General features: G+C 39.5%; 1 protein-coding gene across 6 annotated transcripts; it reads right to left on the bottom strand.

The window, feature by feature from the left end:
• Positions 1 to 29647: 29647 nt before the first annotated feature.
• SPTLC1 (serine palmitoyltransferase long chain base subunit 1) lies at positions 29648 to 67350 on the bottom strand. 6 transcript variants are annotated; one of them, XM_081317849.1, is made up of 15 exons: positions 67274 to 67350; positions 64325 to 64432; positions 59869 to 59963; positions 55462 to 55555; positions 53895 to 53967; positions 48253 to 48385; positions 46767 to 46896; positions 46014 to 46103; positions 44225 to 44332; positions 42870 to 42965; positions 40931 to 41027; positions 38261 to 38315; positions 34207 to 34324; positions 33467 to 33540; positions 29648 to 31052 (listed from the first exon to the last, which is right to left on the bottom strand). In XM_081317849.1, exons 1-15 carry the CDS (start codon positions 67334 to 67336, stop codon positions 30959 to 30961), a joined length of 1428 nt encoding a protein of 475 aa, XP_081173975.1. In that variant the 5' UTR covers positions 67337 to 67350; the 3' UTR covers positions 29648 to 30958. The 6 variants fall into 6 exon arrangements, 3 of the variants coding, with proteins under 3 accessions (XP_081173975.1, XP_081173976.1, XP_081173977.1); XM_081317850.1 differs by having other exon boundaries at positions 64405 to 64432; positions 67274 to 67314; XR_014025142.1 differs by lacking the exons at positions 29648 to 31052; positions 33467 to 33540 and adding an exon at positions 40207 to 40482 and having other exon boundaries at positions 34258 to 34324.
• Positions 67351 to 72089: the final 4739 nt, after the last annotated feature.

The following is a 72089-nucleotide window of genomic DNA, read 5'->3' as shown; positions in this document are numbered from 1 at the left end:
TTACACCCCAAGGTTCTCAAGGAACTGGCAGACGTGATCTCAGAACCACTGAACTATATTTTTCAAAGATCCTGGAGCACTGGGGAACTACCAGAGGACTGGAAGAGAGCTGATGTAGTTCCCATCTTCAAAAAAGGGAAAAAAATAGATCCAGGAAACTACAGACCTATCAGCCTGACCTCAATACCTGGGAAGATTCTGGAAAAGATAATCAAACAACAAATCAGCAAACACCTTGACGCGAACAGTTATCACTAAAAGCCAACATGGGTTTGTCAAAAACAGATCATGCCAGACAAACCTTATTGCATTCTTTGACCAAGTGACAAAACTAGTGGACCAGAGGAATGCTGTAGATGTAATTTACTTGGACTTCAGTAAGGCATTTGATAAAGTAGATCACAACCTACTACTTGATAAGATAGAAAAATGTGGGTTAGATAGCATCACCACCAGATGGATTTGTAGCTGGCTGACAGGCTCTACTCAGCATGTGGTCCTCAATGGAACTGCATCTACATAGAAGGAAGTGTGTAGTGGGGTGCCCCAGGGCTCTGTTCTGGGCCCAGTGCTCTTCAACATCTTCATCAACGATTTGGATGAGGGGATAGATGGGGAACTCATCAAATTTGCAGATGACACCAAGCTGGCAGGAATAGCCAATACTCCAGAAGATAGGCTTAAGATACAGGAGGATCTGGACAGACTCGAACACTGGGCACTATCTAACAAAATGAAATTCAATTGTGAAAAAAGTAAGGTCCTACATTTAGGCAGGAAAAATCAAATGCACAGGTATAGTATAGGTGGTACCTTGCTCGATAGTAACAACTGTGAGAGAGATCTTGGAGTCCTAGTGGACAATAAATATGAGCCAGCAGTGTGCTGCAGCTGCCAAAAAAGCCAACACAGTGCTAGGCTGCATTAACAGAGGGATAGAATCAACATCACGTGAAGTACTAATACCACTTTACAATGCCTTGGTAAGGCCACACCTGGAATACTGCATTTAGTTTTGGTCACCACGATGTAAAAAAGATGTTGAGACTCTAGAAAGAGTACAGAGAAGAGCAACAAAGATGATTGGGGGACTGGAGGCTAAAACATATAGGGAACGGTTGCTGGAATTGGGTATGTGTAGTTTAATGAAGAGAAGGGTGAGGGGTGACATGATACCAGTGTTCCAATATCTCAGGGGCTGTCACAAAGAAGAGGGAGCCAAGCTATTCTCCAAAGCACCTGAAAGCAGGACAAGAAGCAATGGATGGAAACTAGTCAAGGAGAGAAGCAACCTAGAACTAAGGACAAACTTCTTGACAGTTAGAACAACTAACCAGTGGAACAACCTGCCTCCAGAAGTGGTGAATGCTCCAACACTGGAAGTTTTTGAGAAGAGACTGGACAGCCATTTGCCTGAAATGGTTTCCTGCCTTAGCAGGGGGTTGGACTAGATGACCTCCAAGGTCCCTTCCAAATTATTATTATTATTATTATTATTATTATTATTATTATTATTATTATTATTATTATTATTATTATTATTATTAATTATTATTATTTGAAAGGCAGGTTAGTAAAAAAAATGCTTGGGGAGGCGAGGGCATTTTGGCCTGGCAAACTTACCCTGCACGGCTTCAGCAGGTGTCAAGCAGGCAGAGAGAAGCAACTCCACACACACACACACCACCTGCTTCACCTCCTTATCTCATGGTGGTAGTGGCAACCACCAGCCAGGTGGAAGGCGATCTGGCAGGAGCAGCTGGTAGAGGCCAAAAGCGCCCAGCTGTTATGAGAGGTGCAGCACCCACCAGGGGTCAAAGAACACCAGGTTCAGCCCTTAGCCTGGTGCCTCTAGCACCAAGTAAGCATGCAGGCTGGCGGCACTCACCAGCCCAAAGGCAGAAGTGTTCGTGGTATGTTTTTACCGGCGACTGCTGGAGAAGGGCCCTGGCAGGCCAGTGGGGTGTGTGTGTGTGTGCTCTGGCAGTTACACGGAAGATCTGGGCCAACTTGCCCTGTGCCAGGCAGGAGCAGCCCAGCAGGGCAGCCCAAAGCAGCATGGCCAAGAGAGCAAAGAGCCTCACAAGGCCAGCAGCACTGGCAGCCACTTGACAGCCACAAGGCACCTGGCCCGGCCAAGAAATGTCCCAGCAGTAGGGCCAGCAGGCAGGGTGGGCGGAGGCCAGGGCTCACTGAGGTTTTGGTTCATTGCAGCCACAGGCAAGCAGACAGTGGGACAGAGAGGACGGGGCCAGCAGTAGCCAATTCCACCAGTGGCTGCTGGTGAGCTGAGGCAGGCCGGCAGTGGGAGGGGCGCTCTGGAGGCTGCATGGAAAATCTGGTCCGACTCACCCTGCGCTAGGACTTACTTTCAGGGGAGGGCTTATATTAGGCCCACCCCCTGAAAATCAGCTGAGGCTTACTTTTTGAGTAGGGTTTACTTTCGGGGAAACACGGTAGATGTACCAGTTGTTGGTAATATGATCAATATCTGATGTCCTGTCAACAATCTTATATAAATTTTACCTAAAAATAATATGATAGTAGGACAGATCCAGAACATGTGAATTAATTTTTCAAATTTTGGGCAAAAAAAGGCAATTGCAACAAACTGATATTCTCCAAAGCACCAGGGAATAGGGCAAGAATTAACAGATGAAAGATTATGAAAGAGGGGTCCAACTTAGAATGAAAGAGAAACTTCCAGTTGATGAGAACAGTCAGTGAAACGGCTTGCCTCCAGAACCCGTGGGTGATCCTCATAACTCCCTGGAGTTTTTCAAGAAGAGATTGGACAGCCATTTGTCCAGAATGGTACAGGGCCTCCTCCTTGAGCAGGGGTTTAGACTAGAATATCTCCAAAGTCCCTTCCAAATCTCTTATTCTCTAGTCTGCTTATGATACCCAGTTCTCACAAAATAAAGTTTGCTGTTGTAATAAGGTTTTAAGCTTCATTATAAGGTTAAAAAAAATCAAGGCAACTTTCTACTGCTTCAGACACAAAAAAGGAGCATTTAAGGACCTTATATTAAAGTTTGTGTAAAGGTTAATTCTTATAATACCAGATTAAAATATTTTACTTACAGATGTATTACTTATGAATTTTCTCAGTTTGAGACTACAGAGACATTTTCACTTTTAACATTAGAAACTAGGCTAATCAGTTCTTTTTCCTGTTCTACTTGTACTAGTTCAGGAGATCAGAAGTTTCCCTCAAACACTGTTTTTTTTAAATACATAATTCTGTTCATTTTCTTACTTGCAAACTTCTTTTTGTTCATTTTTCCCCCTGGTTCTGGAACAAAAAGAGTAAAGATGTACCAGGTACAATCTGGATTTCCAATTTGTCTGGAAACACCATGAAGAGCACTGATTACACATTTGGCAACTTAGGTTCACAGGCCAAAACTGAAGGAGCTCCCTTAGAAGTGGAATTGACCCCACCCCACCACAACCCGCCATGCTTTGATCAGCAATCCTCATGTCAAAAAACTGCTTTTGAAATCTCATCTGTTTCAAGCGAGACTTGCTCTATGGGGTGAGGAGCTGCATTTTGAAAAATCATGTCCAAAAATCCCATTGGGCACATGGAACCAATTGAGTGGTTCACTGGATACCAGCTTTAAGACACATCTAATGGCATATATGCTGAATATTTTAGAAAGACCCTTAATATGCTGTACTTTCCTGAAGTAATTTCCGAGATCATTAAAAAATATATATTTTGAAGGCATTCTCTCTCCTTGTTTCCTTCTCTTTCAAGTGTGCACAGAAAACATCTGTCTCTGGGTTTCTCCTGCCTCTGTAAACATACCACATGTTCCTGGAACAGATGTTGGACAGTCCTTTGCATCAGACAGATGCTGAAGAGCTTTCATGTCATAAGAAGTGATATGTGGGAAAGGGTGCACTCTATAATATTTGTGGCATTTCCCCTTCCTGAAAACAAAAGCAAAACTCAACACTTACTTTTTATTATTTTTGAAAAAAGAAAAGAAACAGCCAAATCTGTTCAAAGGAACAGATTTCATTCCCATAATTCTCCAGTGAAAAGCATTAATGAGATCCTTTGTAGCATTTTGCAGTCTGAACTCTCTGACCCTCATAAACTAAAATTACTTTTAAAAACCCAGGATATTTCATCCTAATTTTCCAGTGACTGTTGTTTCCGCATTTAAATATGGAAGAATTTTCAAATGTATTGGAAGCAGGTTTTGACAGAGCTGAAAGATGAAAACATAAAGTAATAGTAACTTCAAAGGAATGTAGAAAATTAGTTGTGACTCAAAACCAAATTCTCTTCCTTTGGTTAGATATCTTAGGAGAAGTCTTGAATATTTAGCTGCTCCCACCATTGTACTCTGAAGTGCAATAAAAGGATTTTGAATGCTTCAAATGGAGGCATTGCAATTTTTAAAACATGTCAGCCTGAAGGTACATAATGCAACCATTTTGCTTATGCTACACAGGTCAAATTGTTATGTAAGAAAGAAGGTGAGCAAGAAATAGCTTAGCAAGTTTACTACAGTATCAAGAAGCAATTACAAAATGTAGATAAAATGCATTATTTGATGGAGTGGGATGGATATAGTACTGAATGAGCATATAATGCACACATAAAAGCAATTCACAGAGGCAAACAGCCTATGCCAGGCATGTCAAACTGCCAGCCCATGGGCCGGATGCATCATGCCGAAACCGTGCCCACCCATTGCCTGCAATGGGGAAAAAGTTGTGATACGTTGCATGACGTCACGTGATGTTGTGAGTTTGACATGCCTGGCCTATATAGTCCTCATTGTATACCTGCTTACTCTTGTGTAATCTAGGCACAGGAGAGATTGGCTATATAAATTGCTTTTTTAAAAAATGTCCCCTACCCCTTGCATAGCCAAGAGAGTGGAGAGGAAGAGATTTCTGTAGCATGCTTGGGGATGCCAGTGCCACTGCATTTCATTTCATGTGTACTCCCCAATGTGTCCCTAATTATTCTCTTGTGATCTCATCATCTCCAATGAATGTAATACAACAGGCATGTCAAACTTTCGACGTCATGTGACATCGCATGACGTATTGCGACCTTTCCCTCCCCCCCATTGCTGGTAATGGGGTGGGCGTGGTTTTGGCGTGACGCATCCGGCCTGCAGGCTGGCAGTTTGACATGCCTGTAATACAAGCATTAATTCCACTGTTGTTAATTATCCCAGTGTCAGTATGAGTATTCCAAATGACAGGGGTTAGGAGGAAAACAAAAGCCCAAGGTATAAAATGGATTAGTCTTCTCAGGTTTGAGCTGGCTACCCAGCACTGCTAGGGTGAGCATTCTAAAGAGTGGGGGGAGTGGGGAAAAGGAAAGCACCCTCGTGATCATGTGGTTTCTCACTTAGTTGTCAGTCCCAATTGTGGAAGTGCAAGGACTACCTGCAAAGGAAACTTGGCCAAGACTGGAAAGTTGCCTTAATAAAATAAAGTTCCGCAAGATTTCTTCTAGGAAGGAATAAGCTTCCTTAAGGCATTCTAAACTGCAGGTACAACACAAAAGAGGGAAAATAAAGATGACCCCAATAATTTTTCCCATTCTTTCCATTTCCATTCTTGCCAACTTCTTCACATTCGGAGTGAATCTTTGAAGCCGCGATCCTTGGTTAACACGGAAACTCTTTTTTCTTCTATGGGATGTATTTTTCACCCATGCGTCAGAGTTGCAAATGAGTTAGGCAGCTTATAAATTTGATTTGTAAATACAGTAAATAAACACCGCTATGGAATACTTCTGTATGGGCAAATAAAAACTTGTTAGCAAAGTGGCCATACAAAGAGGTTTTATCTTGTATTTTTAACTTGGCTCTTGTTATGTGTCAAGCCCCCTGGCAGCGGCACGCCCAGTAGCCGGTCGAGCATCAGATGCTACATGCAGCCCCGCAGGTCCCGCAGCCATTCTCCCAACGAGCAGCTGCTCCGGGGCCTTCAGGCACGCCTGCATCAACGGGACCAGTGAAAGGCCCCGCAGGTATTTTGGAGGGCAGCCGCCAGGCCATTCGCGTTTCTGCAGCTGCCTGTTCCTCGGCAGAGACGCCAGACGAGCCTGGGCTGAGACCAGGCAATAGACTACGGTGGGGCATGTGGGGGGGGAGTTTAAGGAGATGGGTGGGGCCGGAGGGGCTGTGGCGGTGACGCGCTGGGTGGTGGAGGGGAACACGACAGGAGGGTTGGGGGTGTGTGGCAGAAGGGTTGGGGGCACACACTTACCTGATGCTCGGCAAGGAGACAGTACGGGAGCTCAGGTGCCGGGCCGTGCGGGGAGACAGGAAAAGGGTGGAATTTATCCAGAATCAGCCGGATGCTGGTTTGCATGGGAAAGGATGCGGCTGGAAACACACACTGTATTAAAGGCGCGTTGGGGCGGTTAGCTCCCAACGCTGACTTTGTAAGAACTTGGATCTTCACAAATAAAGGAATCCTGGTTGTCGACCGTACCACGCTTCTTCGAGTGATTGTTCCATCAGGGGACGGTTTTGACATTATGCTTCTGTATACCATGCATTCTGTGGATGCATCAAGTTTGTCCTGTAGTGATAGCATAGAGAAAGCTTGCTATCTTGCCATTAAATATGAAATGAGGGACATGCAATTAAAAAGAAATCAGGAATATACATATATTTTATAACTGAATATTCCTTGCAAGTTTAAACAAACCAATTCATTTACTACAGCCATCGGGTCATCTGTTGCAATCTTAACAGGATTCACAGCCTCACCATTAAATAAAAATAATTTAAAATTGTTTAAATTGACAACATATTGTGCACTAGGATAGACTCAGGCAAGATTACTAAGACCTATGTCAACTGATTTTTAAAAACACAAGAATAATGGCTATGATCTGCAGCCTCCTTATTTCCTCCTGAAACCTCTCCTGGTTTTTTAATATAAAAGCTTATGTTAACCATAATGAAAATATAAGGTGAATTTAAAATAATTGGCTACCGCTTTTAAAGGACCAAAAATGGGCAGAATAACCTACCATAAAGAGGGTTGAGCTTCCATCTGTTGGGCTACAGTTTGAAATAGTTTGTCCAGGCCAAGCCTGGTTAAAGATAGAGATGCCTAAGAAAGCAGGGCCTCTGAAGCAGCCCATCAGCACTGAGCTTCAGAAATCCAGATAATGAACTGAAATATTGAAAGCAGCAAACTCTTACGATATTGCTGTTATCATTACCATCCATTCTTTACTCTATGAAGAACTGAAGATTATAGCTAGTTCACTTTTGTCTAGTTTTTACATCTTGACAAAGGATGAAGGGTTTTTTTATGGCAAGATAGCTATCAGGCTTTCATTTTTCCAACTGAAAATAACAACTTTAGAGATTTCTTTGGGGAAAAAAATTGAGACCCAGACTGTTATTTCCTTAAAGTGCAAACAGAAAAGACTTTCTCACATAGCAAGCAGCTGCTGCAAATACACTGTGATAATTGTAAATTGTCTAGATTGATAAGATATAAACATTGTCTGCACATCACAGTTAATTAACTAAAAGCAAAACAGACCTGCAGGAGATTCCTATAGCATTGCTTAAAAAGTACATGCAAATATATTTTACACTTTAGAGCAGGGGTGTCAAACTAGCAGCCCACAGGCCAGATGGGTCATGTGCAGGCCACGCCCACTCTGGCCCCACAAAGGCAAAAAAGTCACAATATGTCACAATATGTCACGTGACACGATCATGTTTGACACCCGTGCTTTAGAAGCTGGTAGGAAGGTGGATAGACAGGTAAGCAGCTAATGAGATAGATAGATGATAGACAGACAGGCAGTTAGGCAGGCAGGCAGATAGGCAGATAGCCTATTTCTCATATGGATGGTTTGATGGAATCACCTCATGATGTCACCACATAGTCCTCTCATAAATCTTTACATGCTCTTGGTCATCTAGATAGATAACTGTATGTTGTGATTTGGTGCATTAAATTGTAAGTAGGTGATGATGGTGGGGTTAACAAGTGTCTATAGAGTAGGTTCAAGATATCAAGATGACAGCCAAAATGGTGTGATCTAAGCATTATCTTCTACTACTGAACGTCTTTAAAACAAAAAGAAAAAGAAAAGAAACACCAGAATTTTATAAGTTTCCTGTTTCTTGGTCATGAAGAGCAACTTGCTTTCTTATGCTATGGGAAGAATAAAGCCCATAGATACTTTCAGAGCCATACCATAAGAAACACACTTCTCTTAGAATGGGAAAAAAAATAAAGGAAAAAACTTATATTAAGATACCTGAATGGCTTTCAACAATGGAAGCTTTTGCTTACCCAAACTTAATTAATTATGATAAACTTGTAACATATAAGGACTTATTGGATAATGAAGGAAGACTGAAATCTAGACAAGACCTATATCAACAAGGTATTGATTTAGCATGGTGGCCATATTTACAAATTCAAACAAGATATGAAAAAAGACTTGAAAACAACAGGACTCTACAATGAACAGACAGAACCTGATCGTATATTGTTAAAAACAGATGAGAAGCTGATTAAAAAACTTTACAGGTTTCTGCTTAATCTAAAGATGGAGGAAGAACAAGTTAAAGAAACAATGATAATTTGGGCAAAAAATGTTGGTCACACTATAGAAATTGAAGAATGGGAAAAGTTATGGGATAGAAATATTAGATTAACTAAAGCTGTATCATATAATAAAGAAAATTTTGTATAAAATGTTTTATAGATGGCACATGACACCAGTGAGACTAGCGAAAATGTTTAAAAATACTTCAAATGTTTGTTGGAAATGAAGCCAAAGACCAGGAACCTATTATCATCTCTGGTGGACATGTTCTAAAGCTAAAAGGCTTTGGCTTAAGATACATTTATGGTTGGAGAAGATGGTTAAAAACAAATAGAATTTAAACCAGAATTGTTTTTTGTTAGGAATGATAGATCCCAATTATGATAAAGAGACTGGGTATTTAATATTACATGTATTAACAGCAGCGAGAATTATGTATGCCCAATACTGGAAAAATGAGAGTTTACCAACTGAAGAAATGCTTATCAAGATAATACTAGACTGTGCAGAAATGGATAGATTAACTTTAGAGATTAAAGAAAAAGAGCATTTTGTCTACTATAGAACCTGGAATAAATTTTATCAATGGCTAGACAAATGAATTAGAGAGAAAGGCATGTGATACTTATTTTTTGACCTTATTTTACTAAGAAAAATATTATAGATTGAAAATTTAACATCGTTTCCTATAATTTGCTATATCTATTATTGTTATCAATCATTATTCTCACTACTTCTATTGATGTACAGTATATCAACCCAGACAATATGCTATTTGCTAAATATTGATTCCCCCAATTAGGGGGAAACCCCAACCCTTCCCCCAACTTTCCCGCTATCCCAACCCTGCACCCTATTCCTTCATTTTCCTACCCACCCTTATAAAAACCAATAAAATTTACATTAAAAAAGAGCAACTTGACAGAAGCCTGATTACTTTCACCCAGTTAAAAGTAAAAAAAGAAATACCATTGCATCATTGAAACTGTTATAAGAAAGAAAGAAAAAACATCCTGAAAACGTGTTCAGTATTCAGCCAGCATTTCACTATATGAATCTGTAAAACCAAAACAGCAGATCTGGCCTTTCATGGTGCCAGCCTGGTGCAAATGACCATTGAAGGCAGAGAAGTAGGAAAAGGGGGAATGTGCCTTCCAGAGCACACTGGAATGGAGGCATTTGTACAAGACTGAATCCAATAATACAGGTAGATCAGAGTGCATTGTCCTACTCTTGTCAAAAGAAAGGGGAAAATGCTACTTTTGATGCATGGTAGAACATTCAGAGGAAGAGGGCGTCCTCAGAATGCTATCAGTGGGCTGACAAGAACATTCTCTCCTTCTGCCCTCCTAAAATAATAAGTGGTATAACCCATCCATGCACGGAGACAGGAGAAATGAATCCTAAGGTTGCTTCTGTCTTTAATAGCAACTTTGTTTAGTCAACTAGTTGAACTTTATATAAGTCACCAACTAGAGACAGAACTCAAAAAGCCTTAATATTCTATTATGAAAGTGCCTATATTATTGAACCAATGGTATTACATAAATATCATTGTGTCAAAATAGCATATTGTACTGAGAAGATGGAGCAATAGATAGTTTACTTGGTTAGATTTAATAAAGTCCCAATAATAAATAATATCAAAAGACTAAGCTAGTTCCATATTAATATTTGATAGATACACTTTTAGTTTCTATAAATGTCATTCGCTTATTAATTATTCTATTTTTCCTGATTTTATTAGCACTGCACTTATCATATCTTCTGATTGTTATATTTACACAGAGAAAGAGGTATAATAAAAAGAAATAAGAAATGCAAACGTCACTTCGCTGCAAAATTTTGTGCATAAGCAATAAAGGTATGCCATGATAAAATCATTGCCATAGGATAGTACTGATTAGTACATGCATAGATTCATATGCACGCACCTATGCATACACATACACACCAAACTATAGAGAGGTCTGTGGGGTGATTGAGATACTCTGCTGATTGCACCTAAGGATCATTTTATCATAATTGCAATCTATGATTATAATAAAACTTGGTCACATGACCTCCCCATCACAAGACCCATCACAAGAACCTCATCTGACTTGACCCACACCTGACCCATTACTAGACCCATCACAAGAACCTCACCTGACATGACCCTCCCATCCATCGCAAGACCTACTGATCACATGAAACCCTTATAAGCAGAAGAACTTTGATATTTTCTAAATTCCGCTGAACATGTTACCTAACATGTTACTTTGCCACCCTCATCGCATCCGCAGATAATCGCCCGGCCGCCCTGTTTAGAGTAACTCGCTCCCTCCTTAATCAGGAGGTGAGGGAGGAGCCCTTGCAGGGTCGTGCCAAGGAGTTTAGTCGATATCTGTCGGACAAAATCGCTCAGATCCGGACTGGTCTGGACTCCGACTGGGCAGAGTCTGATGATGAGGATACGGGCAGTCTTGTCGATGTTATCTGGGAGGAGTTCGATCCTGTGACTCCTGAAGACGTGGACAGGATCATGGGGAAGCTGAGCTCCACCACGTGTTTGTTGGACCCGTGTCCCTCCTGGCTGATTTATGTGGCCTGGGATGGGACATGAGGCTGGCTCCAGGCAATGATAACTGCTTCTTTGAGTGAGGGTAGCTTTCCCGCCGCCTTGAGACCCCTCCTCAAGAAGCCTGCCTTGGACCCAGCAATATTAAACAACTTTCGTCCGGTCTCCAACCTTCGCTTCCTTGCGAAGGTTGTTGAGAGCGTGGTGGCGCAGCAGCTCCCTTTGTTCTTGGATGAAGCTGATTATCTAGACCCGTACCAATCGGGCTTCAGGCCCGGGCACAGCATGGAGACGGCATTGGTCACGCTGGTGAATGATCTCTGGCAGGCTCGGGACAGGGGTTGCTCCTCTGTCCTAGTCCTTTTAGACCTCTCAGCGGCTTTTGATACCATCGACCATGGTATCTTGCTGCGACGTCTCAGGGGGTTGGGAGTGGGAGGCACAGTTTTTCAGTGGTTCTCCTCCTACCTTCTGGGACGTTCGCAGTCGGTGTTGGCAGGGGGGCAGAGGTCGACCTTGAGGCCTCTCATTTGTGGAGTTCCTCAGGGATCGGTCCTCTCGCCTCTCTTGTTCAACATCTATATGAAGCCGCTGGGTGAGATCATTCGTGGTTTTGGAGTTGGGTATCATCAGTATGCTGATGATACCCAGCTTTTTATTTCGACCCCAAACCACCCCAGTGATGCCCTCGACATGATGACCCGTTGCCTGGAGGCGGTCCGGGTCTGGATGGGGAGGAACAGGCTTCGGCTCAACCCTGACAAGACTGAGTGGCTGTTCGTGCCGGCATCCCGGGAAATTCAGATTACTCCATCTCTTGCCATGGGGGGTGAGCTATTACCCCCCATAGATAGGGCGCGCAATGTGGGGGTCCTCCTAGACTCACAGCTCTCTTTAGAAGAGCATATTGGAGCTGTGACTAGGGGGGCCTTTGCCCAGGTTTGCCTGGTGCGCCAGTTGCGGCCCTATCTGGACCGGGATGCCTTGCGTACAGTCACTCATGCGCTTGTGACCTCTCGTCTGGACTACTGTAATGCTCTCTACATGGGGCTGTCCTTGAAGACCACTCGGAGGCTCCAACTGGTGCAGAATGCAGCCGCGCGAGTTGTGTTGGGAGTCTCCCGATACTCCCATGTTACACCTTTGCTCCATGAGCTGCATTGGCTGCCGGTTGTCCTCCAGGTGAGATTCAAGGTGTTGGTAATGACTTACAAAGCCCTACATGGCATGGGTCCAGATTACCTACGGCAACACCTGTGGCCGGCGTCAACTTCCCTCCGTCCAGTGCGCTCCCACAGAGAGGGCCTCCTCAGGGTGCCTCCGATCAAAGAATGTCGATTGGTGGCCCCTAGGGGGAGGGCGTTCTCTGTGGGCGTGCCAGACCTGTGGAACCGCTTGCCGGCCGAGCTCCGGATGGCCCCCGACTTTCGCTCCTTCCAGTGGGATCTAAAAACTTATTTATTTGAGCAATCCGGCCTGGTTTGATGGGTTAGGGTTGGGTTTTTAACATGGTTTTAATTACTGTTTATATCGGGCATAATATTTAATTGTTTTTTAACTTTTGTACTTCGTTTTTAATATTTATTGCCCTGTACACCACCCTGAGTCCTTCGGGAGAAGGGCGGTATAAAAATTTAATAAATATAAATATAAATATAGCCTGGTAATGAAATGTTTGGAAACCAACCCACAAGCTCAGAGAATGAACCTCCACCATCATCCTATACCCAAGCTACAGATATTCGCCAGGTTGCAGGGTGACAGGGAAACCAGAAAACAAGGTAAAACCAGCAAAATGCATGTCACCCTGTGGCAATAAGGTAAAATCAAACAAAAGGTGAAGGCAGAATGAGGTTGAAAAACAGGAGCTTTTTCTGCAGGGGAAAAATAAATCTTTTGACAAATTGGAGTAAAGATTTCAGCACAATAACACTCCTGCTACACATGATAAAATCTGCCTAGAGAGAGCTGATGGTGCTTTGCATCAGTGCTGCGATATTGTTTGCTGCAGTATGTCAGGCAGACATGCCAACATATGTGTTTGCAGCGAGACTGCCAGTTGAGAAGGAAGATTTAAGCTGACCAAGTAATTGAGCTGCAGTTCCTGGCACCCTTGGGAAATCTCATTAGTTTCAATGAGAATTACATAAATATATCCAGAAAGAATATATTCCGCCCCCACCCCCACTCCCCGCCCCAGCCCAATTACAGTGAAAAATCAAGAAGTTTTAAAGGCAAGAGATTTGAATCAATGTTAAGCAATGACTGTCCAAGGATTTTGATTTGATCCTCCGCTCTGTGGGGTTCCGTCAGTTATTTAAACCATGTGTTATCGACCTGGTATTTAGGTCCAGTCCTGTTGCTGTCAGCATTTATTTTAAAATCTGATGCAATATATTAACTTGATTTGAAGAATAACAAGTAGAATTTGTTGGCGTAGGGAGGAGGGGAGATTTGAAACAAAGAGCTGAATAAGATGGAAAGCTTATGGAAATAATAAAATCTCCAATGCTAGAAAAAGAAATGGACTCTTCCCAGGAAAGCAAGTTTACAACCTTCTTGGCAAGTTGTAATCAGACGCCTGTAACAAAAGTACATAACCAGCTTCTATATAAACAACAAGCTTACATACCTTCCATTTCCAACAAAAGGATTACATTTTAATGTTACCATATTTTTTCACAATTACTATATATAGAAATACGAACCACAACTCTTTGGCCCTGAGTTTGGAGCAAGAGTTATCCACAGTTGAAAGAGCAGTTTATAAGGCTTTTTCCTCAGGACATCATTTACCGAATTGTTATTTCATGCTGAAGAGGAATATCCTCATCATATTAACATTTATAAGGCAATTCTATCGCTTTCTCCACATAAGAAATCTCATGGAGACTTTTGCTTTTCTAAAGTCCTTAGAGAGACAAAGCCTACATTGTTGGTGGTAGAGTCTTAATACAAAGCTCCAGTGCCAATAAAAGTTTGTGACAAATGCCTGTTTATATTTCTCTGATAGATATCTTGATAGCTCTGCTAGGATACCGAAGAAGAAAGAGAGGTACTTGCAGACAGAAGATTTCTAACCCTACTGATCAGAGATACCATGCATCTTCACCCTGGGTTTCACCTAAAGTTTAGTCCTGTGTGTCCTACAATGAACCTAAAGCTTGTATACTTTGGATACATAATGAAAAGGCATAAGTTATTGCAGAAGTCAAAGGCAATAAAAAAGAGACCAACAGAAGACAAAATGGCTCAACACATAGCCGGATGAAATAAGCATGAGCTTACAGAAATTCAAAGAAGTAAAATCTGACAAACCATCATTGCAAAATAATGTCCATCAGGTCTCAAAGAGTTGGAAACAACCAAACAAGTGAACAACATCAACAAAAGTAGCCACCTGGGTTTTTGCAGCCCAGATCTGGAAGGCGCAATGTATGTATACACATGTCTGCATCCCCCAACTCCAAAGTGGGTACCAGATGTGGCTTTTGGACCTAAATGTCTACTTTAAACAATTATTTCAACCAGACAAAACATAAACAACAAAAATCAGTAACCATTTAAGTCATGTTGGCACTCAACAATCCTTGGCCTTAGTTTAAGGCTTGCAATGCCAGCAAACAAACAATTGCATGAACTTAAGAACTGCCATAAATCACACAATTATGCCAACACTGGACTGCTTTTCATATACTTCTATTAACAGCTAATCTTATCATATATTGCCTATGTATGCTTTATGCTTTGTCAAGCCATATTTTATTGCAATTTATTAAAATGTTTTCTTGGCAGCTTTTGTATAAATGTCTCCTTTGCTATTTTTTTAAAAAGACTGATTTTATGCTCTATCATTTCTCATTATAGTGCTGGATTAAAGGTCAAGGGTCTGTTTGTTGGGCTAGGTTGTAAAGATTCATACTTTTTTGACCTTTATTTGTTCAGGTAAAAGCAGCCACTGACAAAAATGGTATATTCCCTCATTTTCTGGGCATTTTCTAAACAAACCTCATTGTCACCTATTTGTCATGCTGCTATTTTGTGAATTATGTCAGCTAGTAGATGAGCTGAGCAACTAAGATACTTTTATGCAACTCTGAAACAAGTCCTTATATTTTGACCTTACTCCACTATAATGTTTCATTAAATTCAGGAAGGGGCACTGTGATTCCTTACAAATGGCTCTTTATTTTGCACAAAAGCCCCCAATGTTTCTGTTTGAATTTGACAAGATGTGGACCATTATTGATACATGTTTGCTCATGGTTGGTCTCCCAAACAATATCATGAGCAGTATTTTAACATACCAATCAAAAGAACAAAACTCAATTCAACCAATTTTTTATAATCCTTATTCCATATTTTTCCCTACCATAATGCCAGGTTGGTATATAAATTTCATACCATTCTGCTTCATTTAGAACAAATTAGCTCTGAAGCCACACAGACTGGGTTGGTCCAGTTCCAGAATTCTGGATTAGGTTTTTAAGATGGATTGTGTAATCTCACCATTGCCATGTCCAATACCTACAGACATTGATGATGAAGTTGCAGACAGAATGCATATACAACTGTTAATTTCTAAACCCAACTGAAAAGCTGCTGACACCGCTGTCCCAAATAACCCTCAACTAGAAAAGAGTTTTCAGGTCATATACAGAGTTGATTGTAGAAGAGAGAACCTATGGTGTATGGATATGGCACTACATGTCTTCACAATGGCATTAAACCATTTACTTATTATTTACTGAATTTTACTTTTCCCTGGAATTTCTTTGTATTTCTCATATATTATAACCCACATAACATCTGTCTTGCCTGTCTCACCACTGACAAAAAATAGGCAAACAAATAATACTTGGATGTTCTTTATACATTCACCACAACTATTATCATTTATCTTGATATTGGATTGGAAATAAACTAAGAGTCAATGTGAGCCATTATCACACTTTAAGACACTTCAGCATAGACCATGATTTCTTCTTGTTTTAAATTTATTGCAAGTCATTTGCATTAATATATTAATCTGATTTAATTAAAATTCTGATGATGATGCAAATTCATTCTAGGGTTTGAGCTAACTTTTACCCTCTACTTGTAATTTTCAGAAAGGTTTCCTGCCATGTTGTTTCTATTTTATTTTGGATGAATCACTTTCTGAGAAAGAAAAAAATAGTTTGACAAATAACAGCCCAAATCTGGACTTAACTTGCTTTCTCAGAGTCTTCCAAGGAGAACTTTAATGAGGAAAGATATGAATTCTTCATTTGTCTCCCTGCTGAAGAGAAAAGAGGAGATGCTTCAAATTTGCAGAATTACTTATATGTTTTGGATGTGCATTTGTGAGTATGCATGTTTTGCTTGTTCCAGGGGCATCACAGAAGTCAGGATGCTGGCCACAACTATGAGATCAAAATCCACTCCTTCTTACCACATAAGGCTATCCTGGCAGAACCGCTACACTGCCTACTGGACAAAAAAACGGTCTGGTCACGTACCCAAGACAAAGCATTCAAGGCGGTAAAATCATTGTTATCCTCAGACTCCATCCCAGCTCATTTCAATGAAAACCTACCAATAACACTAGCCTGTGATCCTTCACCATACGGCATTGGGGCAGTACTAAGCCACAGGATGCCAGATGGTAGAGAGGCCCCCATCACATACTATTCTAGAATGTTATCATCGACTGAAAGAAACTATGCCCAGATAGACAAGGAAGCCCTCACCATAGTGGCTGGTATTAAGAAGTTCCACGACATCTTATATGGATGAACCTTCACCATCTTTACAGACCACAAACCTCTGCTTGGTCTCTTCACAGAAGACAAACAGACACCGCAGATCCTGTCGATGCAAATGCTACGATGGTCCATTTTCATGGCTGCATACTCGTACTGGCTAGTCCACAAGCCGGGTAAGGAAATGGGCCATGCTGATGCTCTCAGCCAACTGCCTCTACCGCAGACTGATCCGGACCCAGACCCAGCTTGTCGTATCCTGGCAATCCAGAACCTGCCTGAAGCACCCCTACATGCAGGGGACATTGCAGCTGAAACCATCACAGACAGAACACTTAGCCGGATTCTCAACTGGGTGTTAAGGGGATGGCCAGAGACCCAGCCAAGCCCTGAGTTCCATCACTGCACTTCTCAGAAAAATGAAATGTCAGCCCACAAGGGATGTATGCTCTGGGGCAGCAGGGTCATAATTCCACCCAGTCTCCACCCAGTGCTGGATTCCTTACATAAGAGGCACCCAGGAATTGTTTGAATGAAGGCTGTAGCGAGGAGCTGCTTGTGGTGGCCAGGCCTGGACAAGGACATTGAGACTCAAGTCAGGAGTTGCCAGGCCTGCCAAGAAACCTGACCAGAGATGCCACAAGCACAAGTGCACCGCACCATGGTCCCGCATGCACATTGACTTTGTGGGCCCCTTCCAAGGGCAGGTGTTCTTAATTGTAGTAGTCAGTTATTTCAAGTGGTTGGAAGTAGCACTGGTCTCATCAATGACAACAACCAGGGTCATCCAAGAATTGCGGCGGATTTTCGCTACACATGGTCTGCCAGATGTAATCGTGTCTGATAACGGGGCACAATGCACGGCAGGAGAGTTTCAATCTTTTCTCAATGCCAACATTATTCGGCATGTAACATCCACTCCATTCCACCCTGTGACCAACGGTCAGGCCAAACGAATGGTCAGGACCACAAAGGAGGCGCTCAAGCAGATGACAACGGTTGTCAGCACATAGCAATGCAGTTGTAAACTGAATGTCACATGGTTGCATTGTTTAGTGACAGCAATCCAGGCAGTCAAGTTGCTGCAAGTAACTCCAAGACATATGAGGAGCGGGAGTCACATGTAAGGATTGGGGGCGGGGCTCAAAGGAATGGGGGAGCCCTTGAGAGGGCCAGCTAAGTTGGGTGAGGCAGTATTGTGTGCAGTGGCAGGGCAGGGATGCTAAGAGAAAGAGGCACAGCTTTAGGCGAATGCAGAGAGAACGAGGGAAGGAGGTTATGGCCCGGTGCACAGGAAGGTCACTGGGGATACTTACCAAAGTGACTTGCAATCTTTTCTGCTCACTCCCCCATTGACTTTACTTGTGAGAAGCCCTCAGGGAAGGTGACAAATGGCAATCGCGTGACCACAGAATGCTGCAACCATCATAAGTGTTCTGGTTGCAAAGCATCTGAATCATGATCACTTGACTGAGGAGGTGCTGTGACAGCCAGCACTTCAAGGATTGGTTGTAAATATCATCCACTAAGTGCTATTACAAATCTGAACAGCTGCTGAACAAAGGATCAGTAAGCAAGGGCTACCTGTAATGTGGGACACAAAAGGCACACAAAGTGCTGCCTTTTGTTATTATGATTGGAATTGTGATTTGACTCCACTCTACAATGAAATCTCTGATCATCTGATGATATATAGGTTTTCAAAACCATATTCTGTCAACTTATGGGGAGGATCCAATCAGCTTAATATGAATGCTACTGCATTTAAGATATTCCATGGAAACCTTTTTTCCAAGTACTAACTGAATATGCTTACCTCTGGGGCAAAACTCTCCCAGAGTCACTGAACGGACTTTGGAATGCCTGAGCAAGGCATCTGCAATCTTTCTGAAATAAGAATTTCACTCTGCATTTTAAACCAGATCATTTAGAAACAGCGTATGTAATTTCAGCTGAGGGAAAAAAATGATACAGTAACTATAACTAAAGCTCACTTGCTCCCCAAAAGTTTGCATTAATTCATGTTCAACAGGAATACATGCAAGCTCCATATTATAATGACAATAATACTCCTTGTGGGTCATTCCATGCCAAAACCTTTTGTGTGAGCTTTCCTACTAGACATCAACATCAGCAAAGGAAAACCACTGATTTTATAACTAAAACCAGGGCTTTTTTGTCATAGAACGCACAGAACGGTGTTCCGGCATATTTTTTTGAATGGAAGAATCGGTTCCTTCTAAGCTGCCAGTGGGATTACAGGTATGGCTACAGATCAATTTTGCGGACCCCCATCAGCCCGATCCAGGCTCCGGAAGCCTGGAAAAAGCCTCTGCCACCCAGATTGCCATACAGAGCAATTTTGTGCCTCCCCAATGGCCAATCTGGGCTCCGGAGGCCTTTTCCAAGCCTCCAGAGCCCAGATCTATGGCTGTGGAGCGATTTTGAGGCCCCCTGCAGCCCGATCCAGGCTCCAGAGGCCTTTTCCAAGCCTCTGGAGCCCAGATCCATGGCCCGGATTGGGCTGCTGGGGGGCTGCAAAATCGCTCTGTGGCCATAGATCTGGGCTCTGGAGGCTTGGAAAAGGCCTCTGAAGCCTGGATCAGGCCACTGGGGGGGCACAAAATTGCTTTGTGGCCATGGATCTGGGCTCCAGAGGCTTGGAAAAGGCCTGTGGCACCCAGATTGGGCCATGGGCCCCCCTGCAAAATCACTCCATGGCCATAGATCTGGGTATCAGAGGTCTTTTCCAGGCCTCCGGAGCCTGGATCAGGCCTCAGGGGGCTGTGGACACATCCCCTAGCCTTAGATCGAAGCGGCAACAGGAACCATGGCAGAGAGGAAACAGACCTTTTCCACGTGAGTGATCTGTGCCTCGGAAGCTCCCTAAAGTGGTTTCTTCTCCGTAAAGGTCTGTAAAGGGCTTTCGAGTGGAGCTGGAGCTGTGCATGAGTTCCGGCACTTTTTTTTTTTTTTTTACAAAAAAAGCACTGGCTAAAACAGGACCTCCCATGCACAAGAGTGGGGCATCACCAAGCTTGGAGGGAATCCCAAGATTTGCATAAGTGCCTCCCAAAAACTGGCCAATGTAAATTAAGCATTTCCAGTGGCTCGGCAGAGACAGCTGATGCTAGAACAGGAAATGAAAAACCATGGAAGTAGAGGAGTACTACATTAGGACATCCCAGGCTACAATATTATTTTAAAGTCAACTTTATTACAAAATAAGCTTTTATTCCTAAGCTTTAAAAGAACCCAGTGAAGTCTCCTGGACCTATTGTAATGCACTCAAAATACGCTTGCCCAAAATTCCTGAAAGATAAGAATAAAAAAGAGAGAAATGGAGAAGGACAAAAGGAAGCACAAAGTAATGCTTGTCAATTGAATTGGGGTTTATATAGCTAATTATGTTTATTTTTTAGATCACAAGCAAAACTTTTTTAAACAAATTTTTAAGCAAGTTTTCAGATTTTAAATCTTATCTATCTTATGTAAATATATGTAATATAATCAGCAAGAAGGATGAGATGTACTCATCTGAAATACTAGTTTGGGGTAAAAATAATGACCTTTGGACAACTGTTTCTTATTTTCATTTTTGTTTTGTTTTCAACTGACTTAAGAACATACATTTAAGTACAGGGCTTTTGTGCTTTGTTCTCTCTGGGTAGAAATGTGTTCTGTATTAAAGTTCCTGGATAAACTTGAACAGTCCCAAATCTCAACCTTCAGCTTTATAAAACACAAGAGACTAGGGAAGATAGTGGGTTTATGACCAACAGATGGTGTAATTGGTGTCAGAGATGTTTTTATGTTAAGGGGTCGTAGGTTCAGCTTCCATCTGGAACCTTCTTAGTTCTACTGTATATCTAAATGATTAAAGCTGCTCCAGGTACAAAAAGGTCAAAATATCATCACCTGCCTAGAGGAGGGAAGCATTATTTTAAATGTGACCATTAATTACTGTGCTCCTAACTTGTGAGAGTAGACCTTTTAGGGATTCTAGTACTAGATCTTGGTAGAAAAGAGAATCTTCTGTTCAAGTTACCATACTTAATCTCTTCTGTGTGGGGCATTTACAGTCATCAGAAATGTATACCTGAAGGATTTACATCTAGCAATTCTCATACCATATTATCTTCCCATGAAGTGGGAATAAACAAAGGATTTGCCAGGCAAGGCTGGGAATAATTTGTTATAAAGAACTGGTCAAACTCTATGTGATCCAAGAAATGGATACCAATGCCTCATCAGACATGACGTATATAAACCCACATCATGTAATTCCCTTCTAGGATAAGTAGCATTTTACAAAACAGAATAAAAAAGTGAAAAACACCATGCAATATAAGGCAGGGCATTAGACAGAAGACAGGGAAATCTAAACAAGCCTACTTAACACAAACACTACTCACTATACTGCTCCATATCTTTGTGACCTTGCAACCTTGTGGTTGAGATGGGTGGTACATAAATGTAATAAATAAACTATCACTACTTCATCTTGTCTGTACACTCTGTATTGTCATTTGATATTTACACTTCTTTTCCTTTAGCGGTTCTTGTCCACCCAACTACAACTTTCCTGGTCTTTCCCTTCCTTGTGACCCATTCATCTTCTTTCCTATTTACTTTGATATTTGATTCTCATTCTCTCAGTCTGCATCAATAAACATCTCATTGTACTTTCTTCATAGTATTTAATTAACTTTTTCCTAACTTGCTTTACTACATATACATTTTTAGAAAACACTCCACAAAGGACAGGCTGCACAGGTTTATTTAATTGCTATAAGCTTTTTGCCATATGTGTGTGCTCACTCCATTTTTCTATCAAATGCAACTACTTTGGTCTTGACACTAATTTTTAAATATATCATCCTCATTTCATCATACAGTGCAGTTCATACTCGCTGAAAATCATTGAGGCTTTTGGGCAGTAACACACCCTGCGTACAGAGCGACAATTTCACATTCTCAATGAACATAGCACTCCCCATAAATAATATCAAACTATAGAGATCCTATATCCTTGTCTTATTCCCTGCTTTATGTTGAACCATGCACTAGCCTTCCATTTATTTTTATGCATGCTTTACTTCCACAATTTAACTCCCATCACATTTAGCAACCAACTTTCAGCTTCGTATTTGCACAAAACATCCTTAATTCAAACCACATTCTGTAAATCAATAATTAAACAACCCTTCAGATCATATAAAACAAACACTTTCTCTTATTCCTATATTTCTTGATGAATTGCTAAAGAGCAAAAACAAACCCTGGTCCACATAAGCTCTGTATATCATAAAATTACAGCATTCTTCTTAAATTTTGCTAATTGCCATTCCTCATATCGTTTCAATCAGAGGAGACGATCTTTAATACGTTGAACAGTACCAGGTCTAGAAAGGAGCTATGTAGAACTCTGTTTAACACTTTCCTCCAATTTGATAAAGAGGTATTGAGGCACACTCAACTTCACTTTGTAGCTCAATCAAAAGTTGCCTCTGCAACTGCCTCCTTCCATTTTTTTTCTTGTTGAAATGGTGTGCAAGTGCACATACAGTTATCTTATTTCCAAGAAATTGACAATTGTCCTATAACCTGTTTCACATTTTCACTAAGCTTTTTTTCATATCGGTTAATGACAGGTCAAAGGAACTGATCCCCTTATGTCTTCTTCAGTCCTCTGGAAAATGAAACCAACTACATCCCCGACTGACAGGGCAAGCTGCAGTATATAAACACCATTCTCTTTTAGCACTGAAGATGTTACCTAGTAGGGTAATGAAACAGCTGAAAGCAAACAACAAACCTCAAAGAGCACCAAGTCCTCCACAAGAAAACAATTGGCAAGTCCACTGAGGAATTATGGGGCCCTTCAAATCTTGGCTAAGTTGATTGTAAACTGTATTGCATTTTCACTATGCGTTTCTTCTCTGAAAGTTTTGTAATTTGGTTCAGGAAGATATTATTCAGTTTTTGTTAGTGCTTGGCTGTTTCTTTCATTCACACATTGTTTTGTCTCCTTTGCACTCTCACTCAAATGCTCTTAACTGCATTCTCAGGCTCAAATTCCTACAACTCAATATATTTATCTAGTTTCGTCCACCCAGCACTGTGCAGGCTTCTGGAACTCTAAAATGGCCGTGCATGTTGATTTTTAGTCTCTATAGAACCTTGGATTTTCCTTGCATAATCTGTTCTGCTTCAAAGAGGAGAGGTACTGGAATAGGAAGAGAACAAAGGAGAGGAAATGCACTTTTTAAATTATAAAATTGTCTGAAGTTGTGTGTGAAAGCTCTTTCCTGACCATTATAAATTCCTTTCCACCTCCAATTTACCAAAGATTTGTTTCAGAGAATGTGGAGATACATAATTTTACATCCAAAAGATGGCCCAGCTGCAAAAACACAGAATATGCAGAGGATAAGAAAAGAAGCTGCAAGCTAGTTCAATGTTGCCTGCTATATTTCCATTCCAGACATTACCAATACTTGCAACTGACGCTCATTTAAACAATGGCAAAAGGATGTTTCCAGGTTCATATGGCAAAGGGAACCCCCCCCCCAAGAATTAGATACAAACTATTGCAAGATGCTAAGGGAAGAAAGGGTTTGGGTCTACCAGATTTGAAATTGTACTTTAATGCTTGCTGTCTGAAAGAGTGGATGAACATTTGGAACAAGAGACTACTTGATTTGGAATGTCATGAATTCAGGTTTGGATGGCATGGTTATCTATGGTCTGATAAAGTTAAAGTCAATGTGGATTTTAACAATGCCATACTAAGTTTGGAATAAATATAAAACAATATTCTCTACAAAGTTGCCTCTTTGGGTGTCCCCACAGGACGGGTTTTTGTTTTTTTTAGAAAAGAAATGGTTGTGAAGCGGGACTGGTGGATTGGTAAAAATGATACTTTTCAACTGATTCGTATTTATGATGGTCATGAGATCACCTTTTGTGACCATGACTTCTGGCCATTTTCCCCACTTACGACCTTTGTAACATCCCTATGGTCATGTGATCAAAATTCAAGTGCTTGTCAAGTGGCTCAGAGTTATGACCGTTGCTGTGTCCCAAGGTCATGTGATCACTTTTTTCCAACCTTTTCACAAATAAAGTCAATGGGGAAGCCACGTTCATTTAATAACCGTATTACTAATTTATCAATCGCAGTGATTCACTTAACAACTGTGGCAAAAAAGTCGTAAAATGGAACAAAATTCACTTAACAAATGTCTCACTTAACAACAGAAATTTTGGGCTCAGTCATAAATCGAGGGCTACCTGTAATTTGCTCCTTTGAGTTGTTTCAAGTCTGGGAAGTGAAGAAAGTTTTACAGATGACAGGTGATGAATTCTGCTGCCATACAACTGTATATACTAGATTTGTCCTTTGTAATTAACACAACTGTGGTTCTTTGTTCATGCTGGGTGGAGGGGTGTCCGTTGGGGGAGGGGCAGTCAGGTAAGGCAAGATGACAGCCATGACTGCACAATCAAATCTCTACAAGTTGTTAATATGCATCACATGTAAAAAAAAAGGGGGGGGTCAGAGTTTCAATCATGGTACAGCAGCTTCCATCTTGAGGTCTTTTTAAATTTTGTGTCTCCCCCTTCCTGGTGTATGCCTTTTGTTGGGGGGGTAGTCCTGATCTTGGGGTTTATGAAAAAGAGGCTCAACTTGGCTGTTTCTCCACAGTCTCCAGACTCCTGCCTTAGAGTCACATGTTGCTTGTAGAGAGAAATGCTCTGTATACATATACATAGATGTCTGACATAGAGGAAAAAAGATTTTTGAGAAAGTTAGTGTTTAATTTCACTGTGACGAGGAGTAATTTAACATGTCAGCCTTTTGGCTGAAAGAGAGAGCCAGCAAGCTTGTTCCAAGCTTCAGAAAAATATTTTAGGTCTTAGGCCAAGTGGAGAATGAAATTGTTAAGGTTGTTTCCTCACAAAACACACTGCAGGAGGGGGGGAATCTCTCTCACAGATCAACCGAAATATAAGCAGGCTGGCTGCTAAAACAGCATGAAAATAGTTTTCCCTTGAACAATTTTCTGTAATCTATTTTGGGTTAGAAAATAACACCTGTGCACTACTGACCAAATGAACATAGTTAACCTACTGCCAATGATTTCAATTATATTTGGTAAAGCCGTAGGGCAGATTGTTTCTGTTTCCTGTGCTCCTGAATGTGCTAAATGTTATTTAAATACATTCCAGAATTGCACATTGCAAGAACAAACCCCCTAGAAAAGGCTGAAGTGAGGAGAGATTATTCCATGGAGCTCTGGAACTAATGTTCCACCAGGACAGAATATGTGCATGTGATCTCTTCCCAAAGAGAGGAGGACCTATTTCACCAGAGCTGAACTGATTCCAAGGAAGCGTGTCAGTAAATTCATGCCCAAACTGTGGGCATGTGATTCCTGACACATTTTATTAAGCCAGGCTTGCTTACCCATAGCTTATTGAATAAACCACTGCTGGCTCAGTTCATAAGCACTAAAACATAAATCCTTGTTTACTATCCAAATGATTGGATGAACGTAGCCTACTAAGCCAACAATAAACAAGCCATAGGAAGGCTTATCACAGAACTAGGTGTCATCAGGTATGTGTAGATGTGGATACACACACATTTCCACTCAACATTTGGGATAGGGGGTATCAGATCAAGGCTGCAAAAATCTGAATGATCACACAATGACATAACAAATTAGAATGTTCTGTCTTACTATGGCCATCTGATTTTTGAAGTCCAGGTCAGAATCTTTGTACAAAAAAGCAAAAGCTGCTTTACAGCATACGCAAAGAATTGTGTGTAAACTGCCCATGATAGCTTCCTATAATGCAGCGGAGAAGCTGGCAGCAATTGTAGGCTGTTCTGAGGTGAGAACGGCAATGTCCAACATTGTGGTAAAAATAATTCAATTAAACTAAATTAAAACATTGTCAGCATAATGCCATGGGGAAATGGGTGTGTGTGTCATGGGTAAGAGATGACACCAAGTGTCACTGGGATGCAGCAAGGAGGAGGAGAGCTTAAGAAACAAAAGATGAAAGGGTTGCACTTCTCCAGGATCACAAGAAAGGGTACAGAAAGAGGAAAGAAGAAAAGAGGGCAGAGGAACTGGAAGACCAACTCAAGGTAGCAAATGCTAACTATTCCCTGTGAAAGCAAAAGATATTTTAACTGAATATATTGCCATTCCTCAGTTTCTGATAATCCAAATTCACTTGCTGAAATGCAAAGGATTTAAAAACTTGATTGGCAATAAGCTGATCTAAAATACTAATACCGTTACATGCTCATAAATTCCAAAATAAGGCTTTATAGCAGTTGTGACACTGGGATTTCCACACTATATATTGTTCACGTGAAGACATACTTCCATCCTTTCAACTAAGTCTTATCTTGGAAATACAGCTGAATTTTTCAATAATCCCGTGAGAAAAGTATCCAATTGTTGCTCTGGATGGTTTCTGAACCTGATCATTTGGATTTAATCCAAAAATAAAATGGAAGGTCAGGAAAAAAAATTCCCCATAATCCTATCGTAGCCACATTTGAGTAAAAGAAATCTTTCAACAAAGAAAATATAGGGGGATAGCCTAGCCCTAGACTGTAGGGCAATATCCTTTCCATTAATTTTTTTTTAATAATTAAATAATCTACTTGAAATACCTTACAGATATCAAAATCCATTTCAACCAACCTTGGAAAATAATGAGCCTCTCTAAATCAATTAGTAAAATGCTTCTTTTCGTCTCCAAATTCACGGAAGCCTAATCCTAATCCTAGTGGACTTCCATTGACATAGGAATTATTTTTCATGTGTTTATCCAGTCAAGGAGAACAAGGGGGGGGGTGTTTAAAACAAAAAAGCTTTCCTATTAATAATAAATGTTTAATATCAGTATTTATTATTATTAATAGAGGGTGAAAATCCCCAGCGAATTTATGGGATCAGATTAATTTTATACGAAAGATTTAATTTCTATCAATATTAAGAATAGTAAATATTGATAATAATCATTTATTATTAATAGGAATGTACGGTAGTACGAAGTACATAGTTGGATAGACTTACAGTACATTTTTACAATTCACAAACAGAGAACTCTTCCCTGGAGTAATTATTCTGGGATAGTTACAAAAATTCAAACTTTCTCAGAACTGCGAGTGAGCAGTTGGCTTATGATATTTTTCATTCTCAGGTTGGACCAAGATAAAGGCAATGTCAGGGGGGTATGGCAAAATGTTCTCATGATATTCTAGGGCCTTGGGTAGGGGTAAGTGAGGAAAGGCCCATCAGCTCATATTTCTCCATGTTGTGAAAATCAAAACATACCACATATGTGCATATAGCCACCTGAATAGACATCTCCATTTTCTGTTGAAATGAAAGCATTACATTCATATGTGCTGAAGGCATACGCAGGATATTTCTTTTGCTGGTGTAGTACATTTTATAAATCTTCTAAAGATGCAACCTTGGTGTGCAGTAGCAGCCAGATATCAGCAAATGCCAACACTCCACAGGTCGTTTTGAAGTAATAAACTCCAGATGGAATGGAGGGGTGGGAGGGAAGAACAATAAAGACAGTCCACCATTCATCACAGTGAACAGGATCACATTTCAAAAGTGAAAAAAAGAGAAACATACTTAGTATACTTCAACTTCTCATGTATTTTTATGAGTTGAGAAAGATAGATTTCAACTCTAAGAATCACACATTGTTTTCCAAATGTTTCCATTAGTTTAGTTTTCAGTCTTCGAGATGGTAAAGATATGGAAGTAATTGCATACTATCTATTTGCATAAAGACTGTTTTAGCACCAGCTCATTTCAGCACAACAGCACTACTTCAAACATTTTCCTTGTAGTTTCCCTGTTGCAAGTACATAATTCAAGCACAAAATAGTGAATCTGTGGACATTTTTTCCTCTGGGGATCCTTTTTGAAGGCAGGTGGTCACACTTAAGACACTTTCAAACAAAGCCCTGTTATTTTCTCAGAACACCATTGGAGCTAAAGGCCCTAAAGGCAATCTTTTGAAATAAAGATAATGCTAGAGGTTGGCAATGTCCTTTCAGCCTACCAGCTGCACACTATTTGCCTTTGAAATAAACTATTAAAATATTAATGTATAATATTATTTCAGTCAAGATAGGATAAGAACATCAGGAGGAGCCATAGAGGGTGACTGCTATACCACATTGTCTATCCCTACACTGGGCAAACTCATATAAACATACACTATGTGGAAATATGACAGTATCTATCTTGATTCCGCTTGAACCGAGGCTTTGTAAAGGGTAGTAGCAATAATCTTGAGGAGCAACCAAGAGAATGGTCAGACAAATTTGAGTCCAAGGCAGAAACATAATTTGAGAATCCTCACAAGACTTCCTAGGGGGGAGGTGCATTCAGATTTTCAAGATTGATTGCAACCTTTTGAGGTACACCAGATTGGGAAACCCATGTTATGAATCTTGATGCTACTTTTATTAAAAGATTATTTACAGATCTTACACATCCCACCCTTTATCTTCAACAGAACTAAAGAGAAGGTGCTCTTACTGCAGATATATTCTCTGTCATTTCTCAATATATGCTGAAGCTGAAGAATTCTATTTAGGAATGTTGCCTTTGTTTTTACCACTTTCTCTTTAAAATTCTTTTGATATCTAAACGTCTGTCTTCATTGCTATGAAAAGGGAATCTCCCATTACAGTCTTACCCACATTCAAACCTGAACATTACATGTCTACTCTTAAGGTTCAGGATTAGCAAATTCTGTATTTCAGGGTTTTGAGCAGGATGACCAAAAAACACCTTTTTTCTTAGCACTGGGGTGTTTTATTCTAGATAGCTCTGGACTATTTCCTTTACAATTTTAAGTATTTCAACAATCCTTTCCCCTCAGGTGTGTATTCTACTTCATTCCATTCCATCACATAAAACATTACAGTTTCTGTTATTAAAACCCTTCATCACCCTGCCCAGAAGGCTGATAAATGCAATTCAGTTTCATAAATATAAGTAATATTGACATAAAATGCTTGATTTCCCTGAACTGGAGGGATACAGATGATTTGTGTGTCACAATGAAGATTGTTAGAGCTGGTTACAATTGCAGCCTCAAAATATGCTCCCATAATTCTATAACCTTCATTGCTAAACTATGGTTTACACCCCAAACATTTCAAGAGAACATATGCAGATGATATACTAGTGGCTCAAAGATACTAGGAACACCAGTTCAGGTGGTGCTGCACACTCAGGTGTGATTACATAAAAATTCTGCTCATTTTCTATATTGCCAAATAATGCCTGGAGATTCTGATGCGGTCCATGTTAGTGTATTCAATTTGCATATCATAAATTTGTCTTCACATTTGTCAAATTTGTCCAAATCTGAAGAACACTCTGTATTGTAATTATTTATCTTTATAACTTAATTATTTATTAGCTTATTGAATATAACAGGAATTAGGGGTGAAATACCACATATTTTAATATTTATGTGTTGGGTTGGGGGGATAATTTGGAGGAGGAGGTTTGACAATATCTAATTATGTAACAAAATTTAAGACAACTATTAATTTAAAATAACTGTCAAAACAATACTTAAATTTGTGGTAGAAAGTGCTCCAATTAAAATTGTTATTTTTTTAATTAGAAGTGATTGTTGTAATTGATGCACACCATTAGGTACAATATAACAAAGAATTCAGAAATAACTCAAATACTGGATCAAATATATGTTTTTATTAAAAAAATACGTCCAAATATAGCACTGGAATCCATTTAGCAGCAACCAAAGAAGGCACAAGGGTAAAGAATCAAACCTGAACATATTAGAAGATCTTAAACATAGTCTTTGGAACCCTACTTGTGGCAATTCACATTACATATATCTCAACATCTCAGCTACCTTGAAGGTTACAAGAATATTGGCATACTGTAACTTCCGCGGTATAACAGACTGTTGCTTTACTGTAATGTCCTGCAAATCTATGCCAAATACTTTAATTGTGATCTCAAGCAATTACATTCTAGGTATAAAGTTTGGAAATACTTTAGTACAGATTATATGAACTCCATGCAATGACATGTACACATTTCTAATTAGTTAATTTTTTTAGCAGTAAGTATATATAACATAAGACACCTTTACTAAACTAATTTATCCAGTGATTAAAGCACCTATCAAATTACTGTTGTATTGTCTTTGTGTCCAATTTTTATTCTTGCTGCCAAGTACTGGCACTCAAACTCTATTTCATGAAGACATCAACCTTGCATAATACTCCTTTAATATACAAACTGCATACTCCACATGAAGTGTAAATAGGTAACTTTATGTCCATATTACGGTTCTAAATGACTGCACATTATCAGTAGTTGGGGCACTATTGTAAAAGTTCAGTACATAGTAAATAAAGGTAAATGACAACTCATAATGGTACTGGAATGATATGAGATATGCAATTTAAATTCAACAAAGATTTTAAAAAAGCTAATGTTTTCAATAAATTCAGAGGTGGAATGAGCTAAACAAAAATTCACACACAAGGGTAATAAAAGCTCCTTAAATACTTAATTCCATAGGATCCCATGTTAAGCATCTATTTTGACAACAGGTTTTTTTTAAAAAAAAAAGTTCAAACCTGTATTTTATTAAGAATGATTAAATTAAGAATATTCTGTAAACTTTCATATTCTTTCATGTACTTTAACATATTTCAAACAAATTGCTATGTATTTAGAAAACTATGGAAAGACTTTGAGAACAGAGAACATCTTCTCAAGTGAAATATTAGAGAAACAATGATTCCCAATTTAAACTATCTAAAAATAGTTTATACATATACATATATGTTCAGTGTTCCAGTATTTGTATATCTGTTTTTGTGTGTGAAATGACCCGATAAAAATCCAACTTTATTTCATCAGATGATAATCCAAATAATTTAAATCTCTGAAGTGCAAGTCATTACACTGTGAAAACATCCAACACGCTAGTGCTGTGTGAGACAGAAATCCAAGCAACCCAGTCTCAGGTTAGTATCGATTCTGCAGCTTCTCTGATAAGGGAGGCGGCTTTGTCCAATTCCTGTTCTGTTTGTTCTACCGTCACCACAACCCGTATGCTGGAAGGGACAAAAACAGTCAATTCACATTTGTTTGCTGTATAGTAAAAAAAAAAGGCCTTACAATATCTAGAGATTAGTATAGGTAGACCTGTACATACTGAATGAAGTTAAAAGCTGTACTTAGATTTATTATATTAATTGTGATGGCTACTGATTTCTTTCCTAATGTAATCAATAATGTAGTTATTTTCCAAGCCCCGCAAGTTATTTGAGAGATTATATTTGTCTGTACCCTCAAACCTATGCAAATCTGCATGTCTTTTTAAAATCCATCCTTAGCATATCTTAATTCTACCAAGACCTTCTTGGATTAGCAACAAATGAGAGTCTAGCCTAAGAACATAGATTGTTTTCTCCATTGAGGTTCTATTTCCAGTTTAAGATCTCTCCCTTGTTTGTGTTTTTGTACTGTTATAGATATTGATGTTTAAAGATTGGACAACCCTTTGTCTGAGATGATATAAGGATTCCTGCCTTGGACAGGGGATTGGACTAGAAGGCCTAGAAGGATTCTATGATAGATTGGATTTATTTCTACCATTTTGTCAGAAAGGTGCTTTTTTTTCATGAGGCAACGGGACTTTTTCTTTGATTCACACCCATTTGCACTACTCAGGTGACCCTGGCGACACAGATTAGCATCCAGGGGCTTCAACAACTTGCTAAAAGAGTGCAATGACCAGCTGTCTGCAAGGAGTATAAATCCTGCCATTCCCCACCATCCAGTCAGAGCTGAAGCAGTTTCTTGGATGAGAAGCCCAAACGTCTTCAAAGAAAAACAAGAAAGTCCAGTTGCCTCATGAAAAAAGCACCTTTGGGACAACCATGACCTGGATGACTGAGAATCTCCATAGACATTTGTACCCTTTGTAGTTATTTTACTTATAATTATAATAATGCAAACTGTTGTTATTGTTACTATGTTCACTGGACTATGCAAGTTGCTTTGCCTGCTTCTATTGGGAGAAAGGTAGATTTAAAAAATGGATAAATAAAAATATGCACAAACAAGACAGGCAATCTGCGAAGGAGGACTGTTACTCTAAACCACGGGTCGGCAACCCGCGGCTCCGGAGCCGCATGCGGCTCTTTGAGCCGTCTCCTGCGGCTCCCAGCCACCCGGTGCGCGCGCACCTCTTTGAACGGGCAGTGGTGCGCGCGCACCTCTCCAAATGGAGAGTGGCACCGCCCGTTTGGAGAGGTGCGCGCGCACCTCCCCGAATGGGCGGAGGTGCGCGCGCACCTCCCCAAACCTTTGGAGAGGTGCGCGTGTACCTCCGCGCGAACGGGCAGAGGTGCCGCTCTTTGAGGAAGCTTTAGCGGCCCGTCTCCGAAGCTGCCGCTTTCGGCAGCTTTGCAGACGGGCCGCTACAGCTTCCTCAAAGAGCAGCGCCCCTGCCCATTCTGAGAGGTGCGCGCGCACCTCTCCGAACGACCGGAGGTGCGCGCGTACCTCCGCGCGAACGGGCAGAGGTGCCGCTCTTTGAGGAAGCTTTAGCGGCCCGTCTCCGAAGCTGCCGCTTTCGGCAGCTTTGCAGACGGGCCGCTACAGCTTCCTCAAAGAGCAGCGCCCCTGCCCATTCTGAGAGGTGCGCGCGCACCTCTCCGAACGACCGGAGGTGCGCGCGTACCTCCGCGCGAACGGGCAGAGGTGCCGCTCTTTGAGGAAGCTTTAGCGGCCCGTCTCCGAAGCTGCCGCTTTCGGCAGCTTTGCAGACGGGCCGCTAAAGCTTCCTCAAAGAGCAGCACCTCTGCCCGTTCGCGCGGAGGTACGCGCGCACCTCTCCAAAGGTTTGGGGAGGTGCGCGCGCACCTCCGGTCGTTCGGAGAGTTGCGCGCGCACCTCTCAGAATGGGCAGGGGCGCTGCTCTTTGAGGAAGCTGCCGCGGCCCGTTTGCAAAGCTGCTGAAAGCGGCAGCTTTGCAGACGGGCCGTCGCCGTCGGGCAACCGGGAACCGGTTCCTTCTCACTTTTTTTAAAAAAATGGCAACCGCGTGCGTCCGCGCATGCGCAAAACATTTTTTGCGCATGCGCGTGCATGGACACACGCACGCGGCTCCCACTTTTTTTAATTTGTGATGGAACCGGTTCCCAGTGGCTCTTTTCCCTTTTTAGGTTGCCGACCCCTGCTCTAAACAGATAATATTGGGATTAATTGGCTGTTAGAGAGTATCAACCATAGCTTAACATGTTTCATGATTCCATCAAGTTTCAGGGAGCTTCATATTGTTCAGCCAGTGAATTAAAAAAAAATTCTGCAATTGTCTTAATTTCTATTTAATGGCAATCTAGAAACATAGTAAAAATATTTAAATATTTAAAATGTATAAGCTCCCGTTCAATCTGCCATAACTATACCATGTAACTGGACCCAAAACGTTTTACTGTAATAGAACGAAGTAGTTACTAACCTGGGTGGAGGGAGATATTTTTCTTCTTTTTCCAAATAGCGAGCCTGAGTTAACGCAATCCCTCTGTTCATACACTGGAAAAAAGACATAGAACCAGTTATATAACTAATATATGAGCTGCCACTTAATGTTTTTATTATGAAATACTGCTGACATATAATAGGAATTTTCTTTGGTCCTAGTTTTTATCCAAGTTTTTGCTGTTGCCATTTTCTCTTCCCTCAAACACATCCCTTTCCATAATGCACCTCTCTTCTATCAGTTCTCACTACTATTCCTTTCTTCTAATTAGTAAAAACACTGTTGCCATTTGTGCATAGCTTGTTGTCTGCTTCTATCCATGATTATTTATTTATGGATTAACATAATACATAAATCCAGCTACTCCGATTCATTTAAAAAATTATGGATTCATGTTATATATAAACTCAGCCAAAATTTAAGGTGCTGACTCCGACCTCACCCTGAAGCATATAGAACCTTTTGCGGCTACTAACAGCTCTGGTTTCATGCCATAGCTCAATTAATAATAAAGCACAGTTAATGTAAAATGAAGTTTATTGAAACAAGCCACTGTTGTGATAATCTAGGTCTGCTGTCCTCTCTTTGCAACTATACCAGCAGTAATAGAAGACAGATGCAACTTAGTTTAAGACTCATGAAAAAGCACGAAACTATTGGGCCATGTTTCTTAACAAGTCCAGTTTTGAAGGATTCAACATTTTAAAAAGAAATCTTACATATTCTACAATTTCTTTCAGTAGCCTCATGTCACTTTCTCGAGATCCAGTACTTTCTTCTAACTGGAGATGTAATGCTGGGGAATATGACTGTCCCACTAGTCGTAGGCCAGGAATCCTACAAGAAGTAACCATGTTAAATCAAACACAAGGTCATAAATGTCACTGAAAAAAATTCAAGTGTGAAATTATTAACAATTTTGCTGCAACAGTGAACTGAATAAAACACATTGCTTGGTTTTGTGCTAGGCTGCAAAGCAGGAATTACATAATCAAGTCCAGACTTCACCTCAAGGCAGATGACCTAATCACTAAGATCGCTAGCCACAATCTTCCATAAGAGTGGAAACAAACAGCATGTAATAAAGGAGGTTGTTAGTGTTAGCTAACCATGAATAGTTCTTCTATCTAGCCTACCTGATCTACTTTTCTGCTCCTGTTCAGGTCAGCTATATCAGTATTTTTCTATATGTACTTGTTAAGCATCAAAAGAAAAACATTCCTGGATTAGATGAATGGTAATATTCCTAGGATATCACCTAATTCTAGATATTCTCAGGAGCATAACAATGCTACTTTTGGACATGCTCCATGGAAGCAGTATGATTAGGCATTGTTCCTGCAGTTATCTCTTTTCCCACTGCTACACAAGCTATTGCTCTAGCTAGCCTATGACATGATGGCACTGAGCCTCTTAAAGAGTTGTATATGCCAAAAATATACTTCTAAATCTAAGATGAACAGAAAAAAGGCATTTCCTAAAATGTATTTTTGCTGCTACCAATTATTCACAAAGCATTGCTAACACAAAACTGCTAATCTAATTAACTGAATTAAATAAACAAGATCAAAATTGAGAGCAAGGGGACAATGTCCTAAATGGATAATATAAAGTCAATGCAAAAGCCCATTATTTTAGAAAGGGACTGGGATTACTTGTAGAAAATAGATAACAAGACAAAAATGCTACCAATGTATATTTACTGTGATTTTGCAATATAGCAGTCATTTGTTATGAAAGCTGTTTATTAATAGAAAGCCATTATCAAGAGACAACCAGCACCTACATTAAGATCACAATGTAAGATCACAATGTAAGCATGTAATATTATCTAAAATACAGGCAATTTTGAGCCTAAAATATATTTTATTATTCAGATTTTTATACAAGATAAATTTCTAGATTATTTACATGTTACAATAGTATACAAAAGTATACTATTTAAAGAAGAAGAATTCAATAGCAACATGGAATCCAAGAGGCTTATAATAAGTATGCAATCAATTGAGATCAGTTTGTAATCATGTGGGAAATTATAATCCCAACGGAGTGCTGTTGGTAATTACAGAAATTATTACAAACATTGCCAAATTGCCACTTGGTTCAGTAAATGTGATTTTTTAATATATATAATAAGAAAGCAGCAGGTCCAGAATTAAAATAACATGTACGTTTAATTACTAATAGACAAAACACTATTTTATTATGGGCCACTGTTACCAGTAAACAGCAAGATGAAAATTGTGAAATCAATATACAAAATTCTCCAAAGCATGCTGATTGTTGAATTCAGTCAGACATTTCTAACAAAACAGTCTGTTAAAATATTTCAGAAACTAAAATAATGGGTATAAAAGAAACAGCTGGGGTAATGTGAGAAGACACCTTTGAACCTTAGCCAAATCAAAGCTTTGACGTTTTCAGGTTTTGGCCAAACAACACTCTGTAATAAACATAGTCTGAATTTCTAGAGGCTGCTATACAAACCTCAAGTTGATTTCTATGTTACTTTCGTCAGTTACTTAAAATAAACTGTCATCTGACTCAAGTACACATCTCGTCAGAAAAGAGTAAGCAAAGCAAAGAGACAGACACAGGCCCTTTCAGACAAAAGGTCAATCAATTAGAGTGTGTGAGAGAACAGCAGTTAGCTTTTGCAAGCTGATCATATTCTAATGTAGCAGTTCTCAAAGCGTGGTCTGGAAATCCCGGGGATCCCTGAGAGCCTTTCAGGGGGTTGAAAAGTCAGATACATATTTTATCATTTCTCAGTTTTATTTTCTAATATAGTACATATTGATAGATGTAATCCATATAAATCAAAATTCTTTGGGTCCTCAATCATTTTTAAGAATTTTAAGAAAGGGGTCCTGAGGCCAAAATGTTTTGAGAGCCACTGTTCACAAAGAACACAGTGGAAATCCACACAATTTTTACCCAATGAAAACATATGTGAGAAAAAATGTATCAAAATATTGGGGTTAAAACAGAAATATGCCAAATGATTTATGCCCAAATTGTTCTGTGCAGGGTACCGCTAGTTTGGGGGTGATTAATGCTCGAACATGCATATTTAGTCTGGATGTGAAAACAAAGCAAGAGTGTTTTGTTTTGGATATAAACTTCAACCCCCTAATTCCAGGAAAAAGTGTCTGGAGGAAAGCAGAAGTGAGAAAAGCGAAGAATATTTGATAATTGAGAAGAGGCAAGATAGCAAAAAAGAAAAAGCTACCGTATTTTCCGGCGTATAAGACGACTTTTTAACCCATGAAAACCTTCTCAAAAGTCGGAGGTCGTCTTATACGCCGGGTGTTAGGGTTAGGGGCAGTTTTATTGTCCGATGTTACAGGAAAAACCAGAGGCAACACCCCTCCACACATACACACACGCAGGCAACCTCGGCAGCTCATTGATAGGGGGGGGAGGAAGGGGGAGAGAATCACAAAATTGCTGTCTGTTGTCGAGCCCTGCGGGCCCGACACTACACAGGGGGTCTCGTTCCAAAAACAAGCCCTGCTTCACCTACTCACCCCCCCCACTGCACACGGCTCGCTCCATGACCCGGCGCTCCGACAAACAAGGGAGGAGGTTGCCCGTAATCAGCAAGCCCGACTATCAGCTGATCGCCGGTTCCTGGCTCTGCAAACCCGACGACCAGCTGCTTCACGGCGTTTGCACGCGCCTGCATCGCAGGGCTTTGCTGAGGACCCCGCAGGCACTCAGGAGGACAGCCCAGTCTGCCTTGCCGTACAGGGAGCCTGGGCACTACAAAACATGCTAGCTGTTCCCTTGTATGCCGACGGACCTGTGCCGGGACTGCATGCTATAGCCTGCGCGCTAGAGGCAAGGGCCGGCTGTTTTCCGTCGGTGTCAGATGGACCGGAGCCGGGGACTGCTGGAGGGCGGCCCTGGGATGTGTGGACAAGCCTGCTGGAGCCAGATACGGATGGGGGGACAGTTGGTTGAGAGGGATAGGCACACACTGGGAGCACGTTAGCGTTTTCACCCGGGTTGGGGTAGAGGGGGTTTGGAGAAGAGTCACCCAGGATACTAACAGCAGCAAGGTTTACAACGCTGAAGTTGTCGAGAGTCGGAAGCATGTGGAGGTTAAAGAAACGCAGGCAGGCTCTGGATGCCGGAAGTGTACTTTGTACATAGCTAAGCACATTGATTTGTGCTTTAGATTGTAAGCTGCCCTGAGTCTTCGGAGAAGGGTGGGATATAAATGGGATTTTTTTTTAAAAAAACTGCGTCTTGGAGACAGGGAGGGCTGGGCAGGCAGGGAGGGAGAGAGAGCTGACCCACCCAATCCAAGCAGACTTTGTATGCAGTGGGGTAATCTTATACGGCGAGTATAGCCCAAACCCTATAATTTAACAGGAAAAGTAGGGGGTCGTCTTATACGCCCAGTCGTCTTATACGCCGGAAAATACGGTAGGTTGGGAAGTTCAATGTGCAGGTGGAATGATGAGTTATATCACAAGTTTGACATCACAAGTTTGACATGTCTAGTCTAGAGTATCACCAAAATACCTGCAATACTTATTTTTAGAAAATTTCTAATAAGAAAATATAGCCCACACTGTACTACAACAGTTTTTAACTCAAAAATATAGCCACTCCAGGCTATAGCTATAGTAAAAAGCAGTTGTTCTTACTAAAGTAGCTTAAATGTAGAGCTTAATACAGTAAATGTTTCTATTGTAAGCTCTTTAAAAGCCATTTTTCTTGTTAAACTCAAGTTTTAAATAAGATGACAATGAATTTACTTACCCTTGTAAAGCTTTGTGTATTTGTTTACATTTTTGTCTTAAAACTTGAAAAATACCTAAACAAAAAATAAACAAAAAAATCCTTGAATATCAGTTTAATAAAGTTAAACATGACCTGCCAATTTAAATAGCTATTTAAGACTAGATTGCAATTTGTTCATTCTTCCTGTCTTTTACCTTTCCAATGTCATAAGAGAAAATATACAAATACATCTTTTCTCTGCTCTTGTCTCTGCCCTATGAAACATTCTTCCCTCTGAAACCAGATCAGCCCCATCCCTTTGGATATTCTGAAAAGCCCACTGCACTATGACTTCTTTAGGTGGCTCCGCTGTTGAATATGATGAATCCCACAACTGGAATACAGGAAGTGGATACTATTTGTTTGAAAGGAATAGAAGCAATAGAACAGAGAAAAGACTGAGCAGCACATTAAACATATCTGTTCCTCAAATATCTAAATCAACGAATTTGCCAATGTTATAAGTTAAAATAAGTGCAGGAACAAGTTAAGCAGTACTGTTGTTTGTGTCTATTATTCACCTTCCTAAAAATGAGGCGCCATGAATGAAGTTTTATGAAAACAAACTGCAGAACTTGCAAAGAGGTAATGAATTTGTAGTAATGATATTTTTAATTTCCCGGAGAGAGCACAATCCTTCCAGGAAATTTCTGACTTGCCTTGCTGATAACATTCTCCCTCAAAAGTCTAAGAAGGTAGAAAATGATCAGCTATGAAGGCTACTGCTAAGCTTGTAAGCCGCCCTGAGTCTTGGGAGAAGGGCGGGATATAAATGGAATTAAAATAAAAAAAATAAAATAAATATTCTTAATTGTATACCAATCAATATAGAAAGCTTAGTGGAGAAAATGGAAGTGGCAGAAACATTGGAGGAAAATAACTATACAATCATGATTTTAAAGGAAAATAAAACTACTCAAAAAATAAGATGAATGTTCAAAAAAGTGGATTTTAGTAAGTTCAGAGCAATGCTAAGTACTATCCTGTAACAGGAGAAAAACCCATTCAGCTAAATTAGACAAATAGCCTAGGGCAGTGTTTTTCAAGCTTGGCCACTTGACAATGTGTGGACTTCAACTCCCAGAATTCCTCATCCAACACTGGCCTAAGGTGTATGAGCAGTGTTAAAGGAGATACCAAAAACCAAAACTGCAAAGAAATCCAGAAAGGAGGAAAACATAGGATAGATAGCAAAAGAAGCTACATAAAAAACTTCAGAAGAAAAAAAATCTACAGTATATAAGAAATTAAAAGAGGGCTGGAAAGTCTTCAGAAAGGAAGACTACAAATAGGTTACCTAATGTAGCTCTGTGGAGATGGCACCAGGAAAGTCAAATTCCGTAATGAGTCAAAGATAGTGGAAGATACAAATTTTTTTTTAAAAGAATGTAGATATTTTCAAAATAAAAGGATAGAAAAGAACACAAATTGACCAATAGACGCAAAATGAAGAAAAGTAGATCTATTTTAAAAATGTGGCCAGGGAATTTACTTTGAATTATGCCAAAAAAAATTTTTTTTTTAAATTCCATTTATATCCCGCCCTTCTCCGAAGACTCAGGGCAGCTTACAAGCTTAGCAGTAGCCTTCATTCTATGTATATGCCTGCTTATTAGGGCTTTCATACACCCCCCAAGCGGCATTATTACAAAGTCAGCTTAATTGCCCCCAACAATCTGGGTCCTCATTTTACCTACCTCGGAAGGATGGAAGGCTGACTCAACCTTGAGCCTGGTGGGATGCGAACCTGCACTAATTGCAGGCAGCTGGTGTTACTTAAGGAGGCATTAGCCCACTGCTCCACCAATTTTGACGTAATTCAACTGATTCTGGAGATTTAAACAAAATTTCCAGAATCAGATGAATTACACCAAAATGTTGGCATAATCAGGTGAAAAGTCAGGGTAAACTCACGTATATATTACCTATGGAGAATCCTGGAGAACTGATGAAGTGCCAGGTGAATTAAGAAAAACAAATGCTATTCCTATCGCCAAAAAAGGAGAAAAAGTTCAATTCTGGACTCCGTCAACTAAGTATAATTTCTAAATTATGGGAAGTCATCATCCACTTTCCTTTGGTTGATCTCGCTTTGTCTTTTGTGAACAGTTTTGAGTACCACCTTTTAATAAGGATTCAGAGAAAATGGTCCAAGTTCAAGAAAGGGTGATGCAGATGTTCATGGAACTAAAAATTAATCTCTTTGAAGAAAGACAAAGGATTTAGGTATATTTAGTCTTGGCAAATTACAGAGTGGAGAACATAATAGTATTTTTCAAATGTTCTCTCATCCATGGTGCAGTACATGAAATGAAACTCTTTGAACATTTCTAACAGTCAGTTAAACTGCTAAGAGTTTTTTATATAAACATGTATCATCTGCAAACTCTGTTAAAATGTTATGCATTCCTCACTGCAATTAAGATTGACATAAGTGAATATAAGTGAGTATGAAATATAGACATCACTCTAAAGACTCTCAGTTCAAGTTAAATATGAATTGCAATTTTACCTTACAGGCAACTGTGACTGACAGCAAAAACCACCCAGTAAATCCATGCCAATGTATGAATGTGTATCTTTCAAAGCTCAAGTACTTTTCAAAACATAACTTGATTCTATAAAATTAATAACTTCTAGAAAAATTACCTGGATTTTCTTGCATGATATTGAGAGCTTCAATGGCGGCAGCAGCTAGAAGAGGCGGCAGAGAGGCTGAAAAGCAATAGCCTTGACCAGACAGCCTCTGAGAACAAAAGTAATAATATTACAGGAGCAAACTTCCAGTATTATTTATATACAGAACCTACTGGTAAATATATAACTATTTGTTTAATTGAAAGGAAGAAAAATCTGAATTTAAGAACATTTTATCCAAAAAGACAGCAATGGGTTAGTTATGTATTTTATCTAATTTAGCTCTTGCTAGCTTAAGCAACATATACATTGCAATCATAAGTAAGTATGCTTTTTTTCCCCCTTCCGTTCAATCATGTCTGATTCTCAGTGATTGCCAGGCCAAGACCCTATAGTTGTCTTGGCAAGTTTTTTCAGACGTTGTTTGTCACTGCCTTCTTCCTAAAGCCGAAAGAGATGACTAGTCCAAGGTCACCCAGCTGGGTTGATGCCTAAAGGGAGACTAGAACTCAGTCTCCTGGTTTCCAGCCTGAACCACTACACTAAACTGGCTCTTATGTATCTGTATTAACACTTAATAAATCTAACATAACTTTACTATTTCAAAAGTATTTGAGAAATAAAATAATATTTATCTCTGTAAATACAACAGTTAACATATAGCTGCATCTACACTTTTATTGGCAACATCTATATTTAAAGGTCCTGGTCTGATTGATTCAAAACTGTATATTTGCCAACACTGCCAAAAGCTACATGCACAGCATGTCCTGGTGGATCACTTTCAAACATGCCCAAAAAATCTCAATGTGCAACATTTAAAAATTTTAGGCAGCTACAACCATCTTCTACACAGACAAGCTCCTTGTCATTGCAAAGGGAATATAACAAGCCTAATATCTATGATAATTGAGGTCATTAGATCAGAAAAGGAAAAGAACAATTATCTGTTATTCTAATATCTTTCTAGTTATATCTTCTCCCCACCCATCACATGTCAGCTACAACATGTCAAGGCAATTCATTCTTGGCAAGGAAGGTGCATCAATTCTTCAGTACCAAATAAAAGCTACTTCTCAGCATCTGATATTAATACAGTTTTTCCCCAAAGTTCAGTGCCTGCCAACAATTGATATAATTCTGAATTGACAACATGTGGAGCAAGCAATTTGTAACAAATATGTACAAGACTGAGAGGATGTATATTCATGTTCATCCTAAAACCTCTAACAGGAATAATAAGCCTCCCCCCAAAAAGATCATCTTAGGAGAAAACCGTGTAATAGTTTCTCATTTCTATGAAGTACAGGTGGTCCTTGACTTCGTTTAGTGACAGTCCCAAATTACAATGGCACTAAAAAAAGACTTATAACCGTTTTTCACACTTATGACTGCTGCAATATCCCCCTGGACATGTGATCAGAATTCAGCCACTTGGCAACTGGCATGCATTTATGACGGCTGCAATGTCATAAATGGAAAATTTGGGCTCAATTGTAATCGTAACTTGAGGACTACCTGCAAAGGAGTTCAAGCTAAATGATGCTGCTTTTCAACGGAGCCCACTGGGGCAGCCTTTTAGTAGACGGGCCACATTCCCAATTTAATTCATGAAAATGTTAAAAACGGCTATTTCATGGAGTGCTTAAAATGCAGAATCAGCCATAAGGCATATATGTGGCTCAACATGACCATATTGTGTTTCCTGCTCTCTGATGTCTGATTGTTCTTATGGGTTTTTAAATTGATTATATGTGTTTTTATTTAGACTTATTATACCCAGTTATTCTTTATACAACTTGTGAATCACCAAGGCCTTATCTGATTGCAATGGGATATAATTGTAACAACCAATCAATACATAAGCATACAAATAAATACCTACATTGGCTACAGAGCTTCACAAAGAGATAACTCTGACAGAGTTTGTCTTTCAAGGTCTTTCACATACCTGGTGGTCAATAACAAAAGATCGTCCACAGCAAAATCCTCCAACAGAAGCCAGGGAATTTTCCATATTTGCACTTGTAAGATCAATGTCATCAATCTAACACAAAAATGTCAATTGCTTAATGTTAAAAAGTGAAAGCATGGTTTCAGTCATACAGTCGGGGCTTTTTTTCTCATAGAACGCCCAGAACGGAGTTCCGGCACCTTTTTTGGATGGAACCTTGTAGGGTAGGCAAGGCGGGTTGTATGACATGTGTGAGTTCCGGCACCTTTTTCTTTTACAAAAAAAAACCACTGCATACAGTTGTAAGAATGAGTTAAGTCGTGTACAGCGAAACAATACCAAAAATACTTAATGAATGACAGTTACAAGAAAGAAAAAATACAGTTCACATTTCTATTACCACATTTGAAGTTTCTTATTCTACCCATCAAGATCTAAAATAGCTAAATGTAGTCAAGACAGTTCTAACCTCAGTTTATTTTCCTCTCTCCTTTAAAACAGAATACTGTTTTAAAAAAACAATAAAAAAAATCAGATACTATGAACAAAAACACCTTCTTTAGTACAAGATAGGGAAAAATTCACAAGTTCGGAGTTTTTATGCTGTCCCACAATTGTGCTACGTGTGTTTTATGAACTGTTTAAATACAGCTTATATTGTAAACCATGGGTTCCACAATTTCAGTTAAAGAGCATGAAATAACAGGATTTTCTGACAGAGGGTAGAGTGCCATTTCTTGACTACTGCATAGAATAGAATAATTTAAAGTTATCTGTCGGTTCGGGGTGCAGTATACTGACAATGCCAGCTTTATAGCTGAACTCCACATTGCTCAGGTGAGGTTGTTGGTTGTTGACCCAATGTCTGGAGGCTGTTCAGGTCTGAATGGGGTGGAACAGACTTTGACTAAAACCTGGCAAGACTGAGCAGCTGTGGCTGTTTGACTCCTTGGATTGGGAACATTTTCATCATCTTCTCGGATGGCATAGCATTCCCCCATTTGAGGCTGGTGCTCAACTTTCAGATCCTTCTGAAATGTTGTCCCCTGAGGTTTTTCCTCTCTGTGCGTGGAGGGGGAGCTGACATCCTTCAGTGGGGAATGTTTGAGAGCAAAAGAGCTTCAGCAAGCAGCTCCTTCACTCTGTACGCATAACAATTGGGAAGACTGCCTAACAACTGCAGTCAGGAGTGCAGGGATGGAGGTCATCAAGCAACAAACAAGACTACCATCAACAATGTCATACAATTCTTTGTTTTCTTTTAAGATATTACTGTAAAAAAGTAATCAAGCTTTTACCTTCTGGTCCCTAGCATTAACTTCTACTATCATTCAGATATGTCATAGACTTACACTTATTCCAAAATGTTCTGTAACTCCTCGTCCATGTTCTCCCAATACTCCAAAGGAGAAACTTTCTTCCAAAAACAATCTGGCTTTGTATTTGTATTTTAACTTTACCTGCAGATTATGCATTAACAAATGACACAAAGCAATGCATGATTAATAAATGTTCAGGAGGGGACAATCTATCAAAATAGCAATAGCGTTTTGGCTTATATGCTGCCTGATGGCACTTTACAGCACTTATGGCCGGTTTACAATGTGGAAGTATTATTTGCATATTGCCCCCAATAATGTGGGTTCTCAATTTACCAAGCTCGGAAGGATGGAAGGCTGAGTCAGCCTTGAGTCCCGTCAGGATCGAACTCTAAGCTGTGGGAACAGTTAGTCTGTAATACTGCATTTTAACTATTGTGCCACTACGGCTTCTCAAAATATTCTATTGTTGACTGTCTTCAGCTCAACATTTAACCTTCATGTCTTAAAGGTGCTTTTTTCAAAGGCAACTGGACTTCCTTGGCTTTTCCCCTTCGAAAATGTTCCGCTTCTTATCCAGTTAGAACCATAGAAGCTTCTTGGATGAGAATGTTTTCAAAGGGGAAAAAAACCCAAGAAAGCCCAGTGACCTTTTGAAAAAAGCACTTTTGGGACAACCATGATCTGGATGATTGAGAACCTTCCTAGACACTCAACATTCATGCATTTTAGTTACTAGATGTAGATGTCTACTGATTATGTGCCAATGAACAGATTCTTTCTTCTAGAACCATTTTTTTTCTTTTAAAATTGACTTTTTGTGGTCCAAGTAAAATAACAGCAAAGCTACTTGCTTAATAAGACAAATCGCCTTTTGTGATGTTTGTATTTTTAATTGTTCTCTTTTGCCAGTTCCCTTGAGGTTTGAGAAAAGGACATCCTTCAAAGTGCAGAGACACATTTTAATACATTTTCTCACAACATGTTGTGTTCTGGAAAAAAAAAACCAGAATCTTGAGTAGCTAATCAAAGGAAATGTTTTTAGAAGCACCATTTATAGCCAACATCCTCAGTATAAAATGACCCCAGGAATGCAGACCTTTCAATATTTATGTTCTACGAAGAAGTATTCCTTTGCCAAGAAACTGAATTTATTTATGTTACATAAACTTGACAATCGTGAAAGTGTTTTCTTAATTAGTGGAATCTGCTGCTGCTTCAAGTTAGTGGAAATTGTACTAGGCTACAGAGGCTACTGACACATTCTCTCATTACTGTATAGCTCTTAGTGAAATCATCCTTTCGAGTGTTGCAGTAGCTAAGATTTTAAACCTGATTTTTCAAAATCATGAGCAGGTACTCAATTTTAACAAACTGAGATTTTCTAATGCCGGATGATTTGATGCTGAATTATTTGACTTTTCTTTGGGGGAACACTTAGCATATGGTTGCAAAATATTCTTACTACTTTGCCTAAAGAGTAGAAAATTCAGGGACTGACCCTCATAATCCAAGTCTTTAAATTATGGCAAACATCTGAACATTAAATAACTTTTTTCAACAGGAGAAGAGAATGAAATGCAGAAGAATCAGGACACAAAACATTATCTTCTGACTTGCTGTTACCAAATTTCTTCTTCAGCCCTCTGTATCAGCCATCATCTTATTGGCACCAGCATCAAAGCTGGCATAGGGAAGGCCACACTTCATATCTATTTATAGAAGATTGATTCCACTTTTAGTAAACAATTTACTACTTTCTTCATTTTTAGGTTTTTAGTCTGTAAAAGTTAAGTAGATATTAAAAGAAGAAATTACTTACCAATTCTGGCAAAGGACAAATATCCCCAGTATTAATAAACAACCCCTCTACCACAATAAATTTTCGTGTTACACGGGCTTTTCGAGGGTTCTGTAGAAAAACAAACAATTTAGTATGAATATATATATAATTTATGAAAAACCTTTTAGCTTACTTTTTAAAAGTTATTAAAAGCAGATAAAATGTTGAAAATCAACTTATATTTACTTTATCAGAAGTGCAATAAGCCCATTTGTAACTGAGAAAATGCTGTCCATACACAGTAAAACACTCTAAACACGTATATCATTAAAATGGTATATAAATCAAATAAATAAATAAATAAATAAAATAAATTAAAACAAATGTTAATGTAGCATTACTTCAATAAGCATTTTACCCAGAGGAGGAATATGGTACGAAGAATTTCTATTTACTATTTTTCTCAGGAACAAAATAATTTTCTGAGCATTTTTACACTGCCTTATCAGAGACACTGTGGCTGAGCACATGCATTCATGTATAAAAGGAAAACTGTATCCAATTCTACTGGCATCATCATCTTTTCTGGCAGATTTTCTCATGTTTGTTATGTCACTGCCTTTTCCAAGCAATGCAGTCATCAAATTAAATACAGCACCTAAATTTATTTCAAATATTACATATCAGGTTTCAGGATAGTTTAGAAGATAAATAATAAAAATGAAGTTATTCAAATAGGCTATGTACATAAAATGTTGCTTGTTATACATTAATTTCTTCCAAAAACGATACCTTTTGATCTTCAAACTCTTGCTCTTGTAGTAGATGCTCAAGATCAGCCATATCATTATGCTTAAAAAACTTAATGTTACTTCTGGACGCTTGGAGCCCTTTCTGAACAGCAAAGCAGGCTGCTTGATCACTGTAAATAGAGAATTTTTTTAGTTCGCTGACAGTTTAGTCTAACTCTTAAAAGATTGATGTTTCCCCACAATGAATGCTAAGATATTGGTGGGTGTTGTCTAACTATTTTCTACACTTGTATTCCTACTTTTAATTGAACTATATTTAGGCATTAAAAAGTTATGAAGAATTGTTATAAGCCATGTAGGCAAAGTTCTTAAAGGAAAACTTTTGCCCATGTTGGCATGTTAGAGAGACAAATCAGAGTGTGGTCTAGTTGGTTAAAAAAAAGAGAAACCTAGAATGTATGGTTTCAACAATAGTTAAGGCAGGGGTCTTCAAACTTGGCCCTTTTATGACTTGTGAACTTCAACTCCCAGAATTCATCAGCCAGGCATGCTATGAAGTGATATATGATATCATACATCATATCATAAGAAGGCATGCTATGGGTTATGTCATTTAGGGAGCTACATTTGGCGGGCATTATGCAGCTGATCTTTTGATCTGTAATTTTTTCTGCAATTTAACTCTAATTTTAATCAATTTTACTGCTAATTTTAATTGATTCATTGATATCATAATGGGTTTTAGTCATAGATACTATGTTTTATTGTAAGCCTCCTGCGTCTATGCATTGGGAAAAGATGATGATTTGACTGGCTTCAGTCCTTTTGGAATGAGGTTCCTTCAACATTCAATGTGCTGCCCTTGAGCCCAGCAAAGTTTGTGCATTCTTAGGTTTCACAGTTCAGAAAAAAAAATACTCAAGCTCTATTCCTACACACCTTCTTGAGAACAAATTTGATTGAACTCAGTTGTATTTACTTTTGAGAATATGTGTAAGATTATAGTTACAGGCTCAGGACAAACATAAGCAATTTAACAAAATTTTCCTAGATGAAATTCTTGTCTGATATTAATTTATTTTAAACACTCTTGTCAACTGCACTTTTTCCTTGGCTATATCCAATGGGAATACTGACAAAGCATTTGAACAGCTGCTAGTAATTTTTAAGAGAGTTTATTTTGAAACAGCAATCTATTGTAAGAAGTAGTCATTTTAAAAGTATTTCATAAATGATTAAAATTGCAGTTTAACAAGCATCTGAAAGTATCAAGGCACTGCTCTGAAACTGACAAGATCAAATGAGAGTTCTTGATAAAACTTAAATAATTTAAATGAGTTTTGAAAAATTATCCATAATTTCACTAAAACCTTATGCTGAACAAGCTTATTAAATAACCATATGCTAATTAATACATTCAGTAATCTTACTTGATCATAAAATTGATGTTTAAACATTTAATCTTTAACAACTAGAATTCTCTGCAGATTTTTTTTGTCTTTTTAATATCAGGAATGTGTACATACACAAACAAAATGTCACCCCGTTTTGAATAGGCAGGAATAGCACTGGCAATTGTAGCAAATCCATAGGAATACAGGATAGCTTCCTCAGTCTTCATAAATTTGGCAAGTCGCTCTTCCAGTTCCAAATGCACATCTATTTAAGAAGTGTAGTTCACACATTTATGAGCAGAATTCTGCCTTTAAAAATCTCCCAAACACTGTATTAAAGGTTATTAACACCATGAAAAACCCATTCAAGTTTCAAAGTTCTTTAGTATTGGAAATGTGACACTATTATTATCCCAAAGATGCTTTTCAAAACTGAAGAAGCTTCTCAGATGAAAAGTGAAATGTCTTCAAGAAAAAAAAAGAAAGAAAATGCAGTTGCCTTTTGCACATTTGCACAACCATGACCTGGATGATTGAGAATCTCCATAGACAACACTATTATTATTAATTTCCTACAGAAAGTAGAGGAACATATACTCACTGATCCAATTCTTCACCTTTGCATCAAAGTCCTGATCACCTTTTACAATAACTGGAGCATTCACCATGTGAAACATTCTGCTAAGTGCTGTCTCCACTATACAAATATTTTCTGCAAACATTTCTATATTTAGAGAAAGCCTATATGCATATTATTACTAATACAAGGTCCAGGTTTTGTTGAAGTCACCTATGTATACAGCTATATTTATAAAGGACTTCTTCAAATATTCCCCATGCAACAAAAGCAGAATTATCTGGACCATTCACATACTATGAATTACAGATAACAAAATGCATAACAAGGCTAAAGTCATTCATTGTTCTGTTTTTGTCCCTCAAACTGCACCACTAATAAAGTAAACATAAACTCCAGAACTGCAAATAAATATATAAGAACAACCAAGTTCCATGTGTCAACCAGAACAATAACCAGTATTCTAGATGCATAATTATCATTGATTTCTGTAAAGAAACAGTTTTATTTTCACTTCCTTTTCTAATGATTCCTAACAGGAAGAGGATTTTTCCCCCTGCACAGTCATTAACCTATTCACAATAAAGCTAAGGCCTTTTTTGGTTGAAGGCAATCCAGACCACAGAGCATGTGAGAAGTTCAATGAGAACTTTTTTTGTATGTACTATAAGGAATGTGGGACATGAACATGCAACCAACCCTTTCTTCGAATGTGTGGAGGAGGCTTGAACTTTCAGATTTTTCCACACCTGGAAACTGCATCGGGGTAAGTAGGTAGGAACAAGGCACATAATTTATATCTGGAAAGAGTATCCTATATTGATAGACCCAAGTAATGCATTTCAGAAACACAGATTAAAGATCATATAAAATCAGACCACCTTTAGAAATCTGTAACTATCATTGTTGTTCCTGCACATTTTTCCATGCTGTCAGATGCTCAAAATAAACACAGAATCATTTTAGATGAGAAGAGAAGAGAAGAGAAGAGAAGAGAAGAGAAGAGAAGAGAAGAGAAGAGAAGAGAAGATGGAAGAGAAAATGGAAGAGAAAATGGAAGAGACCTTGGAGGTCTTTTAGTCCAAACCCCTGCTCAAGCAGGAGAACCTATACCAGGGGTCAGCAACCTGAAACAGTGAAAGAGTCACTCGGAACCGGTTCCCTCACAAAAGGAAAAACTGGGAGCCGCAAAAAATGTGTGCACATGCACGTACATGCGCGCATGCACAGAACAGGGTTTGACTGAAGAGTGGAGCCAAGGCGAGATATGCACCTACCCTGCATATTTGAATTGATTGGTTGAACTTTTTTAGTCCCACTTTTTTTTTTGGACTGCACATGGCAGAGGACTGGGAGCCGCAGGAGACGGCTGAAAGAGCCACATGCGGCTCCGGAGCCGTGGGCTGCAGACCTGTGACCTATACCATCTAAGACAAGTGACCGTCTAGCTTCTTTTTAAAAATCTCCAGTGATGGAGCACCCACGATTTCTGGGGGCAAGCTATTCCACTGGTTAATTGTCCTCACTGTCAGGAGGTTTCTCCTTAATTCCAGGTTGCTTCTCTCTTTGATCAGTTTTCAACCACTGTTTCTTATCCAATCCTTTATTTCAGTTGTGAACAGTTCTAAAAATATCTATTACATATCAAGAAAAATCTGCACACTTCATATTCCACTATGGAACTAACCTATGGAACAAGGACCCATCAGAAGTTGAGAAGATGACAATTTACATTTAAGAGATTAGCTAATTCCTCACCTCAGAAGGCATGTAAGTCATCCCATACTGAAACTATATAGTTTTAAAGTTATCTATACATAGATGCAATCATGCTGAACATAGTTAAAAATCAAGTTTCGTCCCTAATTTTAACTTCAACAAGGGAATTCAAATGAGTTTTACTACGACCCATTGGTTTGACAAAATTAACTTAATGACTTCATGAACACATCCAAATAATTTTCTTGGCAAAAATATGGAAGTGGTTGCTCCTGCCACTTTGGAGGAATTTTTTTCCCAACCTCATGACTAGCCCTGATATTTCTTAAAGTTCTATCTAGAATTAATCAGATCTGAACCTGGCTAGCTTTCAGAGTTCAGCTAAGGTCAATTAGGCATGAACACTTATAATGGCAATCAATTCATATAGTGAGGGGAAAAAGTATTTGATCCCCCACTGATTTTGTACATTTGCCCACTGACAAAGAAATGATCAGTCTATAATTTTAATGGTAGGTTTATTTTAACAGTGAGAGACGGAATAACAACAAAACAATCCAGAAAAACACATTTCAAAAAAGGTATAAATTGATTTGCATTTTAATGAATGAAATACGTATTTGATCCCCTATCAATCAGTAAGATTTCTGGCTCCCACGTGTCTTTTAAACAGGTAACGAGCTGAAATTAGGAGCACTCTCTTAAAGGGAATGCTCCTAATCTCAGCTCTTTACCTGTATAAAAGACACCTGTCCACAGAAGCAATCAATCAGATTCTAAACTCGCCACCATGGCCAAGACCAAAGAGCTGTCCAAGGATGTCAGGACAAGATTGTAGACCTACACAAGCCTGGAATGGGCTACAAGACTATTGCCAAGCAGCTTGGTGAGAAGGTAACAACAGTTGGTGCAATTATTCGCAAATGGAAGAAACACAAAATAATTGTCAATCTCTCTCAGTCTGGAGCTCCATGCAAGATCTCATCTTGTGGAGTTTCAATGCTCATGAGAATGGTGAGGAGTCAGCCCAGAACTACACGGGAGAATCTTGTCAATGATCTCAAGGCAGCTGGGACCATAGTCACCAAGAAAACAATTGGTTACACACTACGTCGTGAAGGACTGAAATCCCTAACCCTAACCCCCTGCTCAAGAAAGCACATGTACAGGCCTGTCTGAAGTTTGCCAATGAACATCTGAATGATTCAGAGGAAAACTGGGTGAAATTGTTGTGATCAGATGAGACCAAATTCGAGCTCTTTGGCATTAACTCAACTCACCGTGTTTGGAGGAGGAGGAATGCTGCCTATGACCCCAAGAACACCATTCCCACCATCAAACATGGAGGTGGAATCATTATACTTTGGGGGTGTTTTTCTGCTAAGGGGACAGGACAACTTCACCGCATCAAAGGGACGATGGACGGGGCCATGTACCGTCAAATCTTGGGTGAGAACCTCCTTCCCTCAGCCAGGGCATTGAAAGTGGGTCGTGGATGGGTATTCCAGCATGGCAATGACCCAAAACACACGGCCAAGGCAACAAAGGAGTGACTCAAGAAGAAGCAGTCTCTAGAGCTTAATCCCATAGAAAATCTGTGGAAGGAGCTGAAGGTTCGAGCTGCCAAATGTCAGCTTCGAAACCTTAATGACTTGGAGAGGATCTGCAAAGAGGAGTGGGACAAATCCCTCCTGAAATGTATGCAGACCTGGTGGCCAACTACAAGAAATGTCTGACTTCTGTGATTGCCAACAAGGGTTTTGCCACTAAGTCATGTTTTACAAAAGGGTCAAATACTTATTTCACATTAAAATGCAAATCATTTTATAACTTTTTTGAAATGCATTTCTCTGGATTTTTTTGTTGCTATTCTATCTCTGTTAAAATAAACCTACCATTAAAATTATAGACTGATCATTTCTTTGTCAGTGGGCAAATGTACAAAATCAGCAGGGAATCAACTACTTTCCCCCTCACTGTATATAGTGCTAAAATACTATGGTAACGTGAATAATTCCAATGTAAGACCTGAATGAAAGATTGAAGGGAAAAGGAGAAGTGGAAAGCAGAGGATGAAATGGTTAGATAGTGTCACTGACGCAATGAACGAGAATTTGGGCAAACTCCAAGAGACAGTGGAGGACAGAGGAGCCTGTCATGTTACAGTCATGGGATCATGAAGAGTAGGACACAACTTAGTGACTGAACAACAACAACAAGAAGACCTGAACGTTTCACATGACATCATGGAAACCATTTTAATCATATATAAAAAGCATTCACAAGACTTAAACTCCAGATAATCAGTCCATGAAGATAAAAAGTGAATGCTTAGATCCATAATACTCTCATTACCTTTAAAGAGATGTACGGGGAATTTTATTTTTAAGCATAGATTGGGATTTTCATACTAGGATTTGAATTACAAAACTCTTACGTTTCTGGCCTAAATTAAAATACCATGATCATCACAAATTTATATTAAAGTATTTGCATTACTGTGTAAAAAAGCTAATTTAAAGCCAGTCAGTAGACTGCCCTCTTGTGGTCTCCCTGAACACTCCAATATTAAACATTTCAATCTTCAACACACTTAAATCTCCCTATATGACACTTTCACGGCTATGGAAATTAAACAAAAAGCAAATAATTCTTCATCGAGATCATAAGGAGGGAATAATTAAACCTCAGCAGGCCGCCCAGAATTTTTTGGCTAAACAGCAGTATGCAGAAAGTTACATGTCAACTGATGGTGGAATATTTATGAATCATTGACCTTTTAAAAGCCTTGATAAAGTCTCTCTCTCTCTCCACCCATCAACTGCTCTTGAATAGGAAAAGAGTGCATGCCCTTTTATGGACTGATAACTGGCTAAAGAAAACAACAATTAAAGACAACCAGTTTAGTGTAATGGTTAAATCTTGGCCTTGACACCAGGAGACTGTGAAGCCAGCTGGGTGACTTTGGGTGAGTTACTGTCTCTCAGCCCAATACACCTCACAAGTTACACAGTTGTAGTTAAAGACAAAATAGGAGGCAGGACTATTAGGCATATTTGCCTCCTTGAATTGATCAAAATATATAAAAATCAGAACAAAATCATCATCATCTTCATCATACCGGGTCCTTGGGAAGGAGTCAATAAATGGAGAGGGGTTAAGAAATGGAGACTAGTAATAATTTATTAAGCTTCTATGCTGCAGGACTTAAGAATCTGTATCAGGACCAATGCTTAACTTGCTCATAAATGATTCTGACTTTCGGAAAAGCAGCAAACTGTCCAAATTTACAAATACACTAAATTATTCAGATTGGTTAAAAAAACAAGATTATTGTAAAGAACGTCAGAAACATCTCTTTAAACTGTATGAACAGTTTAACACCAGGCCTTCCCAGCTTCAATTCTTTCTTGTGAAGTTAAAATCAAGGTAGTTATTATTACATTCAATCCTATATTGAAAAAGATGCAATACTTACCAAAAGTGCCATAAAACCCTCTAGGGCCACATGTGCCAACACCATATTTTGCCAGAGATGCCTGGGCTGCATTCTTCAAAGAGGTATAAGAAGAAAATCATATTACATGTAATTCTTTTGTATTGTTTCTTTCATATCACTATTATTATATGGAACTTCTCTCTTCATTCCCCAATCTCCTGGGGCTCAAACAAGATAGTATGTGGGACTAGAGAGACTTTTTTTTTCAATCTGACATCCTATCACCTCACATAACATGTGTGGATGGAATTTTGACAATCTTAAGAAAAAGAAGATGGTGAAGAAGTAACATTCTTTGCTGTGATTCTAGGGGAAATAAAAATTGTTCCAGAAATGGGGGGGGGGGGGAAGCTGACAAAGAGAAAAGTGAATAGCACTACAAATTAAAGAAATGAAATAGTTTGGCATGAAATTGAAGTGAAATTGCTGGTACACGTATTTTAAAGATTTGTGAAAGGCATTCAATATTGAAGAATAGAATTAAAATGCTGATGAAAAGGAAATCATAAATGTTTGAGAACACTAAAATGATAAAAGATGTAACATTACATATAACATATAACTTATGTGTGTAAAGAATAAATATTTTGCCTAATCCCTTAAAAGAATATTATTTTGGTTCCTTTATTTTTTTCCAGTCTTTCTCATAGTTTCTGGACATGTAGACCACTAAATAAACATTTGGAAAATGCACGGATCACCAATAAAGCAAACACTCCCTCTTAATATTTTTAAAGCATATAATTTTTTTTGGCAAAAAAGGTAATGTATTTGTGAATGCCTTCCATTTTAAAGATTTTTCAACTACCAACTTGCTAGTCAAGAATACTGTTCAATACAAACTTCTGAATATTAAAGGATGAAGACAAACTCCAGCACAATGAAATCCCATTTTTAGGTATTCAGCACTGTATTTTCTATTTCCATTTTTAAAAAAATGATATTTGCATTGATTATTATATGTATGAATCAATTTACAGATACGGCAGAAGCAAGCAGGTTTGAAAAGACAAAACACACAAAGAGGTACAGTGAATGATGTTGATATAACTTAGATTTAGTTACATTTTTTCTATCATCTATATTTTAAGTTTTTTGGTTTATATCTAACTCCTTTTCTCCACTTTATATAATATAATGCCCAACAGGGAATAATATGATGATTATGTATGTATGCAGGCATGCATGATATGGACACTCACACTACCACAGGGCTGCAGGACTATTTTGAAAATAAGACTTCATTTACCATAATCTAAATGGTGATATGTACTCTAACTTCTCTTTAGCCCAGCACAATACTTCCTATTACTACAAATTACCCCTGTTTGTTTTGGTCTGGGCAGAACCTATGAGCCCCATGTGCGGTCTACAGGACCTCTTGTAAAATGAATGTAGTACTAACAGAAATCAACACAGATTTTATACAAGGAGAAGGAAAAACACTAGTCACAATTACATTCTAAAAGATTATAAGCATCCATAGGTCATTCAAATAGTTCTTTCAACACAAAGGCTACATAGTGAAATCTATGGAGGTACTTACTTTAAGTCTTTCATTATCCAAAAGCCCAAGAAAATTAAATGATGCAAAGTTTATGCACTCCTTGTCATTCACGATAATGTTGTGAGTTGGAGGCCTTAAAGTATGAAAAAAAAAAGTAAAGTGAATAAATTTGGAAAACCAGCACAGATTTAGAAACTCAAAGCATTCTTGAATACAAAAAACAACTGTGGTATTCTCCAATCTGGTGCTGTATCTAAATGTGGGGATATCGTTTGATGTAGAGGTTTATATCTTAATTAAGAATAGTTGTTCTTTAATGTTATTAATACGAGCAACTTTGTTCTAATGAATCACTCATCTGTTGTTGAACTCTAAAGGAACCTCTTCATTGCTTTATACTTTTCTTGGAATACTTTTCAGAATTTTGGTAACATATTTCATCTTCTTAATATTTTTTTTAAAAAGTATTTTAGCTGAGTAACAATAATGCTATCAGAAAATATAATATACATGCCCTAAAATGAAAATTACATCTTAAGGAAAGGTTATCCTGCCACTTAAGAAAATGCAGTGTGTTTAAAAATTTGTTTCACTGCTTAATTCATAACATTAAGGGATGAGTTAATTTTAATTAAATCTCTGAAGAATCAGTTCAAGCTAAGACATCAAATAAAGTCAAATAAACTAGAAAGAAAACTCATTCTAAAGCAAGCATCTAGCAAGATGATTATTACAATAATTTATTAAAGTGCTACTCAATAAACATTGCCATACATCAGGGGTCTTCAAACTTGGCCCTTTTATGACTTTTGGACTTCAACTCCCAGAATTCCTCAGCCAGCGTGTCTAGCTGAGGAATTCTGGGAGTTGAAGTCCACAAGTCATAAAAGGGCCAAGTTTGAAGACCCCTGCCATACATTATGGCTTAGATCCCAAGGAAAAGATTTCATCCGTGCCAGTCAGTTTTGACAGTCAGAAGAACCACTGAAATTGGGCAGCCTTGTGCTCAGAAGAAAGTCGATAAGGTAATGCTTTTGGCTGACATTACAACATGTCTTTTCATTATTCACACAGAAGAAGCTTGCCGAACTCATCCAGCGTGCGCATGCTTGCAACATATTTTCATGCGATATTTTTTCCAACTGGAAATGTTGGAATGGAATGTTCAGAGTTCCACAAGAGCCTGAATGGCTTCCATTAGACTAGAGCTGCACACGCATTTTAGGTTAAGAGCCACATATTACCTTGAATATTCTAAAAAAGTAAGGCCAGAAGGGAAGAAATGAATGATCAAGAGAAAAATAAAATGTGGTGTATCTTACATTTACTCTATCTTAACTAATGTAAAAGTTATCCGTGGGCATTTAATATTTGTCCCCTTAAATCACATTAAAAAGCATATGGCAACTGTTTGGAGGTTCTGGTTATACATGGAGTTTTATGTTACCCATCGCCACGTTTGGCTGATAAACATTAGTATATCAAAAAAATATGCAACATAAATCATAATCCACATTCCTTAATATTAAAAAGTTATAACAGTACTGCAACTTGCCTTTGGTGCAATAGCTCCAAATAACAGCACACCAAAAAGCTCTTCCAAATCAAATGAAGATCAGTTACACCAGAGGTCCCCAACCCCCGGTCCGTGGACCAGTACTGGCATGCCAGCAACTGGTCCGCACAAAGAAGCAAAGCCCCATCCGCGAGTTGCAGCACACAAAACCACGCATCCTCCAGTCCGTGGAAAAACCTCTCTCCACGGAACTGGTCCCTGGTGCCCAAAAGGTTGGGGACCACTGAGTTACGCAATAGCCAAATTTCAAGCCACCTATCAACTACTATTAACAGGCTTACTTTCTCTAAACCAGCATATTTCATTATTTATAATGGTTGACTGTTTTTCATTTACATAATTTTTCCAGTAGCATTTTAGAAGTTCTAGAAACTGCATTTCCAACACATGCTAAAGATTTTATTATTTTCTTGTTTGGTTTCTATTATTTTTACATTAAGTTTAAAGATAATTCCATTTCAATTCACTTAATGCTTTAGTGTTTTTGGTGTTTTGTCAGTAACTTTTATTTTGAAATACAATAGAAATATAATAAGTCTTAAGTTTGGTCTATTTTACTATTTGTCATGCATGAAAGTTTAGATACACCAAGCTTATTAAAGATGTTTGTAAGATAGCACTGCTTGAATTCTTGTGTCATAGAATATGTCCATGAATTCTATTCTCTACTTGTAACTGAAAAAGATTATAGTATGTCTGAAAATTAGCACTAATTCAGCAAAGCAATTTATTAAGGTACCCCATATAAGCACTGAATTCTTCAAAATAACATAATTTTGTCATAATGCCATTTACTGAGATCATTTATACACTGCTTTAAAGAAAGTAGTATTTTTCTTTAAGTCATAATGCAATCCTACATCAAAAGGCATTTATTCTACTACAGTAAGTCAAGCCACATACTGTACTCACAAAGAAAATATCTCATGGTTAATATGTATTATTGTATTCATCATGCTGATGTATTCCATCCAGGTCATTTACTATATAAAAAGGAATTCTCAAAAACACTTTGGCATTTATTTTAAGCAGTGACCAAATGTCCATGAATTGCTTAGAAATCTTTCTGACTTACACAGTTAAAGAGTAACATAGGTAAAGGTAAAGGTTCCCCTGCACATGCGTGCTAGTCGTTTCCAACTCTAGGGGCCAGTGCTCATCTCCGTTTCAAAGCCGAAGAGCCAGCGCTTGTCCGACGTCTCCATGGTCATGTGGCCGGCATGACTAGACGCCAAAGGCGCACGGAACGCTGTTACCTTCCCACCATAGTGGTCCCTATTTTTCTACTTGCATTTTTACGTGCTTTCAAACTGCTAGGTTGGCAGAAGCTGGAACGAGTAACAGGCGCTCACTCTGTTACGCGGCACTCGGGATTCGACCCGCCAAACTGCCGACCTTCTGATCGACAAGCTCAGTGTCCTAACCCAGTGAGCCACCACGTCCCTTAAAGAGTAACATAAGGAAATACAAATATGGCATCCTTATATAACAAACTCAGAGATAAATGTTACTTAGAACAGAAATTTTGCTTAGAAATATACTGAAATTCCTGTGACTTTTTAAACTTATGGCACAGTGAACAAGCATCCTCAAAATTTAATGTTTAAAGGTTTAATCCTTCATATGCTTAGTTATGACGAAGCTCCATTAATCTCAAGTGGATTAAGTTCTGAGCTATTATAGGTAGCATCTAAGCATTTTTTCAGAAATTACTTTAGATTTAAGTGGGCGCATATAAAATTGAAAGAAAAAAGGAGACAAAGTAAATATTTGATACCTATGGTAGAGAACGAATTAGTTTAAGAAAGGATCAGCAGTTAAAATCCCCCTTTATTATAGAAACTGCCCTTTTTAGCATTACTGTAAATAGATTTTCCCTTTTCCATGTTTATTTGGGAAAAACAGGAAGCTACCAAAGTTATACTGTTAATTCACCTAGCCCAATAGTCTACATTGACCGGCAGCATCTTGCCAGGACTGTAGGTAGTATTTGTAGCGCTATGTGCAAATTTTGAATCTGAGATGTCCTGTGGGCAAAGCACAGGCTCTACCACTCAATTAACAGGGAAGTAGAAAATACCATTCATGAGTAGCTAAAATTACCTGTCTTATGTTTCTTATCCTGAGATTGAATGCCCTTTAAATAGACAATGCCTGTTATTACTAAACAATTTAGTAAATTAAGTAAATCTAGAATTACTAATACTAATAATGTCTGAGTAAATTAAAAACAGAAAATATGTAAATTGTTATATGAAGTGTCCAGAACAGGTGAGTCCAGGTGACCAAAACAGAAAACGGGTGCAAAATATATGAATTCTAGGCAGAAGATGTTTCCGAGGATTGGTATCCAACCAGCCCACTTGAGCAGGCAGCTAGGCACCATGTTTGAAGCAAGGCATAACCAATTAGAAAGATTGGTGGAGCATACCAGGGTGGCCTTGCTTGCCCTGTGAGATCCCTTTTTAGCCAACATTTGGAACAACTAAAAAATGTTCAGTTTTAGTTTAGTGCAATCAAACCACAGCCTACTTATAACAACTTCAAAGAAAACACATTTTTCATTTCACCAGGACTTCTATGGACCATCAGACATGCTTATTTTATTCATTAAGCAGAGTGATAAAAATGAAGTAACTTACTATGCCTACTTGGTATCTTTCACAACTCAGTTCCACATTAGAATTTAAATTTGTGCTGAACCCAGTTCTCTTAACTTGCAAGATAATGAGCCATAATTATTGTACAAAGTGGTCAAGCTCACAGTCCCAAACACATCTGCTAGAAGTATATACTTTCAAACGCAGTAATATTTCATGTAAACATGTAAAAAAAAAACCTGGGCTGAAATTACGGCGATCCAAACTTACCCTTTAACAATATTGTAATTCAGTGCTGGGTGATCTTTTGGTACTGGAGGAACAAGAGGTTCTGGCTGCCATTCTTCAATCAACTCTTCCTTTTCCTGTTACAAACAGAAACAGAAGTACTGAATGATGTTCAACAGATATCCTGCCTTTCCTCCTAGAGCTCAAGATGGTACATATAGCAGTCTCCTTCAATTTTCCTTTATAACAACAATCCTATGAAGGAAGTTGGTCTGAGAGAGAATGACTACTTGTCAGTTGGCAAGAATCAGGATCACATATTAAGTTCCAGTTAAGTGGATTTATTGCTCATTCCTACTTACAAGAATCTAGTCAACTAACACTCAGCGCCAAACTGGCACTAGATAAGAATTAATGGATTTCAAGGGGGGAGCTGCACTTTGATTGCTTGTGCGAATGTAACAACTCCAGGCTGATTCCTCTCTTGACACTGTCCTCATGTTTTGCCTCTTCTTCTACACTACTGTAGTCCAAGTTAACTCCCTGAGCATCTATAGCTGAGAGTGGACTTGAACTGAGTTTCTCTTGTCCTAGTCCAAGAATTTAACCCTAATTTACTAAGAAAAGAATGAAAAATTGCATGTAAGCAGTTGAGATACACACACAGACATTTGTAAGAAAAGAGATTTAAGTTAATGAGACTGAAATCATCTTCATTTTAAATCTACTAAAGGTAGTTTTATGCCATTTCCTTAAATCAAATTATCCTTTATACAATTCATAGTTTTCCTAAGAATATTAGGAATACTTAATTGATTGCTGCATCAATTACAAAACTTCTTTTTGCACAATTTTAGAAGACATTAGTAAGTTGATTAACTAGCCAGTATGCTTTTGAACTGAACTAAATTTCTTGTACAACAGTCTTTGATGAACATACAAAACAGCACAGAAACTGTAATCTTAAAATCCAACTACAGTTGCAAGAAAAAGTATGTGAACCCTTTGGGATTACGTGGAGTTTTGCATGAATTGGCCATAAAATGCGCTCTAAACATCATGTAAGTCACAATAATAGAAAACACACAGTCTGCTTAAAATAATACTACACAAACATTAGCTGTTGTCATATTTTAGTTGAACATAACATGTAAACATTCACAGTGCAGGGTGGAAAAAGTATGTGAACCCCTAACCTAATGACTTCTCCAAGAGCTAATTGGAGCCAGGAGTGAGCCAACCTTGACTCCAACCAGTGTGATGATATTGGATGTGTTGCTGACAGCTGTCCTGCCCTTTAAAAATACACACCTGTTTTGGGTTTACTGGTCTCAAGAAGCACTGTCTGATGTGAACCATGCCTCACAGAAAAGAGCTCTCAGAAGACCTACAATCAAGAATTGTTGACTTGCATGAAGCTGGAAAGGGTTACAAAAGTATCTCCAAAAGCCTTGATGTTCATGTGTCCATGGTAAGACAGACTGTCTACAAATGGAGAAAGTTTAGCACTGTTGCTATTCTCCCTAGGCGTGATCGTCCTGTAAAAATGACTGCAAGAGCACAGCGCATAATGCTTAATGAGGTGAAGAAGAATCCTAGAGTGTCAGCTAAAGACCTACAGAAATCTCTGGCACATGCTAACATTTTTGTTGACACATCTACAATAACGAAAACATTAAACAAAAATGGAGTACATGGGAGGACACCATGGAGGAAGCCATTGCTGTCCAAAAAAAATATTGCAGCACGTTTGAAGTTTGCAAAGGAGCACCTGGATGTTCCACAGCACTACTAGCAAAATATACTGTGGACAGATGAAACCAAAATTGAGTTGTTTGGGAAAAACACACAACACTATGTGTGGAGAAAAAAAGGCACAGCACACCAACCTCAAAACCTCATCCCCACTGTAAAACATGGCGGAGGGAGCATCATGGTTTGGGGCTGCTTTGCTGCCTCAGGGCCTGGATGGATTGTTGCCATTGATGGGAAAATGAATTCCAGAGTTTATCAGGACATTTTGCAGGAAAATGTACGACCATCTGTCCGCCAACTGAAGCTCCGCAGAGGATGGGTGATGCAACAGGACAATGACCCAAAGCATACAAGTAATTCAACAAAACAATGGCTTCAACAGAACAGAATACGCCTTCTGGAGTGGCCTGGTCAGAGTCCTGACCTCAACCCGATTGAAATGCTGTGGCATGACCTTAAGAGAGCGATTCACACCAGACATCCCAAGAATATTGCTACACTGAAACAGTTTTGTGAAGAGGAGTAGTCCAAAATTACTCCAGATCGTTGTGCAGGTCTGATCTGCAACTACAGGAAACGTTTGGTTGAGGTTATTGCTGCCAAAGGAGGGTCAACCAGTTATTACCGTATATACTTGAGTATAAGCCGAATTTTTCAGCCCACTTTTTGGGCTGAAAAATTCCACTTCGGCTTATACTCCAGTCAACAAAAAAACTTACCGAGGACTTGTGCGCGGCCGAGGCTTTGGTGCTTCCGGGATCGCGCGCAACTCTCCCAAGCCACCGTCCGAGACCTGCAGGTCTCCGTTCCTCCGCGCCCTGCCTGCCTGCTTCTTTCAGCTGTCTGCCCATCAGCTGTCCATAGGGATGCTGCAAAGCTCTCCTTCTCTAGGCCTTGGACTCCCTCCTGGCTGAAGAGTAGATGAACCAAGCCAGCAAGGAGACAAAATGTTTCTGCAGCTGTTTTTCCTCTGAAGGTTTTTTTTTTTTTTTTTAAAGTAATCTCCGAAGGTTATGCCAGAAAATGGAGGACGCTGGGTCTTTGCAAGCTTTAGCTGTCCGCCTGGCTGCCTGAAGGCCGCCCTTTTCAGGCAGTCTGACAGACAGCTAAAACTTGCAAAGACCCAGCGTCCTCCATTTTCTGGCACAACTTTTAGGGATTTATTATTATTATTCCTACTACTACTATTACTACTACTACTACTTCAGGAGTAAAAAGTTGCAGAAAAAAATTCTCTCCTTACTAGCTTAGTTCCTCTACTCTTCCATCTGGAGCCAAGGTAAGATTTTAAAAAGGGATATTGGTTGGAAGGCAGAGGGAGAGTTTAGTTTTAGCATCTAAAAAAAGGGGGGGGGGAAATCAGCGAGTACATCCCAACCAGCTTTTTATGTTTTTGTTATTGAAGAAATATGGGGGAGGGGGAGGGGTTCTGGGGTGGGTTGGGGAGGGGATAATATTGTAACTTCAATAAAAATTTTCAATAAAAAAAAAGAAATATGGCTTTCTGGGGGAAGGTGGGGAGGGCGTTAAGGAAGGAAAGGGTTTTTGGAAGCTCGTCCTGAAGCTGCCTTTTGTGCAAGGGGCCTTTTCTCAAAGCCTAGAGAGGCAGCTTTGTTGCCTCCCCGTAGACAGCTGATGGGCGAACACCAAAAGCTCCAAAAGGCTAGGGAACTAGTCCCAGAACACCTTGGTAGGAGGAAGGGCAGAGGCAGAATTGGGAAAGAGGTAAGACAGGGTTTTCCTTCCCAGATGTTTCTCTTTGGCAAGACAGCCAGCTGTGCTGAAGCCCAGTATCTGGGGGTGGGGGAGACCTGAGGCAGGCGGGCTGGTGCTTGCATTAGGCCTCCCAGGATCCCAGAGGCTTGCAGAGCGCGGATCCAGCCTCCGAGGCATGCAGAACGGCGGATCGGCTTATACTCGAGTCAACAACTTTTCCCAGTTTTTGGGGGTGAAATTGGGGGTCTCGGCTTATACTCGAGTCGGCTTATACTCAAGTATATACGGTAAGTCCAAAGGTTCACATACTTTTTCCACCCTGCACTGTGAATGTTTCCATCTTATGTTCAATTAAAACATGACAACAGCTAATGTTTGTGTAGTATTATTTTAAGCAGACTGTGTTTTTCTATTGTTGTGACTTACATGACGTTTAGAGCGCATTTTATGGCCAATTCATGCAAAACTCCACGTAATCCCAAAGGGTTCACATACTTTTTCTTGCAACTGTATGCCTAGAAACGGTAACAAAAATAATTATACTATAAAAAGGAGATAATACTTTTTAGATTCTGAGATGCTTTGCACTGACTGGTCAATGACAGACATGCATCTCTGTTTCTTATATACCCAGGGATTCTTGCAGAAACTACAATAAATGTCCCTTATATATTTATATTTCAGTTTGTTTTTTAATTGAACTTAAATATATTATATATATATATATATATATATATATATATATATATATATATATATATATATATATATATATATATATATATATATATATATATATATATATATATATATATATATATATATATATATATATATATATTAAAGGTGGAAAGAATTGTGAAGTGGCATATCTTGGTCTGTTTTTTTTACATTTTAAAAGCTTGGCATTTTAACAGGGGTGAGTAGACTTTCTATAACTACTATATATATGGTTATGTGTCTGTGTGGGTGGGTGAGTAGGTGAAGGGAAGAGGGGGAATAGAGAGAGAAATTTAGAAATCCAGACCTTAGGCGTAAGATCAGATCGCTCCTGAAGTTTATATGTTTTAGAGAAAAGCAGTCTGATTATCCATAGGATCAGAATACCTTCTAAAATAAGATGGTACGCTGGAGCCTAGAAATAAAAAAAATAGGAGAAATCATTAATGAACCTATGTTATTTCAATAAATCCACATAACAAACAGGCAATTTCTGCAATGGTTAAGCTCTATTCGAAACACATCTTATATAACTCTGCAAGAATTACTTTTGAGACCTAATATGACTGGAAAAAAATTCATTAGGGATACTAAAAAAGGACTGCATCTATTTTTATGCATGCCTCACGGTGATGCAAACATTTCTATGACTTTGAAGCTGCAAACTTAACTGCCTACAGTTGGAACTCTAATTTGAGGCTGATAAAACTAACATGATTTTAAATTTTGAATCATGGAATTAGAATTCTATGATCCTGATGGATTTTATTTCAGGCTTCTGTGCCCAATGCCTGGTTAGAAAACCATTTTATGTTTGTGAATGAATGCCCACTGTGAATGCACACAGTGTTTTCTCTGTCCTCTCATGTAATGCTCTCCAAAATTGCAAGGGAGAAATGTATACATTTAAAAATGTATTCAAGTAATTCATGAAGGACTGTGCTGACCAGCATTAAATGAATTCATACCATACTTACTTTGTAGGACTAAACAGATTAAATGGTATCCCCACTCCTAAAGCATAGATCAAAAAGTTTCTCAGTCAATAATCTATGTACAAGTGAAACATTAAGTTTATAGCTACAAATCATATGGTCATGTTTCTGGAATAGTTTTACACTGAAAATAAACTTAACAATCAACCTGCTTTAAACTCCTGTTTCTTTTTCTATCATGAGGTAGATGAGAGCAAGCGTGAATGACTTGGCCCAAAATCATCTAGGGAGCTTCTCTGTTTGAGGATGACATAAATGCAGGTTTCTTTGGTTCTAGTTGACTATTATATTATCTATCCTGTAGAATTATACTATTAGCAATTTAAGCCAAGTTAGTGTGCTTGCCATCTGCAATATGTTATGACTGTTTGTTTCTTCTGATATAAGCATCTAAATCTTACTTTTAAATGGACTTTCAACATTAGGACATGAGTCAGTCACAGCTAATATAGTCCACAAACAATATTCAGAGAATTACACCAGTCTAGCAGAGAAAGTATTTAAGTACCCCTTTAAACAGAACATAGAGGGTGAGATTTTCCAGGAATCATCCTTATCATTACAAAATTAATTATTTTTGCATTTTTATTCTAAGAAATATTTAATAACACATCCATAAAAATAAGATATTTAAATTCTGTGCAAAATTGAACAAGAATTTTCAAAATAATGTTAATACTTCTTACAGCCATTATGGCATTTCAAGAATGGATGTAGAAAGATGCTCAGAATTCATTTATTCTACATAAAGGTAAAGGTAAAGGTTCCCCCGCACATGCGTGCTAGTTGTTTCCGACTCTAGGAGCCGGTGCTCATCTCCGTTTCAAAGCCGAAGAGCCAGCACTTGTCCGAGGACATCTCCGTGGTCATGTGGCCGGCATGACTAGACGCCAAAGGCGCACGGAACGCTGCTACCTTCCCACCGTAGTGGTCCCATTTTTTCTACTTGCATTTTTACGTGCTTTCGAACTGCTAGGTTGGCAGAAGCTGGGACGAGTAACAGGCGCTCACTCTGTTACGCGGCACTCGGGATTCGACCTGCCAAACTGCCGACCTTCTGATCGACAAGCTCAGCGTCCCAACCCACTGAGCCACTGCGTCCCTTTAGTCTACATAACAACCTAGCTAATAATCCTTGAGCCACGCTTACAAACACACACACACACACACACAAAACACATCTTCCCTGATCTAAAGCCAAGATATCAAGATGCAGTTGGAACAGGCTGATATCGGTAATGTAGCTTTACACTTGGGCAAACGATGGGCAAGGATCTCTTCCTTCAAAGTCAAAGAGCCTTGGTGGAGCCGTGGGCTAATGCCTCCTTAAGTAACACCAGCTGCCTGCAATTAGCGCTGGTTCGCATCCCACCAGACTCAAGGTTGACTCAGCCTTCCATCCTTCCGAGGTAGGTAAAAAGAGGACCCAGATTGTTGGGGGCAATAAGCTGACTTTGTAAAAATGCCGCTTGGCCCCCCTCCCCCCCCCGAAAGCCCTAATAAGCAGGTACATACATAGAATGAAGGCTATTGCTAAGCACATTGTGCTTTAGATTGTAAGCCGCCCTGAGTCTTCGGAGAAGGGCGGGATATAAATGGGATTTTAAAAAAAAATATCAAAGCCATAAAAGAAATAGGGGGGGGAGGGAGGGAGAGGGACGGATGGTGGAAGAACAAGAAGATAAAACTTCTAAACGTTTTTATCACAAATCGAATCCCAGAAACCAACAATAGCGAACCTCAACTGCAATTAAGTGGAGAAATGAATCCTCCGGCTCGCTTCAATTCGTTGAGGTCACGTATATTGTAGTGCAGGGGTCTTCAAACTTGGCCCTTTTATGACTTGTGGACTTCAACTCCCAGAATTCCTCAGCCAGCTTTGCTGGCTGAGGAATTCTGGGAGTTGAAGTCCACAAGTCATAAAAGGGCCAAGTTTGAAGACCCCTGTCGTAGTGAGTACCCACAATACATCCCCAGCGCCATCCACAAACCAACAAACACCACGATGACTTCGCCTCCCGGCCCAAGCCCCTCTTTCCTACTCCATCCGTCCTTAACAGGGACTCGACCATCGTCCCCTTCCCGTAGGTCCCGAGCCTTTTCCAGCCACGGCCCTTATTGGGAGGGTGGGGGGGGAGGAAGGTGACATGCCGTTCCCAAAGCAGCTTTCGACCCCTCCTCCACGATCCCGGCGGGGGGGGGGAGTTCCCAAACCCCTCAGCGGAGCCCCGATCCAAGCCCAGCCCTTCTCGGCCTCTCACCTCGTAGAAGGCCTGGACCATCTCCACCAGCACCCACTGTTGCCCCACAGGCTCCGCCGCCATCGTTCTCCGCTGCTTCCGGGTAGGAGGCGGAGCTACGTCGCCGAGCGTGAAGAGCAGGGGGCGGAGCCGTGACGTAGAGAGCGCGAGAAGCGGGCAGGGTGGGTTTGGAGCAGGTCTTGCCGGCTTTTTATAAAAAATAAAAAAAAATCAGCGAGAGCAGAGCGGGGCGGCGGTTCCTGTAGCGCGCATGTGCGCTTCCATGGAGCGTATGATGGATGTCGATGTCCAGGAATGTCCTTGGATTAAGCGTGTCTAGCTCGCGGTTGTGAGGATATGAAATGGTTGTGTGTGTGTGTGTGTTTTTTCCTGACCAAAGGGGAAGCGGGTTTTCCTTTCGTTGTACTGGGGGGGGGGGAAACCCCGGAGCCATGAGGCTTGTTTCCCACTGGTAGCTCTGCTGATTTTATACTCTGCTCTGATTTTCCCAGGTTCTCCTCCCCAGACAACGTGCATTAAGTCAACCGCCCAGAGTTGGATTAATTTAACTTAATTAAATTTATTTATTTATTTTATTTATTGATGGGATTTATATCCCGCCCTATCTCCCGAAGGACTCAGGGCGGCTAACAGCAAAACATATAATAAGTACAGAAATCAAGATAGAAATAAAATTGAGAACATCTGTGCAATAAATTAAAATTAGAGAATTAAAAAATAAATAAATTAAAAATACTAAATATAAATGCCTTTGTTGAGAAGGAAGGACTCACTGGAGATGAGCCTAATGCTGGGAAAGATTGAGGGCAATAGAAGAATGGGACGACAGAGAATGAGGTGGCTGGATGGAGTCACTGAAGCAGTAGGTGTGAGCTTAAATGGACTCCAGAAGATGGTAGAGGACAGGAAGGCCTGGAGGAACGTTGTCCATAGGGTCGCGATGGGTCGGACACGACTTCGCAACTAACAACAACAAAATGCCTTTGTGTGTAGCCTAACAATGTTCAGGCTGTTGTCTCCGAAGTATTAAACCATTGGAAAAGTATCTCAGCCCCAGATAAAAATCATCATGTCCTGCAGAGAAGTTGGGATGTCTCTCTTAAGTTTTCTCCAAATGACTTAGCATAACTAGGGGAATTTTTATTTTATTCTTACTTTTAGTCAGTGCTTTTTTTGTAAAAGAAAAAGGTGCCGGAACTCACACATGTCATACAACCCGCCTTGCCTACTCTACAAGGTTCCATCCAAAAAAGGTGCCGGAACTCCGTTCTGAGCGTTCTATGAGAAAAAAAGCCCTGCTTTTAGTAAATAGGAAAGCAGTTTTAAAGTGGTGATTCTGCCTGTAATCCTGTACATCCTTAGTAAGTAAGCATCTTAAGACTTGGGAGTAGGCATCCTTAGGCTTGTATTATTTTCATTAATATAATCGAGACTAACTTAAGACACCATAGTTAAGGACATCCTCACTTTCTGCATTGACTTTGATTAATAATTTTGCTAAGGCAAGCTGCAGCGGGCAGTCATTAGGTTTTCTCTTTTAACATGAAAACGGGATGTGGCCTTTGTCGCTTGGTTCAGCTGTGCACCATTTCCTGAAAGGATATTCAGATCAGATCAGAGCTAAAATTTGGAAGCTTCAGCTGGTTTAAAGTGCAGAGATGAGTGTAGTCTTTTGGGCCCCTAGAAAGGCCCATATTACATGTCTGCTCCACGAGCTGCACTAGCTACTGGTCTGCTTCTAGGCGCAATTCAAGGTGTTGGTTAAGACCTTTAAAGCCCTTAAAGGCTATGTGATGAAGGACTGGTCCCACTAGGACAGGCTTGCCTCACTCGAGCCAGCAGAGAGGGCCCACTGCGACTCTCGTTGGTCAAAAAATCTCTTGACTATTGGGAATCAGAAGAAGAGCCTTCTCTACTGTTGCACCTGCCCTTTGGAACATCTTACCCTCCAAGGTGAGATCTGCCTCCATCCTCCTATCCTTCCATAAGAGTCTGAAGACCTGGCTCTGCTGGTTGGCCTGGGGACCCAATGGAAGTGGCTACTAGATGGATTGCAAACCCCATCTTCCCCCTTGCTCCCTGCTTACCCACCCACCCATCTTTTATTCTCATACTGTTGTATCATTATTTTCTTTTTCATTGTTTATTCTATTATTCCATTACTCTGCTACTGTTATGCTTACACTTCATTTCTCCGTTTTTATTGTTGTAAGCCACCTAGAGAGGTGGAAAATAAATTTAACAAATAACAACAATAAATACATGGTAAATTTAAAATACAAGTATAAACCTCATGCATAAAATATTCAGCAATTTGTGAGATACTCTCATTTCAACCACTCATAATAACACCAGATGTGTTTGGGAGAAGGGGCTGAAATAATGATGCGTTTCAGTTGGTGGCCAAGGGCAAAACAAGTGGTGAAACAGGACTGCAGTTTTGTGGCTTCAGCACAGCCACACCCTTCCTTGCCTGGTTTTATAAGCATCAGTTTAAATAAATCTGGTTATCATTAAAAAGAAGAATACCTTCAGAATGTTCACGTTCATCTGTTTAAAAGGAATAGTGCCAGGGCGGAAGAAAACTGATGCTTCTTTAGTCTACTTTGTGGAAACAAAATCAATTGTGCCTGAATTGCATAGCATAAAGTTTGAATGTCTCTGCAGCAAAACTGATTTCTACCCAAAAAGAAAGAATGACAGTGGAAAGGGTGGCATAAAATGGATATAATAAATAACATGAGTGGGTAATTTACCCCAATAAGGAGATCCTATTCCCATTCCTCAATGCAGCACTTATATGGACACTATGTATAGTATTGCTATTCTCAAGTTGCAGTTTATCTGGGAAGATATGTCACATACAACTTTCCCTCCAGCAATTGTACTTATTATCTGTGATAAGCGTTCAGGATTGCACAGTGTTGGGAGTGCTTATTGGACTATATTTATGATATCACTCTTTGTTGTTCAGCCTGCCCCTCCAAACAATTCGGCTTAAACAAGTATAAACAGAAAAGGCATTGTGTCAAGAGTTGTTCTGTCTGGTGGGACTACATTCTGCCCTAAATGTTCCTGCTTTTCCATGGCTGGATTCCCAGCTTCCTTTTTTTGGTTGCTTTTATTCTTACAGACTATTTATGTTTCTATTTAATTACTTTTTAGAGTTTGTATTTTCACTTTGCAAAACTGAATCACAAAGCCAAAAGGGGGAGAAAAATCTATTTAAAGAAAAAAAAATCTAAGCCAATAATGTACCTGATGGGATGGTATTCTTTCCCAAAACATGTATACTGTGCACAAACAATTCATGGATGATGGATTGGTGTATGACAGAAGATGAATCAACCAGGTTTGTTGTCATGCTGATTCCTGTACAGGTGTCCTTGTTTAGTGATCACAATTGGGATGTGCAACTCAGTTGTTAAGCAACACGATTACTAAGTGAAACTATGGCTGTGCTTATGATCTTGCTTCAGGTCTTTGCTTTAAAGATGTGTGAAAGTTATAAATGCAAGGATTGGTTGCAAAGTTACTTTTTCATTGTAAGTGTGAATGTTAAATAGGGACAATCTTTAGGTACAATTTAAGATCTGCCAAGAGGAGATGTTTGTAAATATTTCCGTTTTCAAACAAATGGTAGGGTTAGTTGCCCCCCATCTTCATGTACACTAAGAGATTTAGCTTCTATTTTGCTCATTTTGTGAGATATAGTGTAAAGGTATTCTGATAATTAGTTGTTGAACTTAGACCATCACATATTTAGAATCTGAGCATCCCCTCTGATGATCATATAAACTGCTTCAGAATCAATTAAGGGCATATCCGCATTATTCCCACTATTGAGTCCCTTCAAACTGTTTTAAAGCTGGTCGTGTGACCATCACCACCATTGCAGGCATCAGAATGCAGAGCATACTATGACTCAACCCCAGGCAAATCCTCCAGAGAGCTAATAAAAGAGTACAAAAAAACAACAACAACCACCTGTAATTTAATCAGTGCCCTGACAATGCAGATCCTGGAGCAACCAAAATCCCTAACTTTTGCTTCCTGGAAAAATTGTTTATTTCATTTAGAAACCACCCATCACCCTCCCAGAGTAACATGTAAGATATAGAAACATAAGGGCTGTATATAAATATTAATAAGAGACATTTAAAAACAAGAATAAAATATTTAAAAAGACGGGGAGGGCTTTCAAGGTTCTAACCAGTCCTATAGCTGTGTGGTCCTCTGTGGGCCCCAAGTGAATTGGCAGGGCTGCCCTCATCTCTGGGGAGCGAATGTTCCAAAGGGTGGAGGCAACAGGAGGGAAGGCTTTCTTCCTGGACTCTGCCAGTCAAAATTCTTGAACTGATGGGGTCTGCAGCATATTCTCTCTGCTTGACCAGGTGAGACAGGTTGATGTAATGTAAGGTGATGTCCTGGCTTTGCAGGTTACCTGGCCCTGTGCCATGTAGAGCAGACATGTCAAACACAAGGCCCGGGGGCCAGATCCGGCCCGCGAAGTGGTTTCATGTGGCCCGCGAAGCCATCCTGGAAACAGTGAGGGAACGGCCCCCACTGCCTTGGCCCTGGCCCAGAGACCCTCCTCCTGCCAGAGACCCTCAGATCTGTCCCACTCCTGCCCAGGCCCCCATAGGCACCCTTGATGTGAACGATGTAGAGCTGGCCATGCCCACCCAGTAGGCCATATGCACTTTAGCCATGCCCACCTGGCCCCCTGAGGGCAACCGCAATGCTGATGCGGCCCTCAATGAAATTGTGTTTGACACCCCTGATGTAGAGCTTCAAAGGTCATAATCAACACATT

Source organism: Vipera berus (assembly GCF_964194415.1).
Source record: "Vipera berus genome assembly, chromosome: 2".
Lineage (NCBI taxonomy): Eukaryota > Metazoa > Chordata > Lepidosauria > Squamata > Viperidae > Vipera > Vipera berus.
The sequence above is the reverse complement of the archived record's forward strand: the minus strand, read 5'-3'. Positions and strand labels throughout refer to the sequence as shown.

What these genes read in the sequence shown, in the direction of transcription:
- SPTLC1 (XM_081317849.1), bottom strand. Translation starts at nt 67,336, where the DNA reads ATGGCGGCGGAGCCTGTGGGGCAACAGTGGGTGCTGGTGGAGATGGTC. An exon ending in TTTGTCCTTTGCCAGAATTG is followed by an intron (nt 44,333 to 46,013) that starts GTAAGTAATTTC and finishes CATAATCTGCAG; the next exon opens with GTAAAGTTAAAATACAAATA. An exon ending in CTTTTGTTATTGACCACCAG is followed by an intron (nt 41,028 to 42,869) that starts GTATGTGAAAGA and finishes TTTTGTTCTCAG; the next exon opens with AGGCTGTCTGGTCAAGGCTA.